The 72089-nt window shown below is 40.4% G+C and overlaps 1 long non-coding RNA gene across 2 annotated transcripts; it reads right to left on the minus strand.

Moving 5' to 3' along the window:
- Nucleotides 1-13270: 13270 nt before the first annotated feature.
- LOC140705820 (uncharacterized) lies at nucleotides 13271-37833 on the minus strand. Of its 2 annotated transcripts, XR_012085351.2 has the most exons (4): nucleotides 37738-37815; nucleotides 36761-36910; nucleotides 15312-15397; nucleotides 13271-13805 (listed from the first exon to the last, which is right to left on the minus strand). It is a non-coding gene; the product is annotated as an uncharacterized LOC140705820 (long non-coding RNA). The 2 variants fall into 2 exon arrangements; XR_012085352.2 differs by lacking the exons at nucleotides 15312-15397; nucleotides 36761-36910 and having other exon boundaries at nucleotides 37738-37833.
- Between the last annotated feature and the right edge of the window lie 34256 nt (nucleotides 37834-72089).

Below are 72089 nucleotides of genomic sequence, written 5' to 3' on the forward strand. Positions count from 1 at the left end.
TTTATATGAAGAAGGCATGTGCTTTGCATTCAAATCAGCTTAAAGCAAATCAGGTTACAATTTGTGAGACAGACCAGACTGAATCTGAGCAAATGGCATTTATACTCTCTAAGTATTAAGTGGATAACTTTGGAAGTTGTACACAAATTGTATTTGCTGAGGGAATCCCAACAGGAGAGATCAATAAAGAATGGAGCACTTCAATATAGGTAGATGTTGGGCAACCAGAACAAGTGACATCCATATTTTACCTGGTGATTGGTTGCCATTGAATTTCTGATAGCCCATCCAGCCCAGAAACTTTAAGACCACTGTAACACACTTGCAGTTGGCTTGATGTACAAATAAAATACAGATGTATTAGCTACCTTTTTGGGGGAATCCAAATAATGTAGGACTTTCAAGGCCTTTTGTTGCTCTATAATGAACTGAAGAATATTTCCTGGTGAATCTCAGTTCTCTCTCTCTCTCTCTCTCTCTCTCTCTCTCTGAAATTCACCATAAGTATCCTTTAGTAAATTATATATAGTGCTAGAAAAGCACTTGTTTGGATTCCCCCAAAAGGTAACTATACATATCTAAAATTCACTATCAGACCTGAGGAATGCTGCTTGTCAATAGAGAAGCCTTTCCTCCATGTAAGAATTATGGAGGACTAAGGAACATAGCCTCCTTGGTCACTTGAGTGTGTCAGCTAGCCTGGAATTCAACCTAAGCCTGTTCTTGTCATACAACCACAACAGAAGTCTTTAAATTAAAGATGGGGGTATTTGTATTTGACGAGTCTCCCTGCAAGTCTGATGAGTGGCTTTCCAACTGGGCACTCCAGAGCAATCAAAAGGAAGAGAGGGGTCACTGCCACTGGCGGATGTGTGAGTAGACAGTGTGGCCCATGGAGCCAGACCCTCATTAACTCCAGCTGTGTGGGGATATTCATATACAAATACAAATACGCCCATCTCTACTTTAAATCACATGGCTAGATTCAGGGGAGCTAAGCATTGTAGCAAAATTGTGGGTGTGGCTGTATTCCTCCTAAAGCAGCAGGTACATGAAATGGAGGTGCTATTGGATTCATTTCTGTTAATAAAGGCCCAAGTGGTCTCAGTGAAAAAGGGTTCCTGCTACCATCTTCAGCTAATTAGATTAGGAATCCTTTAATTTCAAGAGTCTGTGGTAACATACTGTGAATAGAGGACTTGGAACAGCATCTAGTGTGGCTGAGAAGGCCAATTCGAGAATAGCAATCCATTTCATACTGAAGACAAATACAATCTGTCCCCTGTCCAGCTTCTTGATTTTGCTGGTTTTGGGACTGCCTCTTTGCCTTGGCCTGCTGGACAAGTGTCTCTTCATATTGGGAGAGGCCATGATGCACCATCTGCCTCTAGGCTGAACGCTCAGATGTCAAGGTTTCCCATCTGTTGAGATCCATTCCTAAGGCCTTCAGATCCCACTTGCAGATATCCTTGTATCACAGCTGTGGTCTCCCTCTGGGCCGCTTTCCCTGCACTAATTCTCCATACAGGAGATCTTTTGGAATCCGACCATCAGCCATTCTCACAACATGCTCGAGCCAACGTAGATGTTGCTGTTTCAGTAATGTATACATGCTAAAAATTCCAGTTCATTCTAGGACTACTCTATTTGGAACTTTGTCCTGCCAGGTGATACCAAAAATGTGTCGGAGAAAACACATATGGAATGTGTTCAACTTCCACTCCTGCTATGCACAAAGGGTCCAGGACTCACTGCAGTACAGGAGTGTGCTCGGGACGCAGACTCTATAGACTTGGTTCTATAGATATGCCATTAGCTTCTTATTGGTATATGCCATTAGCTTCTTATTGAGCCATACTGTCTTTGTGAGTATAGAGAACATAGTAGCTGCTTTGCCAATATGTTTATCCAGCTCGACATCTAGGGAGAGAGTGACAGAGATTGTTGAGTCAAGGTACACAAAGTCATGAACAACCTCCAATTCTTGTGTGGAGATAGTAATAGAGGGAGGTGAGTCCACGCCCTGGCCCATGACTTGTGTTTTCTTCAGGCTGATAGTTAGTCCAAAGTCTTGGCAGGCGTTGCTAAAATGATTCATGAGTTGTTGGAGGTCTGCAGTAGAATGGGCAGCAACAGTTGCATCATCAATGAAGAGGAGGTCTCACATGCATTTCAGCTGGACTTTGGTCTTTGCTCTCAATCTAGAGAGATTAAAGAGTTTTCCATCTGATCTAGTCTGGAGGTAGACACCTTCTGTTACAGTTCCAAAGGCATGCTTCAGTATGACAGCAAAAAAGATCCCAAACAGGATCAGCACAAGGACACAGCCCTGTTTCACTCTGCTTCAGATGTCAAAGGGATCTGATGCTGAGCCATCAAAAACTACAGTGCCCTTCATTTCCTCATGAAAGGACCTGATGATGTTAAGGAGTCGAGGTGGACATCCAATCTTGAGAAGTATTTTTAAAAGTCTGTCCCTGCTAACCAAATCAAAGGCCTTTGTAAGATCCACAAAGAGTCAGCACCAACTCTAGCATTAAAGTCTCTGAGAATGAACAGCGGCTTTCTCTCGGGGATTTTTTTGATAGTAGTTGCCAGATCATCATAGAATTTGTCTTTGACTTCTGTTGTAGATGACAGCGTTGGTGCATATGCACTAATCAGGGTTGCTCGTCCTGCTGAAGAGTGGAGCTGCAGAGACAGGATTCTTTCACTCCCCACAGTAGGTGGAACAATGGATCTCAGCAGAGTATTTCTGACCACAAAGCCAACACCATTTTCCCTGATCTCATTCAATGGTTTTCCCTGCCAGAAGAATGAGAATTTTTTTTCTTTGACAGATCCCATGTTTGGCAATATCATCTCTTGCAGGGAAACAATGTCCATCTGCAGTCTATTCAGTTCCATGTCAATGACAGCTGTCTTGTGCACATTGTCTATTTCCTTCAGGTCATCAGAAAAGCCAAGGGGTCCTTGTCCGAACATTCCAGGTGCCCAATTTCCGGGCAGACATTTTCTTATGATTGTTGCATGGTGCACAGTTTTCAATCTGCTTGTTGGCTTTCACCCTAAACCCCACACACCCTATGAGGTTAACAGACCGTGGCGAGGCAGCACCTTACTGGCCAGCTTAAGGCGGGTGGTAGCTACCTAGTGAGGTGCAATGCCATCTCCCACCATCAGAAGTAGCCCCTGGCATCATGCTCTACTCCAATCAGGAAAAAATGTATGACTGGTAACTGCTACTTCCCGTGTTGTTTTGACGCTGTATGCGAAGCTGGAGTGTCCTCTACAGAGCACGAAGCCTGGGTAAAATAATATGGAGGATAGGCTGTTACACAAGCAGCAAATTCTGCCTCTCCATATCACTGAAATAGTCCAATGGAAAGACAAGAGTCAATACAAGTGGTTCCAGTAACATCGCAGGAGTTGCCAGAATGGCACAAACTGCCTTTGGGACTCTGGCTCCAAATTTTGCCTCAAGGTTAATTCCTAAAGCCTTTTCCATCAGCGGATATAGCCACAAGACAGTGGAGGTTTGAAATTGGAGTTTTCCTTCTCCTAGATGGGCTGCCTTCCAAGGCTGATGAGCCCCACCTATTTGGGCTGCTCCCGAAGAGTGCGAAGATTAGAAACACAGGCCTCCAGGTGCCAGACCTTGTCTTCCAAGAGGACAAACAACTTACACTTAGAGCATTTGTACCCAGGCACCTAATTTGGCAAGAAAACAAACATGCCACAGGTGTTACAAGTGTAACAGATCCTGCGCTGTCCATCTCAATTCACTGATTGATCAGTGAATTAAAAAGCAAGGAAGCCTGACCCTCCCCCTAAAAGTTCCCTACTCCTCCAGGTGTATGCACTCCTATTTGTCTTTCCTATTTACCAAGTTAGAGTCTAAAAAATAAAATCAGAGAATTTTGTGTGCTGTTAGTCTGAGCTTCTGATATCACTTATTTAAAGCCAAAACCCCACCCCCTCAGACCATGTGGTTAGGGAGAACAAAGGTTAGAGCAAACCCACCCTTGCAAGCCTAAAATCCAGAAGCCTAGTAAAAAATACCACACCAAATAAAATGTCCTCCCAGACACAGCTCACCTTCTGCTTCCTCTTCAGGAAAAGGGCTTAAAGCGTCTGTATTAGCTTCAGCTAGTACAGCAGCCACAACCACTGGCCACCCAATCCAGAATAAAGATGTGAGATTTAGGTGAATTAGAGGTACACTTTAATAACTTTAATTTAAACTTATTTAACTTAACATTTTCTGCTTAAAGAAGAGGTCTGCTGTAATGCTGAATACCTGTTAGGAGCTGGAGGCCCTACCTGACCTCATCTCCCATCTTACAAACATGAATCCCAAGCCCCGCAGTCATGCTATCCTTAAAACAGCCTGACCCCAGTCAGACAACAAAGATTGGACAACATCTCCTCCTGCCCCCAGCTTGGCAAGATTTTTAATTCTAGACAGCCCACAGGCTGGGGAGGCCCCCAGTGCATTCACCTACCAGCACTATAATCTCAGGATCTGCAGCATCAGGAAGTCAAATGGGCTAGCTCCACCCTTGTGATCCATGGGAACTCACGGTTACTTGCACCTTCTGTATTACCTGCCAGTGTGAGCTACTTAAAGATGACACTATCCATGCAAATAGCACAGCCCGTGCATGCATGTCAGTATGGGACAGGCCAAAAACCTCCCTCTCACCTTTCAAAAATGTGCCAATCAGATAAGCAGGTCAAAAATTCCCATCTGGCCCCAAAAGGTGACCCATTAGACTCACTCTAGTTCAGAGGGTGGGTTGCACACCTCAAAAAAGGCCAAATGTGGGATGGAGTGCTTACCCACCCACCAGCTGTTCCTCCCCTCCTGGATCACGTGGGACACTAAATGTCATGTCTCACACTATCCCAGGGATGATTGAGCAAAAGAGCCCCCTTCCCTTGAAGCTCCGCTTGAAGGCAAAGCAGACCATTTTGCTTTCACAGGGCTACTTTGATTGGAGCAATACATGAGTTGGTAACCTCACGTCTGAATAACTGTAATGTGCTTTATCTGTGGCTAACCTATTGCTTAGTTTCAAATCTGAAGCTACTACTGCAAAATGTGGCAGCATCTTCTCAGTGGAGCTGCCTGCCATAAATATGGAAAGACCCATGCTGAAAGGCCTGCATTATGCACTACTTGCCAATTAAATACCAAGGCTTGTACAAGGTGTTACTGCCATTTCATAGACAAGACATTATCCTTGACCCAGGATTCTGCACACTGCATCTTGGTGTAACAAGGCTAATTTCGATGTTGTGACATCCACCAAGTAGAATGGTCTCCGCACTGCAATCAGACAGGCTGCTGGCCTTGAATATAAATGACTGACTGACTGACTGACTGACTGACTGACTGACTGACTGACTAACTAACTAACTAACTAACTAACTAACTAACTAACTAAATAAATAAATAAATAAATAAATAAATAAATAAATGTTTCAGTCAACAACCAAAAATCTATCTGTTCACTAAGGCATTTTTATTATTATTCTCCTAACCCTTATTTCTTTCACTTGCCCAATTTTTAAATAGATTTTTTAATGGATTTTACTCTTTACTCTTTCATATATTTATTTTATTGTCTTAGCTGTTGTTTTATTCTATTGCAAATATAACACTTGGGGATTTTTAAATGAAAGTGATTTATAAATTATTCTAAAGACAACATGTTTTGCTATGTATCTGAGTTCTGTAAATCTTGTCTAAAGAAACCTCATGGGGTTGCATACAAAGTAGAGATGGGCATGAACCATGTTTTGATGGTTTAGGCTGGTTTGGTGCTGTGCCAGCACAAGTGTTCCATGGGTACCATGCACTTCCCTCCCCCACCTCCTCTGCACACTCACCCACTCACCAGCTACAGCGCACTTACCTCTGCTTTCTCTGTGTGTCCATTCATTGGCAATGCTCCAGACTTCCCTGCCCCACCTCCTAATCTGAGTGGACAATTGTGCAGAGAAGAAAGAGGAGGGAAGCATGGTGCAGCCAGTGAGTGGGTGAGCAAGCAAAGGTGCCCTTAGGAAACCTATGCAGGCACTGCACCAAACCAGGCTGAAGCGCAGTTTGTGCCCATCTCTGTGTCAATTTTGGAACTGAGCTATACTTCACTTGTTGGTATATTTCAAAAACAAGGAAACTAACAAAACTCATATGAGATTAGCATTCACATGTCAGAGTCAACATTCTCTGCAATGTATAATTCCAAGAACAAGGGTTGTACTCCCGCACCTGTAGGTTTGCCTGGAACTCCCAAAAGTAACAGGGAAAAGAACAAAGAAAAAACTGACTGATGGTAAAACTGTTCCGAATCTATATACAGGAGAGAGGGGGGGGGAGGGAGGGAGGGAAAGAGGGAGAGAGAGATTTGATTTCAGCAGATTCTGATGCATTTTCTGACCCCCTGAATGCAAGTGGATTGCAAACCATCAATGTGGCCTTTTTCCACAAGAGTTTATGTGGATGCAGGATCAGTGGTATTTCTCAGCAACCAGTATCAAGAGACAAAACACACATGTTCCCGTGAGTTGAAGCCCATTTTACTTCAGCACTTTTCAGACATACTTTTTTACAAGTAGCAAAATCAACAACATTTTTACATCTAAAAGTTCTTGGTACAAAGAATTTTAAAATGAACACTCAAGTACATGCTGTTATTTGTTTACAAGAAGACAGAGTTGTAATAGTCACATGACCCAAGCAGAAATAGTCTCTGTTGTTGGAAATATCCTTCAGTAAAAGACCATTCTTTGTGTTGGGCAATTTACAGATAATCAGAACTGGATACTGGACGCTTTCAGCTGGATACCACAGATGACATGCAGCATTTGCAATACCATTGCATGTCTGTGCCATACTTCCTAAGTATAAAATATAGAATCATACAACCATAGAACTGTAGGATCATAAAATAATTGATCTGGAAGGGGCCTCTAAGGCCATCAAGTCCAATCCCTGCTCAATACAGGAATCCAAATCAAAGCAGAGCTGACAGATTATTGTTCAATTTTCTCTGGAACACCTCAGCACATAAGGTTAGAATGAACTTCTAAACCAAACTAGCTGTCCATCAGTGCTTAGAACTGCCCTTTGTGCATTGATAGGCAGATGGTTGAGTTCAGAGGATTCACTTTATTCCTATCTGCATCTGGCACTTTAGTACCTGTCTTTAAATCCCTCTCTTGCAAGGAACAGCTAAATATACACATGATGCACTCTCACTAGGTCCTGATCCATGGATGACTATATTTACATGGGGGCATTTTGGTTTCACTTTTGTTCTATTATATTTCCTGTAATGATGATGGGATATGTAGTCAGAGAAATGTAAGATGGTTAGATGATTTCTTTGTGAAGATTATTTGAGAGGCATTGAAATGTGTTTTTCTAAGTGCTTTGAGAATGTTTTTCTGGAGACCGTTACAGCCTGGCCCGTGAAATACTCAACATTCCGAGCTAATTGGAGAAGAGATAAAACACCTGGATTTTCATGGGAATTAAAGGAGGAGGAAGATGTTACAGCTCCTGAGGCTAACTGGTTAACAGTCAGAATTGACAACAAGAAGGGAGGAGTTAGAAAGTGTAGAAAAAGGATGATGGATTATGTGAAAGTAGTTGTTCTGTTCTGGATTCAATTCCATAATGATGGGAGAGAAAGGAACTTGATTGAAAGAGAATGTGAGTAAAGATAAAGAAGAAGGTGGAGCTAGCCCATGGTAGCACACCTTAGCCCAGCTTAATAGTGTTTATTATTTAAATGGAAAATAGTTATTTTATTTAACTGTAATGATATTTGAATATGTTCTTTATGCTAAAGCTTGAGCAATATAAACTGATTCTATGAAACTTTATTTTTCTAATAAAAATTAATTATAAGAATTCTTACAAAAGGACTGGTCTCTTGAACAGCAGGGTCTGGCTAAATCCAGGAGGTGGAGAGGGCCACAAACTAGCTATCTTAAGAGTCCTACCTAACTGAGCTGTTGTGAGTTCTAAGGAATCACAAAGCCCATGTGACTGTACTTGCAAAGTACTGGGTAAAAGTAAAGTGTTCTTTTAAGGTCCCATTTGTTCAAAGGGCTTATGCTATGCACTGCTGAGGTCTTGGGACTTGCCCCAGCACAAAGGTGGTAGGTAAGTGGCCTGTCAAACTCTCTGACCAAGTGCTAAGTGCTCATTAGGGAGACCTTGGGCACCACCCTTCCAGACTAGAAAATGCATAGCACAGGAAAATGCGCTGGAAGTACTGAGTTGTTATTTTTCCTGCTCCTGTTTCTACCATTAGGGACTGACTTCTACTGTTATGTATCTCAAAATTCCCACTAATCCCTCCATAGTATAAGAAAATAATTAGGAAAACCTGTATAAGCACACATCACTTATCAATGATCTTCCATAACTCATGTTGGTGAGGATATTATAGTTGCTGGGACATCTTTGCAGCCAGGGACTCCTAAATGCTTCCTTGCAAGATAATTAATTTTATCTTTTTGTCTTCAAGATGAGTACACTTCACTGTCTTTATACAAGATAGGTTATTGATACAGACAAGGTTTCAGGTTACAATTATTCGCCATGCTCTTTCTTTCAACAGGGGAGGAATTGTTCCTTATCCATACACCCAGCAGATGCTCTGTTTCATATTTTGGGAAGAACATGTAATGAACCCCCTAATATAGTGTATTGTTTAGGACACAAAGGTATTCTACTAGCAATAACTACCAAATTTGTTGAGACATTTTCTGTCCCAGTGTTTTGTTTTTTTAAATCTGTAAAAATGAATCTTCAAGAACTAAACATAAACGTTTTAGAAGAGGCAGCCATGTTAGTCTGTGTTAGCATATTATGTCAAAACAAAAGAAAAATTGAAATAAAGAAGACAAAGTGTTGTGGCACCTTAAAGACAAACAGCTACATTTTAATATTTTTTTCATAGACAAATCCACTTCTATTTCTGAGGAAGTGGACATCTCACAAAAGCTTACATTGAAATATAGCCATTGGTCTTTAAGCTGCCACATTTTTGTCTTCTTCTCTCTCTCTCTCTCTCTCTCTCTCTCTCTCTCTCTCTCTCTCTCTCTAGTTTGGCTTGATATACATGACAAGTAGCAAAGAGCTGGGGACAGTCAGTACAATTAGATCTTGTTCTGCATGCATTCGGCATCAAACCTGGCTCCTGGGAATTCAAATGCCTCTTACGCCTGAGGGTTAAAGAATGTTATAGGTCAAACGTCACAGATCAGAATTCCCATGATGGCCATCATTCCCAGCTACTGCCAGTTTTCAAAGATGAAATCTCAGTACAGACGTAGTGCATTAATTTTATGCATCTTATCGTTGGGATATAATGAGGCATACATAAAGTCTCATTTCATATGGCACATCATATGTGTTTGCAACTGAAACCACATAGTCCTGGAAATATGGGGTTAGCCAAGACAATTTGCTGTGTATCACACTGGGCATATATCTTTATCCAAGTAATAACAACTGTAGTCCAGTTATTCTGAAAAGGCTTTGCCCTTGTTCTTCACATTCAAAACACTTAGCTGTTAAAAACATTGGTAACTTGTTTTGAATCTTACTCATTTAAACAGAATATTTTTGCAATTACTATATTGAAAATGTATTCAGCTTTGCCTGTTATAATTGGAGTGTGGTAAAGACAGACTGCTTGGAGAGAAGACTATAGATTTATCATGCTTTTGTGTGTACTCAGCTATGCACATTTCACATGATGTATTTTTCCTTAGATAGCATTTATTTCCTGTTCACATGCAAGAACAAATTTGTGATACTCTGCTATCCCTAGTGAGCACCCCTCCTTTATAGGGACATTAATGAGCCATCAACTGAATCAGCAAATCTGATTGCTCATGCAAAATGAATTGCTCATGCAAATTGATTAACTCAAGGCAATTTTCCTTAGTTTGAATGACACAGATGCAACAGTGAATGATTCCCCCCCAGAAGATTGGAATAGATAGTTATTGTATCTACGTAAATAAATAAGATAATTATAGTGCTTCACTGCATATTCATTTAGTCCATATTTATGACTCTAATGTTATCATTGAGACCAGACATGCAACTGTGTATTAACTGGGGAAAAATCTCCTTCCATATGAACATTTCCTTACTTTAAGATCATTTGGGATTGACTAGATCAGTATCAGTGCATCAACTGAGGCTACGAACACAAGAATTTAAGAAGAGTCATGGGAGATCAGACCACAGGCTTGTCTGATCCAATGCTCTGTTCACACTGTGGCCAATCAGTTGCCCAAAGGCAGCCAGGAGGCACCACACAGCAGATTGGACAGGTGGTTACAAAATAATTGCCCTGAACATACAAAAAACTGCTTCACAATATTCCCCGATGAGAACAAAATTTAGACTGCTCTGATAAACCTGGCTGTCAAGACATTCACAATAAAAAATTAAAAAATGGCCAACACTTTTTATAAAAATATACTTTTGTGGTCCAATGCCTTCTATTTACTAATTAAATTCTGTTCTCTGGCTTTTGCAGTGTGTTCTGTTCTAAATTATAAAATGTTTTATCCTATTTTATCTGTATCGTTAATGAATAATCTCTGGTCTGCATCTCAGATGTGGTACATGATGGTTCACCATCCAATCTGCTAACTCATACCCATATATCGGATTTAGAGTATGAAAGGCGTGGCAAACAATTGAGCTCTGTGTTAGAAAATAAAACACAAACCTAGTTCATAAACATTATGCAGTCTGTTAAAGTATACATCTAATGGATAAATGACTTTTTGTATTCTGCTGCTCTAGTCTCTTACTGTATGGGATGAAGGATACTTTAAAGTTTTCCTAGAATAGCAAACAATTTGAAACTTCAATTTGAGAAAAAAAAAACTATAGTAGATTCTCTCAGTGTCTGTCTGTTTGATGTCTCCCCCCAATACACATACTTATTTTTTCCATGTCTAGGGAGGTAAGAGGGACTGGCATTGAATGAAGTTTAGCTATTTTACCACAACACCTCGTTTGACATGCTTATTTCCTCCTAAGTCAGGTTGGGAATTTACTAACAGATGTTTGTTTGTATAGTGCTGTAATTAAAAGTGTTCATTTTTTAAAAAATTCTTGGCAGAGCCTATGAGTGAAATTTAATTCTTAAAAAGAAACCAAAAAAACCTCCCCTCTGGTGTATGAATGTAGGACATTGTGCTTCTGTATCCACAACTGAAAACACAAGGAAAAGGCCTGACACTGCTGCACAATATTGTGCTTGTGGTGATCCCCTCTGAAGTCCCTATCCCCCCATGCCTTCACAAGGATCTCGCTCTTCTTTCTTGTTCGCTGCCACCAGATATTAATGCTTTAATATCAATCATGTATAGACAAGTGTGCTGTTAAAAACTTAAGGTTTTTATTTGCTCAGAAAAGTTATTAGGTGAAAAATATTCATGAGATCAGTTACAGGCTCCCAGTCACTTATATTTGAATCTAATCAGATACAACGTCAAAACTTTTAACACTCTACTTCAATCTAGACTCTTACAGATCTCTAACTCATTTTCCAGACACTGTGTGCCCCTCTCTCTCATATTCTCCCTTCATATTCCCTACACTAGTCTTTGTATCCAGCTCCCTCCTGCCTTGGCTCCGCCTTCCATCCCCTCATTGGCTCCTACTTCAATGTTCTGTGGTGATGGACAGTGAGGGCAGGGCTGTTTGCTACAGTGCTCACTTTGCCTGCAGGAAAAAGGATCTCAAAATGTACATAGCAAAGGGAACCTTGAATGTTAGTAACACCCATGACAGCAAAGTCAAAATTGTCTACAAGAGAACTTGCTGAAAAATAACCCTGCCAGTTGCTTTGACTTTGGATGGGAAGTGGAAAACTGATGAAAAAAGGAGTCAGTTTCTGGGATTTTCTCTTGCTTGGTGTCTCTTGGCAAATAATACTGAGCACAAGAGAGTATTGTGCAGACCATCTTGACTGCTGACATTGGTGTCATCAACATTCAGGCTGCCCTTTGTTATGAAAAGCACAATATCCTGCATTCATGAACTGGAGGGTTTTTTTTGGGAGGGGGTGTTGTTTTTAAACCGATTTTCTGGCTTTTTAAAATAGAGGTTTAAGTAAATGTGAACTACACACAAATTCCATCAGCAGCTCCCTTGTGTAGAATTATCCAGTGCTAGAGGATCTCAGAGGATGAGCTTATGGTCTATATCATGGTCACTGGGGGCGGCAGAACAAAGAACAGCTGACATGTGACTGCAGTTCCTCCGTGCCAAAATATTTTGAAGGGCAAAATATTTTGAAATGAAACCAACATGGAGGTCTCCAGGGGTCTCCTCAGACTGAAGAAGCTACTTGGATGAGTAGCAAAATGTTTCAACCTGATAAGAAAGAAATCCAGTTGCCATGACTCAACTTCCAGATTTTGAAGGGCTGTTTCGGACTTAATGAAATGGTGAAACCAAAGTGTGAGTGAATGCAATACATACAATAGAGCATCATATACGTACATTCTTTAACCTCTCAGGTAAACTGATGTTGCCATGTCAGCTCCACCATGTCAGAAGTGACTTGATGGTACATAACATCTTTGGAGTTTTTATTTCTTTTTAAATTAACAAGCAATTATATAGCACCAATATCGGTGGAATTGACATTTTTTTTTGGAACAGAATTGCATGGAGTTTTCCACTTCTCTATATTTCCTTTTATTTGCTTCCTTTCTGCCTTCTATCCCATCTTTCTGCTTATTTTATTGGTCAACTTTGATATGCTCAAAATCATAACTTGAACTAGTTCCAATGGTGCCATAAGGGAAACAATCCCTTTTTGTCCAACTCAAAGGAATTATTTGTATTTCATGATCCAAACAGGAAAGCTGCTGAAAAGCCATCTATTCTATGTTTTATGTACAAAATGGCAGTACAAGAACATGCGTATAGCCTTCCTATTTGCCCAACATGCATGCAACATGATATGTGTGATGTGCCCCTTCAGAGGACAGGAGTCAGACCAGAGCACATACAGAGTTCTGACTCCTGTCCTCTGAAGATGCCAGCCACAAACACTGGCGAAACGTTAGGAAGAAAAACCTCAAGAACACAGCCAGACAGCCCGAAAAACCTACAACAACCAATATCTTACCAATACGTATACATACCCTGTAATTCAATTTTCTTTATATTACTATGTATACTAAACCAAATTTACCACTCTAAACATTTACAATAATTATTTGCATTTTATTTTGATTTTTTAAAAAAAATCATTAGGTTTTTGGGACAAAGCATTCACAACCACATTCAGGGACCTTTGATGCTTCTGATTTCAAAATCAAAGTCCTGTAGAATCAGGGCCCATCTGGTCAATTTACTACTGTTAGATTGCATAGTCCTCATCCGTTTTAAAGGTGAATGATAAATGCATAGAATGAAATTCCTTCCCCCATATGTAGGGCTTTAGTTTCTGCAATGTCCAAACAATGGCTAAACATTTCCTATTTATGGTCAATAAATGTCTTTTGCTAGGTTGGAGCTTCTTGCTCTCAGACATTACTGGATGTAAAGTCCCACTGTCATCTGATTGGCACAGCACAGCTCCAAGTCCAATGTTGGACACATCAGTGTAGTTGTTGGATTCCTTGTTGAAGTCCGGCACAACAAGAACAGGCTTCAAGGTCAGCACTGTCTTAAGATGGTCAAAGGGATCCTGGCACTCGGGGGTCCACGAGATGTTTTCCACTTGCTCCAGAGGCATCTGAGAATAAAGTTGAGCCAAAACTCCACTTATTTGTGATCTTAAAATTAGCATCCTCTCATCATCTTTGTGGGACGTGGTGGTGCTGCAGGTTAAACCGCAGAAGCCTCTGTGCTGCAGAGTCAGAAGACCAGCAGTCGTAAGATCAAATCCATGCAACAGAATGATTTGATCACTTGTCCCAGCACCTGCCAACCTAGCAGTTGGAAAACATGTAAATGCAAGTAAATAAATAGGTACCACCTTGGAGGGAAGGTAACAGAGTTCTGTGTCTAGTTGCACTGGCCACGTGACCACAGAAACTGTCTTCTTCGGACAAACACTGGCTGTATGGCTTGGAAACGGATGAGCACCGCGCCCTAGAGTTGGACATGACTGGACTAAATGTCAAGGGGAACCTTTACCTTTTACCATCATCTTTAATCTCAAAGTCCCAACAAGCTCTCTCAAATGAAATTATGAAAGATTCAGGACAATCTCCATTCCTATATTAGGGAAATTTCTTTAGGTTGCTTTTTGAGAGACTTCCCGGACTATGTTACTATTATTGTTATTATTTTGAGCAGCTAATTCCAGTTTCTTCATCTCTATTTGAAATTGCATTTCTTTTTCTCTTTGCCTGTTTTATTGCTCAAATTCCCTAGCTATCTCTTCAGCTCTGGTTTTTTTCTTTAATTTCTAATTCCTTGAGCTCTAGTTCCTTAGTTTCTCTTCAGCCCTGGCTTTGTTTCTTGTTCCTTTTCCTTAAGCTTAAATTCTTGTTCTAGTTTCCATCTTTCAAAGTCTTGGGAGCTATGAATATTTTCTCCTTCTGAGGCAATCACTACAGGTCCCTTAGTTTCTCCCTTACTATGAGCTTGAGGGCTTCCATTCCTTTAAGTCTTCTGAGGTTCAACTCCCTCCATAGCTGATTTTTGTTGTTGTTGTTGTTCTTTTGGGTGGCATTTTAGAGTTAAAGTGGACTTTCTTATACTATTTTTAAAAGGACATCTCTTTCAGCTGTTTTCCCCAGTAATTCTGTTGCGCTTTACTCAGCATCTCTCTCTGGCTGCTCTCCAGTTTTGTTACTGAGTTTCTTTGTCTCAGCAATTCCTGCTTCCAGACACCAGAATAATTATCTTTTTAAATTCTTATTTACCTATCATCTCAGATCTGTTTTGACTCTGGCTTCCACTCTTATCCACCCCTGCTCCCTTTTCTCTCAGAGCCTTGGATTTTGAGCTAGCCCCCTGAGTCTCTCAAATCCTGAGGTAAAAATAAATGTTCTTCAGAGTTGGTTCCCTATCTTAAGTTCCTCCAGATCTGGGTTTAGAAGCCCTGCAACTAAGCCTTTCCACAAAAGCTCTAGCAGGTTACCCACTTCTTCACCACAGACCTAACTAAAAAGGTACCCACAACTCCAGAAAATTCACTTTTAAACTTTGGCTTCACTGGATTTCTTCGTATCCCACCACTGTATGGCAATTGTGACATGCCCCTTGCATGTCCCCAGATTATTTCACTAACCTGAGACCCACGACACATTCTCTCCTTTACGCTGTCACCAGTTGATCTCTGTCAACACCCTTTAATTAGAAAGATTGAGGTCCATGCTGAGAATAAAGTTGAACAAAACAGGTTTATTAGTTACAGTTTGCATAAACAGGTTCTTCACAGACTTTAAAGTATTCATTAGATTGGTAATAACTTGTTTCACTCTTAACTCTCTTAACTCTCTGTAAGTTCCATACTCTTAGATGCCTACCTTAACTCCGCACTATACCATACTCTCTATGTCCCACAGACTATCTCAGACTTTCATCTCTGAGTCAAACTCTCTAACTGACTAACTTACTCCCCAAACTCTTCTTCTCTGCCTCGTCCCTCCCTTCTGGTTTCTCTGGCTCAGCCTCCCAACAGCTCACATTGGTACATGCAAATAATCTCCTACATGAGCCAAAGCAGGGTGATCACCACAATATGTGACACAGTCATGATATTCTTTGGCTTCCACTGGATGGAGAGCAGGTTTTAATGTCAGATCTATGCACAGGTGCAATTTTGAATGTGAACATCCACTTCACATATATGTTTTCCAAAGGAGTGAGTGTGCAATGCATCTGGAGAATATGCAGGCAAGCTCGTATTCTGGATTATGGTTCCAAGCTGGCTGGAAATGGTGGAAGCTGTAGTCTGAATCAGCTAGATGGCTAGGCTAAGCTAGGCTCACCTTGTTGAGCACAATAATTCTGTTTATATGTGAGCCAGCTGGCTGGGGTGAAGGAGCTAAGTGCCACCCTGGGCAGGCCCCCTCAATAACAGCAGAGGAACTGTTATCATCCAAGAAAACATGTGAAGTGGGGGAGAGTGGAGGCCCTGGGCCCTCCCCCAGGGAAACAGCTGTAGCCTTTGGAGAAGTAGAAACAGAGGAGAGTGAACAGGGAGGGGGGATGTTTTCAGAACCTGACATCTGGGAGGACACCTTGGAGTTCCCACTACCTTTTGCTCAGAAGGAGAGTAGTCTGCTGGAGGAGATGTTGGAAGCCACGGGATGGACAGGCAAGGACTTTTCACTAGCTAGGACTTTTCATATCAGCTTTGATGGGCCACCAGAGGAGTGTTGTACATCCCAAGGAACTCAGGGGCAGGGTCTGGATGTTCCCTCATCCCTAAAAGGACTGAAATTACATAGAACTAGCATTCTCATCCTTGTTGTATAGAACTGGGATCCTGTCCTTCAAAGGACTGCAGAGACATTGTGTTTTCTTTTTTTTTTCCCCTTTGTGTGTTGAGTCAAATAAAGTTAAGTAATCATCAGAACTTGCTACATTACTATAGATGCAGCGGCCGGGGCCACTCACAGTAAGTGACCCTTCAACAGGGCTATCAGAGGATTCAAATACTGTACATGTAGCAACTGCAACACATGACTGAGGACATGTATATTTCCTAGTTTCTGTATTGTTGTGCCTATAAACCATGATTTTGCCATCAGCTAGGGGAAGATGTCAGTTTTCCTTTTTTTCATAATTAATACAAAAAATATAAAAATGTAAATAAATGTTCAATTGTAAGTGACTTCTTCAAAATCTAATGTAAATTGTGTCATCTCTATCTCTCTCAGCAAAACTCAATGGCTGCTGCTATTCCTACCATGTTGATGACCATGTTGTTTTCATAGAGAAGACTTTCAAAAAAAAAAGGAGGGGTGATGTGCATAATTTAGCACAGTTTGGACTGAATGTGCATGGACTCATATACAAGCATTTAATAGCTAAGCACTTAGAAAGCCCTCTGTGTGGAAGGACAAATCTAATTTCGCTCACATTTGATTTAGAGGGAAAAAACCCTCAAATTCTTTCCATCCTAAATATGGAAAACTCTTTAGATTTGGACAAAACTCTTAAACAGGTAAGAGCTTTGTCCAAATCTACAGAGTTTTCCATCAAAATGACCAGAAAAACTTTCCCCTAACTTTCTCTTCTTAAAACTCTTAGATTTTTTTTCCTGTTAGCCCCAAGACTGACATTATATCCCAGCTCTTGAAAGAGCTCAGTGCTTTCTTAGAAAGACTTAAATGTTGCATGAACCTAGTTTTGTAACATCTTGCATGAAGCTGAAATTTGATACTCTTGAAAATTTGCAGACTTCTTTACATTTTAATTTTCCCTAACAAAGATAAATTCTACTGTGCACTCTTACATCTTTTGAATACTTTTAAGAATGTGCACACACATGAATGCACACAAAAAGTGTGTTTCCTTTTCTCTTGAGGTGGGAAAGAAAAAAGAAACAAACAGAGGGGAAATGACAAACAAAGAGGAATAGATGGACTTTATCAGAAAAAAGGTATTTTGCAATAAAACAAGAAAAAAATCAGCAGAAGGAAGGACGAAAGAACATCCTCCAGACAATGAAACATGTATGGTATTGTAGAACTGACAGCTGCTGAAACATCACATAGCGTTAAATTATATATGAGTCTCTTTGATAAATTATTTTGATCTTCAGTAATAATTAGAGTTATCTTGGGGGGAGAAAGAATCCCCACCTCAAATGTGTGTATAAAATAAAAAGAGTTGATGTCAGTCTGTGTGAACACTATTTGCTAGCAAACTGGATCCAAACAAGGGGGAATGCTTTATGCTACTATTATTTCTTATATACTGGTTTTAACAATTCACCAATATGCAGAATACATGGAAAATATATATGTGCCTATTTAATGGTCACCAGGAGAAATGTTGTAGTCAGTTATAGACAAAGAATTAGGATCCATTCATTTGACATTTTTGTTGAATGGCATGTGGAAAAGACAGCCCTATGCCCTTAGGGCAGGAACATGCCTTTGGATGTTGTTGGACTACAATTCCCAGCACTTCTCACCATTAGCTAGCTTAATGTGGCTGATGTTTATTGAAGTCCAACAACATCTGGAAAGCGATAGTTGTCCTTCTTTGCCTCGATACCTGGCGGAATGCCTACTCCGACCAAAATCTACCTGTATCACCTGATCGAGTCAGGAGGTAAGACTGAGGAGCCTGATGCCGAGGGAGACCCAGAAGGAAAAAACAAGAAACCGGGCCTTCTCAGCGGTGGCTCCTCACCTCTGGAATAATCTTCCTCTGGAGATTCGTGTGGCCCCTTCGCTGGGCATTTTAAAAAATCAATTGAAAACTTTGATGTTTATGCAGGCCTTCCCTCCAGTTAATACCTGATTCCCTTTTTTCTTCTTTCTTTTTCCTTTTCTGTTTTGCTTTTCTTTTCATCTTGAATAATCTGTATATTGATGTATAAATATTTTGTTATATTTAATATGTTGTGTTATGTATGTTGGAAGCTGCCTAGAGTGGTCGTTCGACTAGATAGGTGGGGTATAAACAAACAAACAAACAAACAAATATATAAATAAATAAATAAATAAAAAGGAGCTTACAGTTTACATTTATATAATGCATATGCATGGTGATTCAACAGTGGGAAGTCTCGATCAGGCAACATGGAAGTATTCTGTGTTTAGTATGTAGAATGTCCCAGTTTCCATCCCTGGCATTTCCAAGGAGAGTTTGGAATGACTGCTTGACTGAAAGCCAGAAGTATTGCTATTAGCCAATGTAGATGATACTGAGTTAGGTGAAACAATGGCATTGATTAAGATGAAGTGGAAACTAGTGGTGACTTTAGTGTCACAGGGTAGTCTGGTGAATCTACTCTACTTTTAGTCTAACCTTTAAAGGAGTTATCCAAAATGATGACTACAGTGGAAGCTGGTGATGACTTTTGTGTTATGGGGTGAGGTGGTGAATCTGCTGCGGTTTTAGTCTAAACTTAAAAGGAATAATCTGAAATGAAGAATTCATTGATGGGATAAAGTACGTCACCTTGTATAGTTCTGTAAAATAAAAACTAAAAAGCAGAGGGGATTTATTACCTTGGACTCAAAAGCCTCCACTGTTAAGATAGTGCTATTTCATATGTTACCCAGTCATTTAAAATAATTTGCAGTTGTCATCTTAGTAATTTGTAGATTTCAATTCTTTAAATAAGAATTCTGCAACCACATTTCAATATTGCTGCACAATATTGTGACTACATTGCCAGCAGGAAAAAGATGTTATGTATTCCTAAAGTGGCAACAAGCAAGGGAAAATCCCAGAAGTTGATGCCTTTTTTGTTTGTTTTCTTTTTATATGGTTGATATGATTTATATGGTTTTAATAATATTTTGTAAGCCGCCCAGAGTAGTGGCTTGTTCACTAACTATATGGGGTATAAATTTAAATAAACAAACAAACAAAGAAACAAACTTCTCACTGAAACAGAAATAAATTGTCAGAGTTGTTTTTTGACAAGTGTGAATGAGAATGAGGATATCCTGTAGACCCTCTAGTTTATTAATGTAGACCATCTTCACAGCTGCCATCACTGTTGTCAGCATGCAGGTTTCCCTTTCCTATGTAAAACTTGGCATCCTTTTTTCCTAACGCTGACCTGCTATTATGCAGACAGAAGCACTATATCCCTCATTAATAAACTAGAGGGGGTTTTTTTGAAGAATTTAATTTCCTGGATTTTTAAAACAGAAGTTTAAGTATACATATACTACACGCAAATTCCATTAGCAACTTTTCTCCTGTAGAGAAAAATTACCCAGTACTAGAGGATCCCAGAAGATGAGCATATGCCTTTTTACATGGGTGCTGGAGGAGGACAGAAGCAAGAATAGTGTCAGGACTGGGGCCATGCTGGAACCATGCAACCCAAAAAGGCTTGAGCCAATCCCTCTGGGGAGAACTGCTCTAGAGATTGTAGGTCTGGGCTCTTTCCCTGCAACTGTTGCCCAGCTCCTCAGGAGTGCCACCTGTGGAATCTGAGGAATGGGTTATATGAGAACAGGCTTCCCCTACAGACCTTTACCTCAGCAACTAAGGTCTCCAGCTGTGCTGTTACTCCTGCCTTGCCTCACCTGCCAATCTCATTGTTCCTGCCTTGCTTGCCAGCTTCCTTATTCCTGTCTTGCCTGGTGGTGCCTGCCTGCCTGCCTGCCTGGTTGTTCCTGCCATGTCTGCTTACCCAGTTGTTCCTGCCTTGCCTCTCCTTGTGTTCCTGGACCCTGCTGCCTTGATACTCTTCCTCCTGACTTTGACTCCTGGACTGTCTGGCCACAATTCATCCTTCTACTTGGTTGCTGTTTGGACTCAAAAGCTTAGCTGGTTGGTCCCTGCTTGGAATGTGGGGTTGTTTCTAACTTGTTCCTGTGGTCTTGCTATGGACTGGGTCCTGGTGCCTTTTCTACTGAACCCTGACAGTTTTCTGAGTCCCCCTTGCACCCCGACCCAGTCATCAGATCCACAGATGTAAGCGATGTCATCCAGGCTCTACAAGCAGAGGTTCTGGCCCTGTGCTCCCAGATTGCTGTACTTCAGAATGTGTCAGCACTTTCACCAGCAGTCTGGGCTCCAGCACTCCCTTTTTGGGTATTGCAAGGAGTTAAGGGGGTTAACCAATGCGGGTTTCTTTTCATATGTGCCCTGACGCCTACCCTAGTGAACAAAGCAAGGTGGCACTGATGGTCAGTTTACTGTCAGGCCCAGCATTAGCCTGTGTTTTTACAAGCTCTTGAGCAGATATTTGGGGATGCTAATTGGCAGCAGTCAGCAGAGTGGGCTCTGCAGTCACCAAGACAGGGCTGCAGATCAGTGGCTGACTATGCAGCTGAGGTTCACTGCCTTGCAGTTGATACTACCTGGAATGAAGAGGCACAATGTTTCCATTTCTGGGCTGGCTTGAATGCTGCTCTTAAGGATGAGCTAGCCTGTGTCGCTACGCCTAACACCTTGAACAAATTCATTTCCCTTTGTATTAACATAGACACTTGGTTAGCAGAGTGGGAACATGAGTGCAACAACTCTTGGTTTGAGAATAACTGCCATCATGCTGTGGTCAGGCCTTCCCACCCCACAGAGCGTATGCAGGTGGATGGTTTTCGTTGTTGCTTAACCCCTGCTGAGAAGCAGCACCATCATGACCAGGGGATTTGCCTTTACTGCGGTCTTCAAGGCCACTATGCTGCCACCTGCCCCGCCAAGGTTCAACCCATGGAAAACAGCTTCTCCCAGCAGTTGTAGGGGGTAGCCTACCAGGAGCTGAGCTTTCACCCCCACACTTGGTGATGCCAGTACAATCATTGCTACCACAGGGGGCTATCCTTGAAGGGCTAGCTATGATAGACTCTGGGGCTTCATCTAAATTCATGGACATTGAGTTTGTGAAAAAGTTTCAGATCCCCTGCTGGCCCAAGCTAGTCCCTGCACCAATGGAGGGATAAAATGGTACCCTCCTTGCATTGGGTCCGGTGATGCAAGAAACAGAAGCTTTGGGGATGCTTGTGAGCGCCACTCACCAGGAATGGACTTCATTTAATCTGATCAGTGCACCCCCACTTTCCAGTAATTCTTGGGACTACCTGGTTAATGGAACACAACTCTGCAATTTCTTGGGCCCAGTGAAATCTCACAGGGACTCACCCAGTCCATTTCCTGTCTGCCCATTGTCAGGAAAACTGTTTCCAGGGTCATGTGGTCAAGATTGTGGTTGGTAGTATACCTGAAATCTCACCAGAAGACTGCCCCCAGAAGCTGGAAGTCACGATCCCTGAGCCGTACCAGGATCTAGCTGATGTTTTTGTAAAGAAGGGGGCTGAGACATTGCCCTCACACTGGCCTTATGATTGTCTCATTGATCTCCACCACAGCACAGAGATCCCTTTTGGATGACTCCATGCCTTGTCTGCTCTTGAACTGGAGGCTCTCTGCAAATATCTAAAAGACAACCTGTGTGTGTGTTGTGTTTAGTCGTTTAGTCGTGTCCGACTCTTCGTGACCCCATGGACCAGAGCACGCCAGGCCCTCCTGTCTTCTACTGCCTCCCGGAGTTGTGTCAGGTTCATGTTGGTTGCTTCGCAGACACTGTCCAGCCATCTCATCCTCGGTCGTCCCCTTCTCCTCTTGCCATCACACTTTCCCAACATCAGGGTCTTTTCCAGGGAGTCTTTTCTTCTCATTAGATGGCCAAAGTACTGGAGCCTCAGCTTCAGGATCTGTCCTTCCAGTGAGCACTCAGGGTTGATTTCCTTTAGAACTGATAGGTTTGTTCTCCTTGCAGTCCAGGGGATTCTCAAGAGCCTCCTCCAGCACCACAATTCAAAGGCATCAATTCTTCGGCGGTCTGCTTTCTTTATGGTCCAGCTCTCACTTCCATACATCACGACAGGAAAAACCATAGCTTTGACTATTCGGACTTTTGTTGGCAAGGTGATGTCTCTGCTTTTCAAGACGCTGTCAAGATTTGTCATCGCTTTCCTCCCAAGAAGAAGGCGCCTTTTAATTTCAGGGCTGCTGTCTCCATCTGCAGTGATCATGGAGCCCAGGAAGATAAAATTTGACACTGCCTCCATATCTTCCCCTTCTATTTCCCAGGAGGTGATGGGACCAGTGGCCATGATCTTAGTTTTTTTAATGTTGAGTTTCAGACCGTTTTTTGCACTCTCCTCTTTCACTCTCATTACAAGGTTCTTTAATTCCTCCTCACTTTCTGCCATCAGAGTGGTATCATCTGTATATCGGAGGTTGTTGATGTGACAACCCCAGACCTACCGGAGTATGCCACACTTTAATTAAGCTGCCACCAACCATTCCCTATAAGAAGTCACACAGACCAGGAATGGATTTTTAACAAACAAAAGAACAAGGTTTATTTAAACAACAAACAGGGTAAATAAAAAGATCAAGTAAATAAGATACTGTAACGTGGCTTAGTCTCAATCATACATACAACAGTTTGGTTCACACAGAACACCTTAAAGTAAAGCACAGACCCTGAACCTATCAGTTCTGGCTACCTATAAAGAAACCTGAACCTATCAGGTATGTACTAACTGACACACAGTTGTACTCAGTCTGACACACAGACTCCACTCCCACAACTAAACTTCTCCACACAAGCTCCAAATATATATACAGTACAGCCCCTCCTCCCTGATGTCCCGCCTTCCACTCCCCATAGGATGGAACTTTCCCTCCAAACCCATGACAGACAGGTACCATCAGTGCTGTATGTAACACCTCCCCTCTTTATAAGTTGTTTTGCAGGCGAAAAGCTAAAGTGCTTTTCTCCAAAAAAACAACCAGGATCAAAACACAAAACAGTTATACAATAACATACAATCCCATACTTACACTCTATGTTAAACATATTACTTATGCATTTAAACATTAACATTTACAATACATTAAGTTACCTTTATTACTACAAACTAAGCATGTATAATAAACAAGTACATTTAACTTTTGGTCAACAAACTATACATAGTCCATAGTTTCTTCGCCGTCTTCACTCTTCGGGTCTTCTTGACAAGGCGTCAGCAACACAGTTCTTTGACCCTCTGACCACCTTCACTTCAAAGTCATAATCTTGCAGGTTTAAAGCCCACCTCATAAGTTTACTATTGTGGGTTTTCATTGTCTTTAACCACTGCAGTGGTGAGTGGTCAGTGCACAGAACAAAATGTCTTCCCCAGATGTAAGGCTTGGCCTTCTGAATCGCGTATACTATGGCCAGGCACTCCTTTTCCACGGTTGCCAAATGTCTCTCACCTTTCTGGAGTTTCCTACTCAGGTAGGACACTGGATGCTGGTCACCATTTTCATCCTCCTGGCAAAGAACTGCTCCTACCCCGCTGTTAGACGCATCGGTGTAGATGATGAACTCCCGGTCGAAGTCTGGAGCATGCAGCACTGGATAATTGATGAGCGCCTCTTTCAACCTCCGGAACGCCTCCTCACAGTCGCTGGTCCACGGGATGCGGTCATCAGTCTTCTTCCGCGTCAGTTGATATTTCTTCCGGCAATCTTAATTCCAGCTTGTGTTTCTTCCAGTCCAGCCTTCCGCATGATGTATTCTGCATATAAGTTAAATAAGCTGGGGGACAATATACAGCCTTGCCGTACTCCTTTCCCAATTTTGAACCACTCAGTTGTTCCATGACCAATTCTAACTGTTGCTTCCTGTCCCACATATAGGTTTCTCAGGAGACAGATAAAGTGGTCAGGCACTCCCATTTCTTTAAGAACTTGCCATAGTTTGCTGTGGTCCACACAGTCAAAGGCTTTCGCATAGTCAATGAAGCAGAAGTAGATATTTTTCTGGAACTCTCTGGCTTTCTCCATAATCCAGCGCAAGTTAGCAATTTGGTCTCGAGTTCCTCTGCCTCTTCGGAATCCAGCTTGTACTTCTGGGAGTTCTCGGTCCACATACTGCTGAAGCCTACCTTGTAGGATTTTGAGCATAACCTTGCTAGCGTGCGAAATGAGTGCAATTGTACGGTAGTTGGAGCATTCTTTGGCACTGCCTTTCTTTGGGATTGGGATGTAGACTGATCTTTTCCAATCCTCTGGCCACTGTTGAGTTTTCCAAACTTGCTGGCATATTGAATGTAGCACCTTAACAGCATCATCTTTCAAGATTTTAAATAGTTCAACTGGAATGCCATCACCTCCACTGGCCTTGTTGTTAGCCAGGCTTTCTAAGGCCCACTTGACTTCGCTCTCCAGGATGTCTGGCTCAAGGTCAGCAACTACATTGTCTGGGTTGTCCGGGATATCCACATCTTTCTGATATAATTCCTCTGTGTATTCTTGCCACCTCTTCTTGACGTCTTCTGCTTCTGTTAGGTCCCTCCCATTTTTGTCTTTTATCATGTTCATCTTTGCGCAAAATGTTCCTCTAATATGTCCAATGTTCCTGAACAGATCTCTGGTCTTTCCTTTTCTGTTATCTTCCTCTATTTCTTTGCATTGTTCATTTAAGAAGGCCCTCTTGTCTCTCCTTGCTATTCTTTGGAAGTCTGAATTCAAGTTTCTGTAACTTTCCCTATCTCCCTTGCATTTTGCTTCCCTTCTCCTCTCTGCTATTTCTAAGGCCTCGTTGGACAGCCACTTTGCTTTCTTGCATTTCCTTTTCTTTGGGATGATTTTCGTTGCTGCCTCCTGGACAATGTTACGAGCCTCTATCCAAAGTTCTTCAGGCACTCTGTCCACCAAATCTAGTTCCTTAAATCTGTTCTTTACTTCCACTGTGTATTCATAAGGGATTTGGTTTAGATTATACCTGAGTGGCCCAGTGGTTTTTCCTAATCTCTTCAGTCTAAGCTTGAATTTTGCTATGAGAAGCTGATGATCAGAACCGCAGTCAGCTCCAGGTCTTGTTTTTGCTGACTGTATAGAGCTTCTCCATCTTTGGCTGCAGAGAATATAATCAATCTGATTTCGATATTGCCCATCTGGTGATTTCCATGTATAGAGTCGCCTCTTGTGTTGTTGGAAAAGAGTGTTTGTGATGACCAGCTTATTCTCTTCACAAAACTCTATTAGCCTTTGTCCTGCTTCGTTCTGAACTCCAAGGCCAAACTTCCCTGTTGTTCCTTTTATCTCTTGGCTCCCTACTTTAGCATTCCAGTCCCCTATAATGAGAAGAACATCTTTCTTTGGTGTCAGTTCTAGAAGGTGTTGTAAATCTTCATAGAATTGTTCAATTTCAGTCTCCTCAGCAATGCTGGTTGGTGCATAAACTTGGATTATTGTGATGTTGAATGGTCTGCCTTGGATTCGTATTGACATCATTCTATCATTTTTGAGATTGTATCCCATTACAGCTTTTCCCACTCTTTTGTTGACTATGAGGGCTACTCCATTCCTTCTACGGGATTCTTGTCCACAATAGTAGATATGATAATCATCTGAGCTGAATTCGCCCATTCCTGTCCATTTTAGTTCACTGATGCCCAGGATGTCGATGTTTATTCTTGCCATCTCCTGTTTGACCACCTCCAGCTTCCCAATGTTCATAGATGTTACATTCCAGGTTCCTATGCAGTATTTTTCTTTGCAGCATTGGATTTTCCTTTCACTTCCAGGCACGTCCACAGCTGAGCGTCCTTTCGGCTTTGGCCCAACCACTTCATTAGCTCTGGAGCTACTTGTACTTGTCCTCCGCTCTTCCTCAGTAGCATGTTGGACGCCTTCCGACCTGAGGGGCCCATCTTCCAGCGTCATATCTTTTAGCCTTTTGTTTCTGATCATGGGGTGTTCTTGGCAAAGATACTGGAGTGGCTTGCCATTTCCTACTCCAGGTGGATTGCGTTTAGTCGGAACTCTCCACTATGTCCTGTCCGTCTTGGGTGTCCCTGCACGGCATAGCCCATAGTTTCTCTGAGTTACTCAAGCCCCTTCGCCACGACAAGGCAGCAATCCATGAAGAAGACAACCTACCAGAGGGTTTATTCGCCCATCCACTTTGCCTGCAGGGGCACCTATCTTCTTTGTCAAAAAGAAAGATAGGGGTTGCACACTTGGTGCCTTTTCTACTGAACCCTGACAAATAGTTGGGATGTGGCTGCAAGACAATATTGCTAAGAAGAGGAGTGTAGGAAGAGAGAAAACCTAATATGAGATGTTGTTGGTTTGTAAGATCTGAGTAGAGTTGTTAATGGTACAAAATTGTGGAGGTCATTGTGACGGTAGCGATGATGTCATCTGCCCGTCACTGCTGTAGCTAGAGTTTATCTGCCTATAGCAGGACGGGAGGTGGGACTTCAGAGAGTGGAGCTATGGTATTTAAGGGGGGAGTGAATGAGGTGAGAGTCAGATAGGGCTTAGATAGGGTCCAAGATAGGGACATGATATGAACCAGATAGGGCTTGGATAGGGTCTGGTAGGGACTTAGGGAGTTAGGGCTTGTATATGTTATAAAGTACTGTGTTAGTGAAGGTCTGAGAGAGAGAGTGTGTATGAGGGGATACTTTATTATTTCAGATTGCCTTTTATTTTAGTTGATAAAGTGATTTACCATTCCTTTTGTTCTTACAAATAAACATAAGTTTTTATTTAAAAAATCCATACAGTTGCCTGAGGAGTCAGTTGAGTGTATGGTTGGTGGCAGCGTGAATAAAGTGTGTGTATGTGAGAGTGACGTGACACCTCCTTTGTGACGTGTGAGGAGGACGTCACAATAAAACTGGTGTCCAGCAGTTGGGATACGAGTGTCCAGTAAAGCCTTGGCCAAAGTGACGAGAGCAAAAGGATTTCAGTTAGGGTCACCTGAAGTGTAAAGCATGGGTAACTCTCTAGAATTTGACTCAAGGGGAGCAAATTTAGTGGAGAGGCGCTTGAGCTTCAGAGTGGGAGAACTGAGATATGAGCTCTGTGGTGTCCATTTTATGAGGGAGAGTGGCCCAAAAGCAGAGGCTGTGGTGGTTTGGTCAGCGTGTCCAGAGTTAGGTGAACTCTGTGGGGACATCGTGAAGACCAAGGGCAGCAAAGCTGAGGGATCTCCATTGTAAACAGCAGAACCTAAGTGTGTGGGTAGAGCTGTAATAAAATTTAAAGTTGTGCCAAAGGCAGAAATATAAAGTATCCTTAGTTGGCAAGGGGCCCAGTGTAAGGGGTAGAAGACGCCAAAGTAGTGTAGTTACAATTACCAGCACACAGCTAGAGCAGCTGGTGTACACTGCAACTAAATATCAGACCTTAGCACAGGAAGGAAAAAAGTGATTTAAACAGAGGCTTGGAAATAAAAAAGTGCCTTTTTGTGAATAAATATGCCCTTAACTTGCAGTAAGAAATCTGAGATTGAGCTGAGAGCTGCAGAGATGGCAGCCAGTTCTGAGGAGGAGGTAAATGGTAAAGAGGAAAGATTTTTCTCAGCGAAAAAGGAAAGGTCTTCTAAGAAACATTTAACAGACCTAAGAAAATTTGAGATTTCACTAGAACATGAGTTCAGAATGAAACAACTAGAAATAAGAAGAAAAGAAAGAGTTGAAATCAGTCAGGCAGAGGCAGATGCCAGAAATAGGGAAATGGCCATGAGATTAAAAGAGATGGAACTGAAACACCAAATTAGTATGGCACAATTAAATTTAAGATACCTAAATCAGAATAATAACAATTTATCAGTTGAAGAAATTTCAAAAAGAGAAAAGTATGAGGCTCAGGCCAGACAAAGTGAGCAAGATCTTGAAAAATACAATCAGCAAAAAGACATTAAATTAAAAGAAATCAGAGATAAGACTGAAGAAAAAGTTAAAGAGATAAAAGCTAGGGCTCAGGAAGAAATTTTACAGATCAGGGCCGAGTTTGAGGCTAAGCAAAAGGAACTAGATCTGAAAATAAAAGCGGAAAAATTGCAGCTAAAAAAGAAAGAAATGAAATTATCAGCCCAAAATAAAAGTGCTAATAATGATTCAAATCCTGAGAGAAACATATCTACATCAGCTGAATGTATAAAAGTAGAACAAAACTCAAGTTATTCTGAGGGAAAGACTATGAGAAAAACATGGGAAGACCACCCTAAATATTACAAAGGGCAAGTTAAAAGCCAGCAGAAGGTGGGCGGCCATTTTGTTGGAAAGCCTTCAGAACAGGGCCAAGCCAAGAGCCAGATTTTGGAGGGAAAAGAAAAATTAGAAAAATTGGCAAGAAAAAGCTCATGGGAAGAAAAAATTTGCCTCAACCACCAAGAGAGGGGCCATATTGATTCCCAGTGTCTTAAAATAAAACAAAATAAAGAAAATTTACCTCAGAAAGTGAATTTAAAAGAGGCAAAGTCTGTGTATTACATTCAGAACAGCCAAATGACTCCCCCTAGAGAAGGCCCTGTAGCCATAGAAACGAAAGCAGAGGCAGCTAAGCTCTCTAAAATTGATACATTTAGAGGACAGATCTCAAGCTATGATGAAAATATTCCTATTGCAGAGATAAAACACTGCTTATATATTAGAACTGATTCTCAATTATTTGAATCAGCTGGTGACAATATAGGAATATTTGAAAACCACTATTTAGCATTGAGAGACACTTGCTCCCAGGTTACCATCTGTCACTCTGATATCGTACCTCAGGAATGTTTAATTCCTAATCAGCACATGACAATCAAAGGGATTGGGAAGGAGATAGTGATTTTACCTGTGGCTGAAATTTTAGTTAGTTATCAGGGATGGAGAGGTAATTGGCGCGTTGGAGTTTCATCTCAAATTCCTGCATCAGTTCTTATAGGCACAGATCTCTCAAAACATGTCAAGAGTGCCTTGGTGATTACTCGATCACATCCAGAACAAACTGAGGCGGCAGGAAATGTTACTGATTTTCAAGAGAGAGGGGGAAATATACCCCAAGCTGAGGCAATTTCTCTGGAAATACCTCAGGAAAGTATATTGGCCCAAGAGCAGCTAGCAGAACCCACTTTAAAAGGATGTTTTGGAAAAGTGGCTGGCAAAGAATTATCCGCTGAATCCCCTGAACGTTTCAATATCAAACAAGGGTTGCTATACAGAGGAAAACTGATAAATATTTCAAAAGGGGAACCTGAGGTTAGAAGCCAGTTGGTTGTACCAGATAAATATCGTTCAATGATTTTGGAAATGGGACATTCAGACATAGTTGATGCACATTTGGGTATAAATAAAACCACACAGAGAATAACCCAGAACTTTTACTGGCTTGAATTAGGAAAACAAATTAGAAATTTCTGTCAGAAATTTGATTTGTGCCAGAAACAGAACTATAACAGTGACAAGACCATGGTTAAGCTGTGCCCTTTACCAGTAATTTCAACACCTATTAAAAGTATCGAAGCAGACATTATAGAACCATCTTTTACATCCAGGCTTATAAATAGATTGTGGCAGATTTGTGGAGTAAAACACTTAGAGAATTCTCCCTATCATCCAGAAAGTGATGGGTTGGCAGAGAGATTCAATGTGACCCTCATGAGGATGATTGAAGCCTATTTAGCTGAGAGCCATAATAACTGGGACCAAAACTCACAGTTACTTTTATATGCCTACAGATCAGTCCCACAAGAGAGTACTGGTTTCAGCCCTTTTAAGCTATTATTTGAGAGACATGTGAGGGGTCCGCTTGATCTAATTAAGCAAAATTGGGATCAGATTGTTAAAGAAGACCCCCAAAATGTGATCACATGTGTAAACTCTGTGGTAAACAGCCTCGAAAGAAATCTAGATTTGGCTGCTGAGAATCTAAAACCACAAAAAGTCAAACAAAAACTGAGGTATGACAAAAAGGCTAGGGAACTTCAGTTTATTCCTGGAGATGAGGTCTTTCTGGTGAGGCCCATCAAGGGGAACAATCTACAACTGAGATGGTACGGTCCATATAGAGTTATTCATGAAATGAGTAACCTCAATGACATTCTTGAACACCTAGACAAAAGGGTTGTTCATGTAAATGCCCTTAAGCCTTCTTGTAGTGAAGAAAAAATGTGCTGTTTGAATTGAAAGCAGCTGATAAAGGAAAACATGAGATACCTCTCTGGGAATGGAGGGGTCAGCAAAAGTTCATCTCAGGGGAGGTGCAGATCAGCCCTGCTCTATTCATAGAACAGCAGAGTGATCTAACATTGGTTAATAAGTATCAGCCGGTTTTCTCCAGCAAACCTGATGTAGCCAAAGGAGTGTTACAACGAAATGATCCAGAGCTGATGAAAAAAAAGGACCAGTGACCTTGTTCCATGGTCCTATGACTGCAAGGTGGCTTTTGGAAAGCTAAAAGAAGCATCAACCAACCGCCCTGTGTTGCATGCTCCAGACTTAAATAAAGAATTCATCGTCCACATCGATACTTCGAAGGCCAGGGTAGGAGCCGTGCTGTACCAATGTGATGACTATGGAGACCAGCATCCTGTGTCCTACCTGATCCAGAAACTTCGAAAGGAAGAAAAGCACGTGTCAACCATCGGAAAAGAGTGTTGGGCCATCGTTTACGCGATCCAGAAAGTGAAGGCCTACGTCTGGAAGAGACATTTCATTTGGTGCATGGACTACTCACCTTTTATATGGCTAAAGACTATGAAAGCCCAGAACTGTGAACTAATGAGGTGGGCTCGCATTTTGCAGGACTATGACTTGGAGGGTAAGGTTGTCAAATGGACAATGAACTGTGTTACTGACACCTTATCTCGAAGACCTGACAATGACGGCTGAACGAACCTGGATTCTTAAAATACTATGTGTAAATGTTATAAAAAGTGTTATTGTTATTGCATTGTTATCTGTGTATACACTCATGCATTTGCTTGTTTAGAAAGTAAGTATATTTGAAAAGATATGGTTATGCATAAAAGTGTTATATGGTTGTGCTAAGTATTGTATTGGGGTATGCATTGTTTTATTTGATGTGCAGTTGTTTTGGGGTGAAAAGCACCTTAGCTTTCCCCCCGCAAAACAACTTTTATAAGGGGGGAGGTAATGTGACGGTAGCGATGATGTCATCTGCCCGTCACTGCTGTAGCTAGAGTTTATCTGCCTATAGCAGGACGGGAGGTGGGACTTCAGAGAGTGGAGCTATGGTATTTAAGGGGGGAGTGAATGAGGTGAGAGTCCGATAGGGCTTAGATAGGGTCCAAGATAGGGACATGATATGAACCAGATAGGGCTTGGATAGGGTCTGGTAGGGACTTAGGGAGTTAGGGCTTGTATATGTTATAAAGTACTGTGTTAGTGAAGGTCTGAGAGAGAGTGTGTATGAGGGAATACTTTATTATTTCAGATTGCCTTTTATTTTAGTTGATAAAGTGATTTACCATTCCTTTTGTTCTTACAAATAAACATAAGTTTTTATTTTAAAAATCCATACAGTTGCCTGAGGAGTCAGTTGAGTGTATGGTTGGTGGCAGCGTGAATAAAGTGTGTGTATGTGAGAGTGACGTGACACCTCCTTTGTGATGTGTGAGGAGGCTGTCACAGTCATTAACTCATATAGTCACCATATACTTATATGACATGTCACATAGCATCTTTGATGTTTTGATAGTTTTTGTTTTGTTCTTTTTTTTCCCCAGACAATTGTAAAGTGACAAGACAGGTGGCTTGGTTGAAACTATGACAGGGTATAGGCTCAAAAGCTCTAATAGTGTTGAGTAAGATCGTCTGCAGCCAGAAAGCAAAAAAAAAAAAAAAAAAAAAAAAAAAAGTAGTTTCACAGTTTAAACAAGTAAGCTTCAGGGGAAATGATTTTCTGTTTTTAAATTATCTTAAATATTTTTACCACCAGACGCAGTATCCTTTTCCAAGTACCATTACCTATAAGACCATGAAGGAGTTAAGAGTTCTCCTACTGAGAGTCAGCTAATTTAGTCCTGACTGTTTTGATTGCCCTGGACCTAGAGCTGATTTCCCCTCTGGAAACCTGTGTCAGGAGCCTGGTCTCAGAAATCAAGTGAGAATGTTTACTGAATGCAGTCAGCACTCAGACAAACACAACTGCTCTGTACTTCTGTCATGCAAAAATACTTCCAATACGCCTTACAAAATTGTCTGCTAATCCTCTGAAGATACATGGCTAAATGTCCCTTTCTTCATGACTGCCACTCTCTTATTTCCTTTAAAGTAAGCCTATATTTTTGACTCTGTGACCTTTCATTGCAGTAAAGCCTTCCTACAGGAAGCTGCAACAATATATCTAGTTTGGAACACTCTTGGTATTAAGTCTGTTACTTGTGCTCAGTTTTATAACAAAGTGGTTGTTTTTACCTTTTCTTCCCACTGAAGATTAGTATGTTAGCTCCTGCAGCTCAGATTCTTTCCAAATAAAAGGAACAATTGGGACCAACATTCCTTTTCAAGGTAAACAAGACTGATCTTTTTAATTGAGATGAGTTTTTTAAAAAATCTTGAGACACTTGTTTCTGAATGGAGGAGGGGAGATTTAAATTTAAAAACTCAGAACTTGAGAACCCATTCCCCAAACTTCTCCAAGTTTCGTACAGTGCAAGAGCACACTGTCTGCTACACTTTTACCACATTTATTCCCAATCCAACATACAGCTTTAATGTTATAAATGTTACTTTGAGCTACCCCATTTTTAGAATTTCCACGTGCTGTGCTGCACAATAACTTCACTGTACTCTTGTACAATGAGAATAATGTAATGATGCACATCCAGAATTCTGAGTGAAATCCACAGATTTACTCAGCCAGCATAACTAGTGTTTTCATTTTGACCAAGATCAAATAAGTCAACAAATGTATCCCATGATACAATACTTTGTATCAGTGTAGTATGATGAATGACCCTACCACCCCTATTGTTTTCATGCTGTTTCAATAGCCAAACAATCAGAGCATTTCCCCCCTCAGGTTTTAGCTTTTAGTTTTATGTGGTTTCTCTATGCTGATGAGAATTAGCTTATCTCCACTGGTTTAATGTGAATGAGTTTGTGTTATAGCTCTTTTTTATTATTGTTTTAAGTTTTAGAATTCAGACTATGTTTTTCCTTCAAGCAGATTTTGCTGTGCTTTACTGCTTTTACTACTTCGATTCCAGCAGTGACTGCTTGTGGTAAATAAACAAGATCCTGTGGTTTGCACAAGAAGGTATGTGAGTGAGCTGGCATTTGTTTTGTCATGTCTAGTTGCATCTAGTCATGTTCAAATGAGATTCAAATTGTCACATGCTGAATTATTAACCAAAGCAAGAGAAAGCTCAATACAATTGTGGTTGGTTGTGGTTAAATGTCATTTTGCTGATTCCAGCTGTGGCATTAGCTCAGAGAGGGGGGAATTCCATTTCTTTAACTGGATACAGCTGTTTGGGCTCTAGCAGTCCAGTATAGCATCTGCACATGCCTTGCCTCTCAACTACTAATTAGGTTTTTTTTAAAAAAACTCAGATGACAGCAAGGGAAGGGGAAGGGGTTATGTGGAGTTGGCATAGTCTTCTAGAGGGTTGGGTTAAACATTTCCTCCCCTCCCCTTCCTTGTGGAATCTCCCCACTGAATTAAAGCTTTTCAAAATCCTACTCCCAGGGCAAGCTGATGTTGGATCAAAGAAAAAAAGACTAAGGTATTTTTATAATGGGGGTTCAACACATCTGTATATTGGTAACAAGTTTAGCAAAGGCCTTTGCAGTCTTTAAAGGTCTTTGCTGAGGTAAATAATGAGTAGCTGAGCAATGCAGCTCTAGTACGGCACTTACGCGATGTATGGAAGTGAGAGCTGGACCATAAAGAAAGCAGACCACCGAAGAATTGATGCCTTTGAATTGTGGTGCTGGAGGAGACTCTTGAGAATCCCCTGGACTGCAAGGAGAACAAAGCTATCAATTCTAAAGGAAATCAACCCTGAGTGCTCACTGGAAGGACAGATCCTGAAGCTGAGGCTCCAGTACTTTGGCCATCTAATGAGAAGAAAAGACTCCCTGGAAAAGACCCTGATGTTGGGAAAGTGTGATGGCAAGAGGAGAAGGGGACGACCGAGGATGAGATGGCTGGACAGTGTCTGCAAAGCAACCAACATGAATTTGACACAACTCCAGGAGGCAGTAGAAGATAGGAGGGCCTGGCGTGCTCTGGTCCATGGGGTCACGAAGAGTCAGACATGACTAAATGACTAAGCGAAACGAAACGAGCTTGGAGAAAAAGAAAAAAAGCTTTTGGAAAGACTCGCAAAACTTTGGGGGCAGGATTCCACACATTTGTCCTGCTACATGAAATGCAGCTCTAGTACGGCACTTTCAATTATTTAGCACAAAGAATATTAAGTCTCAAGTATTTTTCAAAATGCTCCTTTATTGGTTGCTCCACTCTTCTTTACTGTTTTCAGAAAGAACCCAGATTTCCTCACTGTCATCACATCAACTTAAATTAATTTGAATTTGCCTTCATCTTCCATCAAAAGTACAGAACCTCTAGCAGTCCAAGGGCTGAACTCATTTGCAGAGAGGTTTGTTCATTCATCCAGAATGTGAAGGGCTGTGCCAAAGATAAAGAGATAGGGCCAAAAAGACAAGCATGTTTTAGCTCAAGGCTCTTCTTGCTAATAGCTAAGCCCAGAAGTGGTTTTTCATCATTTATAGATGGTGATAGTGGTGATGATGGGGCTGTACAAAATCTTAGGGGGGGGGTGAGAAGAGGGCCAGATTTGGTCACAGAGCCTGAGATTCCCCACACAGGGAATGAGAAGGCAATGAAGGCTTTGTTCAAAAGTTGTTTTCTAATCAGCTCTAACTCAAACAGCCCCATTTCTTAATAAGTAACACAGACATGCAAAACCAAAAAGGATGCTTCCTGTGGCACAGACCATAGGAGACTCTAACACTTGCTCACAAGATATTTCTGTTGTACTTGCCTCATCATCTTAAGGCATTTTACTTCATTATTGCCTTTCCCTTTTAAGGCTCTCTAAATGTTGAAAGGAATGGCTTGCACATGCAGGTGCATCAACCCAGATACAACTTCTTGATCAGAGTGTAACACTTAAAATAATATTCTTTTCTTTGAGGTTGCAATAGTTGCGATACAGAGGTTGTGGTGAGTAACAGTATAAGAAGTCAAATGAGTATATCATGAGAAAGAAGAGGAAGAAACTACTGCCATCACCAATTATTGGTTTCTTTCACCATTATCATATTAACTGAAATATATAGGCATTATAATTTGGTTTGAACTCATATTACTTGATGGCCTAATTACATTGAACATAATATAGAAAAGGTCTGTTCACATGGGGATGCTAGATGTTGATAATATGAAGAGAAACTAGTCTTCAAAGAGTTTCAAGGTGCTGTAAAGCAGTATTAATTTTCTCTCTTTTAATTGTTCAAGTCTAGCTCCTTAATAATGTAAAGTGCCATCATTAACTATGAAAGAGGCCTACTTCATTTTCATGTTATGACTGTTGCCCAGAGAATCGGTTAGCATTGTTTAAACATACAATCAAAATTCCACTGGGAGCAATGCCAGTCTTAAATACTTAATGTGTGGCATAACCTACGAGGTGAAGCTGAAGCAAATTAGTATGTTGAATCTAAACAAGAAAGACTAGTGAATAAAGGTGCATAGTGAAGGTTACCCTGATAACATGTTTTACATCATTTTGTCATTGAGAATTCTTAATTAACCACAATTGTTTAATGGCACTGTGACCATTTTTAGTAGTAAAATATACATTTGTTCTTTATTGCAGTGTAATAAGATATACAAAGACACCTCCAGATAACTGTTCAATTTATTTCATAATTTCATTGCCAGCAGTTCAATGTATAAACCAATGCATACCATTATTTTGCCAAAATACTATTGTACAACAGCCAAGATGGAAGCGGTATCCCTATCACTCAACCAATTGTGTGATTCCATAGTTCAATATCTTTTCCTTGGCATAACTCCTGGCACATTTATGCCAATGTCACTTTATGTTATGTCAGCATGAATAGGATAAAGGTAAAGGTTCCCCTTAATATTTAGTCCAGTCGTGTCCAACTCTAGGGCATGGTGCTCATCCCCGTCTCCAAGCCATAGAGACATTGTTTGTCTGAAGACATTTTCTGTGGTCACGTGGCCAGCATGACTAGACACGGAACGCCATTACTTTCCCACTGAAGTGGTACCTATTTATCTACTCACATTTACATGCTTTCGAACTGCTAGGTTGGCAGGAGCTGGGACAAGCAACGGGAGCTCACTCTGCCACGTGGATTCGATCTTACGACTGCTGGTCTTCCAACCCTGCAGCATAGAGGCTTCTGTGGTTTAACCTGCAGCACCACCATGTCCCTTGTATGAATAGGATACCAGCTGTCAATTTACAAATTAACTGCAAGCATTATGTATCCCTTTGCTAAATCTGGTAACATATTTGTAACAGAAATCTGTTGCTGCTTTGGAAATCAGAATGATCTTGCCATCCATTGCAAGTACTGCAATATTATTAGGACAAAAAGCAGAACCAAAACAATGAACCTCTTCTCTCTTGCCAGCAAAGTCAATTTCCTAAGAAATTGTTCAGCCACAGGCAGAGAGGTTCCAAAGTAAATCGCTCCTTTACCAGGCAAACTGGGTCCGTAAGTTTTGCCTTAGGGTAGCTAAAATTTACTCTGGCACCAAGTCTGACCGATTTCATTGAGAGCCAAGCCACACACATGAGTACCAGGGAATTCCACCCTTCTAGCACTCAAAAATCAGTTGGACCCAAATTGGTAGCGTTAAGTATACGTGGCCTTGTAAAATACATCAATTTAGATAAGCCAATTATTTATAACAGCTTGTGTCTATTCAAGAAGCTAACTTCCGGCTCTTAAGCATATTTACTTTTATTAGAAAAATATAGTTCTGAGAGAAGTTAAGCAAAGCATAGCAAAGCATATTTACAATTTCCAATCCCATCCCCATTGATAGGAGATAGAATTCCTCTGAAACAAACGAAAATAATAAAACATCTAGCTAACAAAAAGAAAAGGGGGGGCGGACCTCCCCTCCAGCTTCAAGAAAAATTACATCTTAAAACAAACTACAAGTCCTAATGTTCATCATCAAAACAACATTCCATCAGGCTTCTGGAAAATCCAAAGTAAACTTTTTCAATAGGAAAAACTCAGGCTTACTGTCCTTTGGATTAGATAGTCCATGCTGAGTTCTGTATGTTGGCATCCATCTTCTGTCTCCCTCGTGGTAGAATCTCCTCCTTTCTTGTTCCCATGAGGCCCAGGGAAAGTTGTTTAGTCTTCCTTACTCTGTACTAGCCAGGTTGCTATGTTACCACCAGATAAGGCCACGCTGACAGTACAGAGGTACAGCTAGGAATCAACTTTGGAAATTTTCACTCTCAACTCACACACAGAAACAAGATGAATTCAGTTTGGCTAACTTTGTGATTACAAATCCCATCAATAAATCATTTTATGAACTTTCATAACCAAGCTTATCACATCTAGCACTGCAATAGAGTGGTGCTGCTGCTATAGAAACACACTTAGGCCACACACAAAAATCTTCCTTTCCAACTTCAGAGCAGTTTTTCCAGCATGGTCATGAGATTGGATGGTTACTTTCTCTCACCATTCTTGAACTTGTGGAGTATTTAAGACAAGTCCTGAGATGTTGGATGTTGGTGTCTCCACAATCTGGTAGTTTCATACTGTGAACTCCAGGCCATTACCCCAACACCCCAGAATAATAATGCAAGACACAAAGTGATGGGGTAAACCAGGGCCGTGCTTTATTAATTGTCGTAATACTTTCAACATCCCAACAACTGAGATGAGTCTGCCGTAGTGCAGAGTGAGTATAATTGGGTCTTACCGGACTCTTTGCCCATGAAAATGGGCAAGTCCCAAGGTTGCACAGTTCTATAGATAGCACAACCCTGGCTGGCCTTGCTCTGACCACCCCTGGGCCTCAAACTCCCAATTCTATTGATGGCCCTCAGTCTGGGTGTGGCCCCAGTGCATCCCCTTCACGTCCACCACGACTAGATAGGCGGGATATAAATTAAATAAATAATAATAAATAATAATAATAATACTGTAATCTCATGACCTGCAGCGCTGGGAGGTTGGATGAGCTATAACCTTACTTGTGCTCTCACAGGGACTCACCAATCCAACTTCATTCTGCATTACTTGCCATGGCACAGGGACTAGCCTAGCTAAGTCCCTTGCCCACCAACACCATCCACAACCACTTCTGAATATCCTTAAGGAACAGTTCCAGTCTTTGATCAGACAGATGTACCCCATCACTCCTAAAAGGTAAAGGTAAAGGTTCCCTTTGACAATTTTTGTCCAGTCGTGTCCGACTCTAGGGGGCAGCGCTCATCCCGCTCTTCAAGCCATAGAGCCAGCGTTTGTCTGAAGACAATCTTTCCATGGTCACATGGCCAGTGTGATTTAGACACGGAACGCTGTTTACCTTCCCACCGTGAGATGGTACCTATTTATCTACTAGCATTTGCATGCTTTCGAACCGCTAGCCAAAGAAACAAATGTCAGGGTGCCCTATGACCACTCCCAAGCCTCTACAAACCGAGTGGCAGACTTCCCTATTTACTCTTGCACATGCTGTGCTGTGGGGAACAGTCCACTCTCCAGCTCAACTGAGGAATTATTGTTGACCACAGAATGCTCTGCTTTCAATAAGCTCAAATCATGTATTATATCAATTACCAAAGGCTTGTTGCTATGCATTCTACTTTTCTTTCATGTTGTTATTTCAGATGCTATTTGGGATTACAGGTTAGGATGAGATTCAGCAAATCCAAAATTATGTTTTTTGATCTTCAGTGTGTCCAAATTGTTTTAGGAACATTTGTTGAGAATTTCTCCTTGCCTCAGAACAGAACAGGACAGTACTATTATCAAAACCAACTGAAGAGCCACCCTTCTTAAAAACTCAAAATATGTGCCCTTTAATTGCACCATGGTATGGAGATATTGATTTGTTTATAATAATAGAAACCTAGTGAGCAGAACCAGCAGGTTGCGTGCAATATGGGGATTTCTGAGAAAAAAACCACATGTAGCCTGAATGCCAAAAGGAAACAGAAACTGAGCCTTTTGCCTTCCCAAAATGGCACCTCTGCTTTCTTTTGGTTAGAAATATGCTAAGTCACTAGTGTAACATTGTTTTGATCACAATCTTTTTTCACTGCATTTAAATGCATTTAAATCAGCTGTAGAAAGAAGATTTTATGCAGTCTAAAATTCATCCCAAGGGATGATTACATATTCCAGTTGATGACTCTTTAGGCTTCTTCTTATTTTCTTTAATTAGGTCTATTAGTTGCACAACATTGCTTTGCAGGCTAATTTCTGTCAAAACCAAATTTGTATTAGTGCCCTCAAATAAACTGGAGGCTGCTTATCAATGAGATAATGAGATACTTTCATATTTTTAAGGAAACAGAATGATTTTTTTTTAAAAAAAAATGAAGGATTTCTTTCTTAATAAAAAATAAGTGAAAAGAACTGGAAACTGTTTGGAAAGGAAGAAGCTATTCAGCAGGATGAATTGTATGAATGGCAATGCTTGAGCAAATTCATGGTATATATGCTGTAATTAAACAGTGGCCAACGTGTAATCTCCCATTGGAATCCAATAAAGTAATTTAAAATATATTATGGCTGCAAAAACACTGTCATGGCAATTAAGGCTGAAAACAATAATAAAGGCTACTTTACCAGTAGGTTCAGGCAAAAATAAGAAAATAAAATTGGGTGCATTGAACTTCAACTTGAAAATGATTTCAAATCACATCCAGTGCACGCATTTGTTGCTGCTGCTCCTGCAATGGTGAAAAAGCATGGTGGAGATAACATTTAATTGTAGTTTTCCATGAACAAAAGTAGCCCTTTTTTTCTTACTGCCCTCCCACCTCTGCTGCTCTGGAGAGATTTTCAGTCATCATAAGCAGGTTTTGGTGCCCAGGCATTTGGACAAAGGTGGAGGAATCAGCATTAATTGCTCCTCTTATCCATTAGAAGAAGCAATAATTGACAAAAAGTAAAAGAAAAGGCACAGTTAAGTTCCACCTATTATTGCCTTCCTTCCTTCATGTGATTATTATTGCATATCATACTGTCCTTCTTGAAAGCTCAGAAAGTATTCAAGATTCTACACATGCATGCGTGTGTGCATGCGTATATACATACACACACAATGCTAATGTGCAAACTATTTTTACTAGCCCAAAGTTATGAACTGTGATTAAATGATGAATTCGAGGTCAAGGAATAATAGATGGATTGGAGTCACTCTCTCACATGATTTTGTATTTTCGATTTTATACAGAACTATACATTCTGTTCTAAACCTGATTTTGATAAAGAAGAGGGGCTGTTTGGATTGTGAAACAGTAATGTATATTCTGTCAAAAGGAGAGTAAGTTATAATCGAGGATGTGGTGGCCTTTTAAAACCAGATTGTGAAGAGCTGTAGATTGAGATATAACAAACGTGTCGTCGTTGTTTAGTCGTTAAGTTGTGTCCGACTTTTTGTGACCCAATTGACCAGAGCACACCAGGCCCTCCTATCTTCCACTGCCTCCCGGAGTTGTGTCAAATTCATGTTGGTTGCTTCGATGATACTGTCCGACCATCTCATCCTCTGTCATCCCCTTCTCCTCTTGCCTTCACACTTTCCCAACATCAAGGTCTTTTCCAAGGAATCTTCTCTTCTCATGAGATGCCCAAAGTACTGGAGCCTCAGCTTCAGGATCTTCCTTCCAGTGAGCACTCAGAGTTGATTTCCTTTAGAATTGATAGCTTTGTTCTCCTTGCAGTCCAGGGGACTCTCAAGAGCCTCCTCCAGCACCAGAATTCAAAGGCACCAATTCTTCGGCAGTCTGCTTTCTTTATGGTCCAGTTCTCACTCTCATACATCACTACAGGAAAAACCATAGCTTTGACTATTCAGACTTTTGTCGGCAAGGTGATGTCTCTGCTTTTTAAAATGCTGTCAAGGTTTGTCATTGCTTTCCTCCCAAGAAGCAGGTGTCTTTTAATTTTGTGGCTGCTGTCTCCATCTGCAGTGATCATGGAGCCCAAGAAAGTAAACTCTGTCACTGCCTCCATATCTTCCCCTTCTATTTCCCAGGAGGTGATTGGACCAGTGTCCATGATCTTAGTTTTTTTAATGTTGAGTTTCAGACCATTTTTTGCACTCTTCTCTTTCACGCTCATTACGAGTTTCTTTAATTCCTCCTCATTTTCTGCCATCAGAGTGGTATCATCTGCATATTGGAGGTTGTTGATATTTCTTCCGGCAATCTTAATTCCGGTTTGGGATTACTCCAGTCCAGCCTTTTGCATTATGTATTCTGCATATGTTAAATAAGCAGGAGGACAATATACAGCCTTGTTGTACTCCTTTCCCAATTTTGAACCAGTTGTTCCATATCCAGTTCTGACTGTTGCTTCCTGTCCCACGTATAGGTTTCTCAGAAGATAGACAAGGTGGTCAGGCACTCCCATTTCTTTAAGGACTTGCCATAATTTGCTGTGGTCCACACAGACAAAGGCTTTTGCATAGTCAATGAAGCAGAAGTAGATGTTTTTCTGGAACTCTCTGGCTTTCTCCATAATCCAGCGCATGTTAGCAATTTGGTCTCTAGTTCCTCTGCTCATTCGAAATCCAGATTTTACTACTGGGAGTTCTCGGTCCACATACTGCTGAAGGCTACCTTGGAGGATTTTGAGCATAACCTTGCTAGTGTGTGAAATGAGTGCAATTGTGCGGTAGTTGGAGCATTCTATGGCAGTGCCCTTCTTTGGTATTGGGATGTAGACTGATCTTTTCCAGTCCTCTGGCCACTGTTGAGGTTTCCAAACTTGCTTGCATATTGAATGTAGTACTTCAACAGCATCATCTTTTAAGGTTTTAAATAGTTCCACTGGAATGCCATTATCTGCACTGTCCTTGTTGTTAGCCAGGCTTTCTAAGGCCCACTTCACTCTCCAGGATGTCTGGCTCAAGGCCAGCAGCCACACTATCTGGGTTGTCTGGGATATCCAAATCTTTCTGGTATAATTCCTCTGTGTATTCTTGCCACCTGTTCTTGATGTCTTCTGCTTCTTTGAGATCCCTTCCATTTTTGTCCTTTATCATGTTCATCTTTGCACAAAATATTCCTCTAATATCTCCAGTTTTCCTGAACAGATCTCTGGTTTTTTCCTTTTCTATTCTTTTCCTCTATTTCTTTGCATTGTTCATTTAGGAAGGCCCTCTTGTCTCTCCTTGCTATTCTTTGGAAGTCTGCATTCAATTTTCTGTAACTTTCCCTATCTCCCTTGCATTTTGTTTCCCTTCTTTTCTCTGCTATTTATAAGGCCTCATTGGACAGCCACTTTGCTTTTTTGCATTTATTTTTCTTTCGGGTGGTTTTTGTTGCTGCCTCCTGTATAATGTTATGAGCCTCTATCCAAAGTTCTTCAGGCACTCTGTCCACCGAATCTAGTTCCTTATATCTGTTCTTTACTTCCACTGTGTATTCATAAGGGATTTGGTTTAGATTATACCTGACTAGCCCAGTGGTTTTTCCTACTCTCTTCAGTTTAAGCTTGAATTTTGCTATGAGAAGCTGATGATCAGAGCCACAATCTGCTCCAAGTCTTGTTTTTGCTGACTGTATAGAGCTTCTTCATCTTTGGCTGCAGTGAATATAATCAATCTGATTTCGGTATTGCCCATCTGGTGATATCCATGTATAGAGTCGACTCTTGTGTTGTTGGAAAAGACTGTGATGACCAGCTTGTTCTCTTGACAAAACTCAATTAGCCTTTGCCCTGCTTCATTTTGAACTCCAAGGCCAAAATTCCCTGTTCCTTTTATCTCTTGACTCCCTACTTTAGCATTCCAGTCCCCTATAATGAGAAGAACATCTTTCTTTGGTGTGAGTTCTAGAAGGTGTTGTAAATTTTCATAAAATTGTTCAATTTCAGTCTCCTCAGCATTGGTGGTTGGTGCATAAACTTAGATTACTGTGATGTTGAAAGGTCTGCCTTGGATTTGTATTGATATCATTCTATCCTTTTTGAGATTATATCCCATTACAGCTTTTCCCACTCTTTTGCTTACTGTTAGGGCTACTCCATTCCTTCTACGCGATTCTTGCCCACAATAGTAGATATGCTAATCATCTGAGTTGAATTAGCTCATTCCTGTCCATTTTAGTTCACTGACACCCAGGATGTCAATGTTTATTCTTGCCATCTCCTGTTTCACCACCTCCAGCTTCCCAGGGTTCATAGATCTTACATTTCAGGTTCCTATGCAGTATTTTTCTTTGCAGCATCAGACTTTCCTTTCACTTCCAGGCACGTCCACAGCTGAGCGTCCTTTCGGATTTGGCCCAACCACTTCATTAGCTCTGGAGCTACTTTTACCTGTCCTCGATTCTTCCTCAGTAGCATGCTGGATGGCTTCTGACCTGAGGGGCCCATCTACCAGCATCATATCTTTTAGCCTTTTATTTCTGTTCATGGGGTTTTCTTGGCATAGATACTGGAGTGGCTTGCCAATCCCTGCTCCAGGTGGATTGTGTTTAGTCATAACACTCCACTATGACCTGTGAGTAGGTGGGGCTCATCAGTCTTGGAAGGCAGCCCATCTTGGAGAAGGAAAACTCCAATTTCAAACCTCCACTGCCTTGTGGCTATATCCACTGATGGAAAAGGCTTCAGGAGTAAACCTCGAGGCAAAATCCAGAGCCGGAATTCTGGAGGCAGTTCATGTTGTTTTGGCAACTTCTGCGACATTGCTGGAACCAGTTGTATTGGCTCTTGCTTTTCCATTGGACTATTTCAGCATGGGGTGTTCTTGGCAAAGATACTGGAGTGGCATTGCCAATTTCTACTCCAGGTGGATTGCATTTAGTTGGAACTCTCCACTATGATCTGTCAGTCTTGGGTGTCCCTGCATGGCATAGCCCATAGCTTCTTTGAGTTACTCAAGCCCCTTCCAGGCAGCAATCCATGAAGGGGAACAAATGTGTAGATCCAGTTAATTAATAGTTTCTTTGTTGTCTTGTGACAGGTTTGAGCTAAACCTGGAGAATTGTTAATACAGTTTTGTATAAAGCAATCAAAGACTATAAGTAATCGTAAGAATCAATGTTCTGGGTTAATACAAAGACTTGTAACAGCAGCTGGGTTAATACAAAGATTTGTAACAGCTGAAAGAGAAATCCCAGGATTGGCTAAACCTGGGATAAAGCAAGCAGACCCAGTACACACACTTGGTGTCATCGTGGTGTCATGGTGCTGTGGTGGAGTGGTCGTGGAAGGTGCTGTGTCGTCGTGGAGAATACTGGAGAAGGACTCTGACTGCTGGACTGAATATATGGTATATGACTGCTGAATTGATTTACAAGGACTTTGACCTGATTTATGCCTGAACTCTGTCGGAACTGCTGTGTTTGACTATGGGACTGGAAACAAGGACAAAGCTGTGTATATATACTGTATTAACAAATTGAGTTAATACAACTTTTCTGCTATCAAACCTGTCTTATTTCTTGGTGTTTTCATCTCTCTGGGGAATTCTACTGGTTAGCGCTGTGAGGAATTAAGTTAGGCAGCAAGAACTTTCACCTAGTTTTTTCTGCACATTGCTTATCTGGTAACTGGGAAAAAAAATATAGCTGGCCGAAGGGAGTGGGAGTTTCCCTAGATAAAAAGACAGTTTAAAAAACAGCAAGGAGAGAGTTCGTTTTTTGCTGCTGGGAGGAAGAAGACAAGAAGGAGATTTATGATGGACTGAAGAAACATTTACATGATTGATTTTATAGTCGTTGCTGAAATATCCCTACAACTGAAAAACTTCTGTGCTTTACCAGCTGTATTCAAGGACGTGAGATAATAATTTTTTTTTTTTATTTAGAGAATGTGTTTAATTATTTTTCTAGAGAAATGCAATGAAGGGGAGGGAAACTGCTTAGAGTAAAAAATTGTACAAATATCTATTTATATTATATTAGAGTTATGTTGATTTAATTCTTTAATAAATACTTCTGTCTATTTGACAGTTTAAAATTATGTTCTTTCCTGACCAAACCGAATGCATTTTGAGTACTGAATTTACGCTACCTAATTAATTGATGATTCAGCCCAACCAATTAAAATCTTATATGTCTGTGTTGTGTTATTTAAAATCAAGTGGGCTTTTTGAAACAGACAAGAGTAAAGCTCCTAACTGTTTGCATTTGGGCTGACGGACAGTAGAGAGAGGGGATTGCTTTGTTTGTTTATCAAATCCCTACTTGTGCTTCTCTAATTACTTTATTACAGCTTCTTAGGAACTGAATGAAGTAAATAAGAGTCGTTATATGGTGGCAGCGGTGTCATGAAACACGTGCTTTGTTTATTTTTGCTGGCAACAGTTTGAAGATTTATAGCTAGGCAACGATCGTAAAAGTAAGACGTTAGCCTACTATATATTTGATTTATGGCATTAAAAGCAGTGTCTGCTTAAAGCAGAGCTGTGTGAGTAAGTGAAAAGCTAATGGGTTTTCTTTGATAAAAACATTAGCCATGCAGGAGTTTGGTAGGAAAGAACGTTTTTAAAGTTAAATTGGCTTATTAAATGTACATTTTTCTCTGAGTGAATTCCTTGAACTTCACAAGCATTTCTGCAGTGATTTTTTTTTCCCTATGTGCTAATTTCATTTTTAAAGCACATGGACAGTTTTGCATCTTTTTTGGCATCAGAGAGAAGGAGAAGGGCGACATCTCGTGGTCTACGGGGTACATTGCTCCGAGGAGATGTCGAAGTGACACCTGGTGGTCTTCAGACATTATTGCAGCATGACATTTCAGATTCTTACGAAGCTGATACAGAAAGTGCAGCTCATCTATCTCCAGTAAGCAGACGGTTGCAACTAAGTGAGATGATGGCTGGAGTTCAAGAAGATCAAGCTATTGAAGACATCGTTGTGCGCCCAAGACCCAGGCATACCAATTTAGAGGAAGACCAAAGAGGAGAAGAAGTAAGGTTAGATGATGAAGAAGCAGCAGCAGCAGCAGCAGCAGCAGCATCCCAACTGGATGAAGAATTAGACCCAATTGACAAACTATCCAAGATGTTTGCTAGTTTTATTGCTAACCAAAATCAAGAGAAGAGAATCAGAGAATTGGAGTTAAGGTTGTCCAAACAGTACAGAGAAGCAAAACTCCAGCAAATGGAAAAGGAAAGGAAGCGAAAAGAGGAATATGACAAATCGATTGCCAGTGTGAACAGAAATAACCTACCTTTTTATCACGAGGGTATGGACGTTTTATCATTCCTATCTTTGTATGAGAAAGTTTGCCAAGATTTGAAGATCCCTCAGAAATGGTACATACCTTTGATTCGTACACAATGTAGTGGACTTCTTGCTGAGATTGTGGCAACTGTACCTAATGAGGACGTCGAGTGGGAGATTTTTCGTGAATATATCAAACGAAAATTTGGATACACTCCAGAAATTTTGAGACAAAATTTCAGGAAACTGAAAAAACAACCTAATGAGTGCTACTCTGCAATGGCTGATAGATTAGAAAAACTTGGGGATCAATGGCTAGACTCAGTAGGCGCCAGTACTTTCCAAGACATGAGAACACTGATGTACCAAGAACATTTTCTTTCTTTAGTACCTGCAGAGATCAGAAGTGTCTTGATGCAGAAGAGGTTCAAGGATCTGCAAGAATTGGCCTTAAGAACCGATGAGTTACTTTCCTTCAAACGACCTGACCCGACGGTTAGGCCGAAGACTGCACCAGTGTTCCCCAGGAAACAGAGTTCATTTCTAACTAGAGAGTCTTTTGAGCAAGATCCCAGACGAAGGACAGAAGATACACGTAAGAGTATAGCTCCGGGACAGACAAGACCACCTCTCAAATGTTTCGAGTGTGGTGGTTCTCATTTGAGAAGAGACTGTCCGAAGTTAAACATTCCGGTTAAACAAGAGAAAGAGCCTGGGAGAAGAACATCTGCTCCAGTACAACCCAAAGGCAGACCTAGTGCTCCTAAGATGGCTTATACGAGTATAGAGTCAATAGGAACTGTTCAAGACCATATTCACAGTACTACATCATCAGTACCCTTCCAGTCAAGCATTCGACATTCACATAGTCAAGAGGGTGGAAGAGCAACTAGAACCTCAACTCAAGCTAATGGGGCTCAAGCCAAAGTTAATTATGGTGTACCTCGTGTTTTGAACTTACGGATGGATTCTGTAACCTCAGACTACATCGGAGAAACTGCTGATGGACAAAAATACTCTATTTTAGATCCTGACACCATAATACCAGATTACCAAAGGAACTGGACTATAAGGAAGTTCACCGAGACTGTTTTCTTGCATACACCATCCGGAGATGTAGCTTTATGTGCTTTCAGAGATTCTGGAGCTGAACTTTCTTCAATAAGCCGTCAGTTTCTTGATCCAGCTTTGGTCTTGTATAACTTGAGATGCCCCATAAGAACCTATGCAAGCGAAGGAGATGAGCTAAAACATATTCCTGTCGCGTATCTGAAAATTACATACAAGTCCTGGACTGGAGTAAAACATATTTTGACCCATGAGGGGAAACCTGACTTTCTTCTAGGAAATGATCTCGCTGTGTTGGACGAAATACAAAGCCAAGGTCCACCTGTAATTCAAGTAGTTACCCGATCCCAGAGCAAGAAGATGCGAGAAGTTGAACCAATAGAAAAACTAGACTTAGAACCAGAAGAGGAGGAGCCAGATCAAAGTTATGAGCCAGATGAGGAACAAGATTCAGAATATGAACAAGATCAAGTATTTCCAGATGATATTCCAGAGGAAGAGCCTACTCCTGATGATATTCAAGGAGAAGAATCTACACCGCAACAGCTCTTTGAGACCGAATCTGATGACTCAACTACAACAGAGGCCGGAATAGAAGAAATCGTTCCTAAAGGATCGGAGGACTTTAGACAAAAGCAATTTAATGATCCCTCTTTAGCATCTTTAAGAACCCGTGCAAACGAATACGTTCAACAGCCTGTCCAACAGTCAGCATACTTTCTATGGGGAGAAAATGGACTGTTATATCGTGAGTACTATCCCAAGGATTTTATGGCAGCTCAACCCGTGCGACAGTTAGTAGTGCCCTCAGATTATAGACTGAGAATTCTTGAAATGGCACACGATCATCCTTCCAGTGGACACCAAGGTATGAGAAAGACACTCAAGAGAATTTCTCAACATTTTTACTGGCCTGGTCTTTCCAAAGCCGTAAAGGAATATGTTGGTTCCTGTGATGTTTGCCAAAGAGTAGGACACCAAACAGACCAAACCAAGGCTGAAGTGCAAGTTGTGGAGATACCCGACCAAGTGTTCAAGTATCTACAAATGGATGTGTTAGGACCATTCATCCCTACTAAGACCAAGAAGAAGTACATCATCACTTTCATTTGTTCTGCAAGCAGATGGATTGAAGCTTATGCAATCAGCAACTTGTCAGCTACCACCATAGCTAGAATCATCGTGGACTTATGCTCACGTATTGGTGTTCCATCCAAAATCATTTGCGATCAAGCAGGAGCTTTCACTAGTGAACTCATGAAGAAAATCTGCGAAATAAGTGGTATCACCCTTAGCTTCAGTACTTCTCATCATCCTCAATCACACGGAATGGTGGAAAGAGGTCAACAGACTTTACTTCGTATGATCAAGACGATGACTCAAGAGTATGGGAACATTTGGGACGAACTCTTGCCTTTTGCTTTATTTGCCTATAGAAGTTCCGCTCATTCTTCACTAGGTGGATTTTCCCCGAGCGAGTTGGTATTTGGAAGAAATCTTCAAGGACCTTTGGATATCCTGAAATCCGAATGGGAAGGTGCGGTCAAATCTAGTTCAGCACCAGTTGCAGAATTCGTCCGACAACTTCAAGAGAAACTTTTAGCTGTTCAAGAGTTAGCTAGAGACAACTTGATGAACGCTCAAGCTGAACAGAAATACTATCATGACAAGAAATCCCGACACAGAGAATTTGCAGTGGGTGATTTGGTGTTAGTACTGAACCCGCTCAGACCTTCTAAGTTAGAAGTGGTCTGGGAAGGTCCAGGAGAAATTGTTCAAAGATTTGGAGATGTTAATTATCTTGTTAAAATGCTGGATTCTAAAAAGAAACCTGTTCTTTATCATGTCAATAGACTGAAACGTTACAAAGATAGATCTGCAATGGTTTTTCAATATCATGCTGAGTATTTCCATTCTTCCAATGAACCAATTGATATGTTGTCAGAATTGCAAGATGCGGGTGATTGGTCTGATAATATTATCTTAACAGGTAATCAAGATCAGAAGGATCAGTTGTACCAGGTCCTAGAACGACATCAAGATGTGTTCTCAGACAAACCAGGTTACACAAATTTAGTCAGTCATGAAATCACTACAGATAGTGATGCTCAACCTATACGGTCGAGCCCATACAGAGCAATTGGTAATCATGCTAAACAAATTGAGCAAGAGATTCAAAAGATGTTATCTCTAGGAGTTATTGAAGAGGCAATCAGCCCTACTTGGACTTCACCTGTGGTACTAGTCCCTAAAAAGACTGCTACAGGTGAAATTCAAGAAGAAGTGAGATTTTGTGTTGATTATAGGAAGTTGAACAGTGTTACCAAATCGGATCCTTACCCTTTGCCTAGAATGGATGATTTGATTGAACACCTTGCTAAGGCTAAATTTATAAGTATCCTTGACCTAAAGAATGCTTATTGGCAATTAGATATGGCAGAAGAATCACGAGATAAGACCGCTTTCATCACTCATGTGGGAACTTTCCGGTTCCGCAGAATGCCATTTGGTTTGAAAAATGCAGGTGCTTCATTTCAAAGGATGATTGATAAACTTTTGCAAGGTTTACCTTATGCTAATGCTTATCTTGACGATGTTGCGATTTTTAGTAATGATTTTGAATCTCATTTGACACACATTGAAACTGTTTTGTCCAGACTTCAACAAGCAGGACTGACAGTAAAAGCCAGTAAATGTCAATGGATGCAGGGAAAAGTCATGTATTTAGGACATTTGATTGGGCAAGGAGAAATTCAAACTATACAAGCAAAAGTTCAAGCTATCAATGATTGGCCTATTCCTAAAACTAAGAAACAAGTACGCTCGTTTCTAGGTCTAATTGGCTACTACAGAAAATTTATTCCGGATTTTAGTAATTTGGCAGCACCTTTGACAGAGCTAACTAGAAAAAGAGAACCTGTCAAAGTAAAATGGACTCCTGAATGTCAAAAGGCTTTTGATGCCTTAAAAGCTAAAATTGTTGATGCGCCTATTTTGAAATCTCCTGATTTCAACAAACCTTTCGTATTACAAACTGATGCATCTGAATTAGGTCTAGGAGCTGTTTTATTACAACAAGGAGAAGATGGAAACCTTTATCCGATATCCTATTTCTCTAGAAAACTTCTGGAACGCGAGAAACACTATGCTATTCCTGAAAAAGAGGCACTTTCAGTTTTTTGGGCATTGAATCTTTTGAGACCTTATTTATGGGGGCGCAAATTCACGCTTCAAACCGATCACCGAGCTTTAGTGTGGTTACAAAGTATGAAATCTCATAACCAAAAATTGTTAAGATGGAGTTTGGCATTACAAGATTTTGATTTTAATATCCAACATATTCCAGGAAAATTGAATGTAGTAGCAGATAGTCTTTCTAGAATGTATGAAGAAGAAAACTCATGCAACACTGAGCATTAACTTAGATATCTGATGTAATTTCATAGAATGTAGTGTTTCATTATTTCATATATACTTTTGTAGTAGAGTTTTGATATATAACATGTTTTATATTTTCTTAATTCCTTGTATCAAATTACTATAAATTAGATAAGTAGACTAATCTGAATTTCTGTGTAATTTCGGGGGGCGTGTGAGGAATTAAGTTAGGCAGCAAGAACTTTCACCTAGTTTTTTCTGCACATTGCTTATCTGGTAACTGGAAAAAAAAAATATAGCTGGCCGAAGGGAGTGGGAGTTTCCCTAGATAAAAAGACAGTTTAAAAAACAGCAAGGAGAGAGTTCGTTTTTTGCTGCTGGGAGGAAGAAGACAAGAAGGAGATTTATGATGGACTGAAGAAACATTTACATGATTGATTTTATAGTCGTTGCTGAAATATCCCTACAACTAAAAAACTTCTGTGCTTTACCAGCTGTATTCAAGGACGTGAGATAATAATTTTTTTTTTTATTTAGAGAATGTGTTTAATTATTTTTCTAGAGAAATGCAATGAAGGGGAGGGAAACTGCTTAGAGTAAAAAATTGTACAAATATCTATTTATATTATATTAGAGTTATGTTGATTTAATTCTTTAATAAATACTTCTGTCTATTTGACAGTTTAAAATTATGTTCTTTCCTGACCAAACCGAATGCATTTTGAGTACTGAATTTACGCTACCTAATTAATTGATGATTCAGCCCAACCAATTAAAATCTTATATGTCTGTGTTGTGTTATTTAAAATCAAGTGGGCTTTTTGAAACAGACAAGAGTAAAGCTCCTAACTGTTTGCATTTGGGCTGACGGACAGTAGAGAGAGGGGATTGCTTTGTTTGTTTATCAAATCCCTACTTGTGCTTCTCTAATTACTTTATTACAGCTTCTTAGGAACTGAATGAAGTAAATAAGAGTCGTTATAAGCGCCACCTAGCGCATCCTGGTAATACTGCAACTCTGTCATCTTGTATATGAAATTTTTCTGTAAATGTCAACTGTTTGATTTTTTTAAAACAGAAGATAGTATTCTCATGCCTCATCTCTCCATATGTGGCGTGGGAGATAACTGGCCTATCTAGAGCTTAGGAAAATAACTTTTTTTTTACGATGTTCTTAAAAAAACAGTTTTCATGCACAATGGAAATTCTGGCAACCTTAGTCCCCTCTCCTAAAATCTAATCAAGGATTAGTTAGTTATGTGTTTTCTTAAGTCTCGCTTTTTAAGCTTGGCAGTGGGCTGTTATAGTGCCTAACCCAATTAAAGTAATGAAAGTAGTTTGGTATCCAATTAGTATACTTTCACTAAAGATGTCTGTTGGCCAGTGGGGAGGCCACTTCCTTATTCTCAGATATTACACGAGCCTAGAAAAGTTAACTGTCAAACTATTCATTGAATTTTCTTTTCTCAAAATCACCATTGGGGAGGATGAGAGGTTGGGGGTGAGAGAGTGGTGTCTCCATGGCTGACAGGGTTAGTGACAACACCAAAAGGCCTTCAGTAAAATAGCAGAAACAGAGACTACAGTACTTACTTAAGGATGGGACCCTGTTTAAGTGGGGAGGGAGGAGTAAAACAACCTGAAATATAAAGGTAAGCACTATTATTTCTGCATTGAATTTTGGCCAATAACTGCCAAAGTTCATCCTGAAGCACAACATATACATATTGTCCTTATTGAAAAAATATGGATCTTTTGTTTGTATCTTAATTGAGTAATTACAAATGTGACAACTCGACTTCACTCAAATTCATTAGAACACCATGAGTTAATTTATATTCAATTACACCAAAAGTTCACTACCATCATTTATCACCTGCTACCTTTTTAAAGAATTAATCATAAAACAATGATTGCTTCATTTTAAAGTCCATTAAGAATGATTAATGAATTCCTATTCACTCTTTCTGATTCTTCCCAAAGTCATGTAGCACACTGAGGGGAAAAATAATAATTCATATATTGCCAGCCCTAATCAAACTTGCACTTTTTTTTGTTAAAATCCAGCACAATTTTCAAATTAAGGATATGAATCTCATTCTCAGAGAGAAACTATAAAAAAGTAACAACACTTTTTCCATCTTGCAGCAAAATTTCATTGCATATTTTTTTTAAAAAAAATCCCAAGTAATCTTGTGAAACCTCATGGGATTTCTTGGAATACTAGTGGTCTTTCCCCCCTGAAAAAAATGCCAAGTTTGAGAGGATTGTTACAATTCCTTCAGGCATCTCTCCTACACAGGATAAACCTAAACAGGGCATTAAGCTACATAGAATTAAGTCATTTCTTGCAAAGAAGAGTAGGTAGGAAATGGAGTGGAGGAAGGAAGAGAAAGAAAAAGAAAAATGTATGGGCTCATTTTCACAGAAAGGCAGAAAATCTCACTGACAGAGGGAAATTGGGGTATCTCAGCATGGTATGGGTTAAAAAAATTGTGGAGGAAAAACTGTTATGTGAAAACTCCTCCTATCTCTCTTTCTAATTCAGTTCTTTTGAAGACCCCAGTTTATGTATATGGGATATGGTGCTCCTTGTACCCGTGATTCAAAATGGCAGGAAAGAGCCAAATACTGCTGCACAGTATCATGTGCATGTTGCCAGCAGGAAAAAGGATGCCAAGCTTTACATAGCAAAGGGCAACCTGAATGTTGACAACAACAATGGCAGCAGTCAATGTTGATTAGCTCTGCTGAACAATATGTATTACAGCCGTAATAGTCAAGTCACACTTCTTGGGATCAAAATTACAGGTGCAGTTCAGTCTTGTACACCAAAAGTAAATGTAAGAATTCACTACTCTGATGTCATCCCATATATTTCTGCATCACCTACTGCTAATCTGAACTAGTATTCTTTGTAGAAGGGACAATCTCTTTTTAGAACAAAATTATCACTGCATGAGAGTGCAATGATGTTATTGAACAGCAAAACAAATCCACATTCTACAAGGCAATTCTAAAAATGGGGGTACTCCATACAAAATTTGTAATTTTGAAACAGGACTTTGGGTGAGCACTAAGTTGGGAACAGATGTAGTGTACAATCTGCTCTTGCTCTGTGTCAAGAGTTTTCCAGTTATGATTTTTTAAAACTAGAAGTGTTTTCCCCAATGCAGAAATAAGTGACCCTAAATGCTCCCAGATTTAAAATAAATTTAAAAGACCCAAAAGAGGCCCCACCCTCTTTTTAAAATTTGGAAATAATCCAGGCTTCAGGGGCTGAAGTATTGATACTCAATATTTATGATGAATGAATGTGGGATATGGTCTTCTGTATTTACAATTTAAACCACCAGGAAACATCACACTATTGCTGCAGAATATCAGGCCCACATTGGCAGCAGGAAAAAGTATGTCAGGCTTTTCATAGGAATGGGCAGCCAGAATGTAGGATTTGGGCTTCTGTATCTATGATTTAAACCACCAGGAAACATTGCAGTATTGCTGCAGAATATCATTCCCACATTGCCAGCAGGAAAAAGAATGTCAGACTTTATCTACATATCTACAGTTGCTCACAATCGTAGATACAGAAGCCCAAATCCCTAAGTATCACTCCATTCCTTTCATACATTAATTAATTTATTTAAGTCAAAGTGAGGAATCCGTATAGTATATTAAAACTGACAAAGATTATTGTAACAATTCTGAAATTATATTCTACTGAAAACAACTAAATTCAATCATTTAGGGTTCCTGCATGTCTGAAAGTCCCATAGAGACAGGGATAGAATTGACTTGCCCTAAAAACAGACTATATATTCAATTCTTAAAAAAAAAAATCTTAAATTAATGAATGTGATATATTTTTCTTTGGTATCCATAATTCAACATGTTGTACAGTATTGTGCTTGCATTGTCAGCAGGGAAAATGATACCAAACATTACATAGCAAAGGGTAGCATGAATGTTGACAACTCCAATCTCAAAAGTCAAAATGATTTACAGGATACTCTCTTGTGCTCATTGTCATTCACAAACTAATATCAAGCAAGGGAAAATTCCCAAACTTGACTCCTTTTTCTAAGATAAATACTTCTGCCCTAACAATAAATAAATTATCAAGCCTGCTTTTTGACAAGTATTATTAGTAGTGAGCAGAAGAAGGTATCCTGTAGACCATCTTGACTTGCTGCAATGGGTGCTGTCAACATTCAGGCTGCCCATTCATATGTAAAGTCTAGCATTCTTTTTCCTGTTGGCAATGTGGGCATGATATTCTCTGGCAATAGTGCAATGTTTCCTGCTGGTTTAAATTGTAAATACAGAAGACCATATCCCACATTCATTCATCATAAATATTGAGTATCAATACTTCAGCCCCTGAAATTGTAGATACAGAAGCCCAAATCCCAAAATACTTAGCTGTGGCTATACAATAGAACTCAAACCTGGCATAATAATATCCCTGGACATGCAACGATAAGAACAGTGACACAAATGCCAGCCCCTAGCACTGTGGCAATGAATGCACATAACAGTAATACTTGTGGGATGCCCATCACCCTACCTTCTTGATCTGCTCTGCTCCATTCCCAAAGCAGCCTCCATGGATGCAGCGCTGACGCGAAACAAATGTCTTCAAAATTGCCACTCCTTTCATAAGATTTGAGAAGTAACTTTCCAGAACTGGTACTTTGTGAGTGGTGACGCATCCCGGTGCCACAAGAGCCCACTGTCCTCATCTCCCTTGAGGCATATATATTCTTCCATTGTCCTTACAGGGCAGATCTTTGCAATTGTACACCTATCCAATGAAACTACCTGCCCCCTCCCATCTGGTTGGATTTTGATCTGCATAAGTGAATGAAAACTTGGGCTTCAGAGACCATCACATCCTTTTTCTGCTAGGACAATAGAGAAGTATTCCCTTTTGATGCTGCCACCAATTCACTCACTTGGAGGGCACCAAATATGCAATGAGGATTGCCACCTGAAAAAGACAGGGCCCAAACTGATCTTTGCACACCATATCCTATGTGCCCACCAATCTAGCCAGGATGATTGGTGAAACTGGTGTGTGCATGTCCTTGGTGCTTCCCCGCTCTGTACCCCATCTTTCTATCATCTTTTAAATGTGGAAGTTGACTGTGGAATTCTGACACCTCTGTGCTTTGGCCTAGAACACCAAGGTGGACATTTTTCCCTGTATTGACCTGGGTGCCAAGCCCTTCCAATGCAGGTATACTCCAATTTGCATCAGATGTTCCACTAGTGCAGGCCATACATGCTCTAGCCCCTCCTTTACCTACCAGTTTTACCACTTAACACTAACATTCATCCTCTCCCTTCTCCCTCTCTCTCCTTGTATTCCCTTCAGAATTGTGGGCAACATTGTAAGGGGACTTTTTCCATTTCTTTCTTCTAAGATCTCATTTCCATGTCACTGTTGTATAGGTTTATACAATTCCTGAACTTTCTAGTTGACCTGTGCCATTACTACATTGCAGGTGGTAATGTAAGAAACTGAGCCTGATTTTTCTTACCACTTTGCTAACTTATACCACAGCAGTACTTTCTGAAAGTTATGTAGTATCTTTTAAACATGTTAAAATATGGCACACTACCTATCTGAAGTATTTACAAACCTGAATGCTTTATTGAGGTTCTCTATATACTTTTCAAAGTCTATAATCTATTCCTCAACACAAGAGTAAGGCTTTTATTTGGATTAGATGTGCTTTAGGCTTTCTAGGTGAGGGAGGTGTTATGGTAAAACCAACCATGTCCTCATAAAACTCAGCCAAGTGGAATTGGCTGGGCTACCTCAATTAGTTTTTTACCTGAGGTAGATGAGGTGGCACCCTTCTCCCACATACACCAAATAAACAATTGCTGGTTACCAGTTGACACTTTGACACTATCAAGAGAACAACACTGTCCAGTGTTCTTGAGGGAAGTAGGCTAGCTGAGGGGCACAGAACAACCCATGTGGCATATCTAGCTCTATCCTCCAGCACTCATTACCACTCCTTACATCTCTTGTAGGAGGTAACTGCTTCATTCCTCCTAATGGTAAGGCTGGCTCTGCTCAAAGCAAGAATTAGGAGAAACATTTTTTTGTATAATACATATCCAAGTGCCCAGCTGTGTCATGCAAGTCCTCAGAAGATGCCAGTTAGGGATATTCTGAAGGAGAGAAAGGGAGTGAGCTGTCCTCCACAGGCAGAGGAGCAGAAGGAGGAGCAGAGTGTGTAGAGGGGATACTAGTGGAAGTGGAACAGGTTGACAGGGAAGTACAACAACCTAGAGAAGTCTGTTTGGCTGACAATAGAGGGGAGGAGCTTGATTTGATTAGATGGGAAGTTATAACAGGCAACGAAAAGGCGGGAAGTTTCAGAGTGGTGAGAAGCGAGCCGGCTAATAAGAAGGATAGATCTGTGCAGACAGAATGGAGCATGGGCCGAGAGAGTTTCCTTAAGCTGCTTAAAGAATTTCCCAATCTGCAAGTAGATGGAGGATTGCTGCCAGGACCTCCTGATTTCTTCATGCGCGGGCAAGAGGTAGATCCCCTGGAATGGACTGTGGTGGTTTACCCCTGCAATCAGCGTGGGGGGAGGAGGGTGATCCATCCCAGTCCCTCTTTACTCCAGAGCCAGCGGGAGGGGGACGGGGTGAGACACCCCTGTTGTGGGACAGTCTGCGCTGTCAGAACCACACCGATTTGGCCTATGACAGACCGGGAGCGCTTTGGGCCAGTCCCCCAGTAAGAAGAAAAGACAAAGAAATAACCACGCAAGTCCGAAGTTATAAGTTGTTACCAGAGTTAAGTTTAATGGATCCTTTTGAGCCAGCTGAGTTGAGTTTGTTTACAAATAAATCAAATTATGTTAGAAAAGAAGAACAGCCTCCTGTCCTTTTTCCCGCGCTGTCAACAGAACCGCCCCTGGCAAAACCAACATAGATATGTTCTGCTGTATAGAAGTACTATGTGACAGTACTATGAAAATAAATGCTCTTCATATGTTAGAAAGGAAGCAAGACATTGTACCAAGTAGATGTTCATTGTAAAACATTGGCCTCCTTATAGTGCCCAGAGTTTGCCTTCATGGGGGAAAAGTACACTAACAGTTTCCTCTAGTCAATATCTATTGTTCTGAAGCAAAATCATGTAGTTCCTGTTAGGTTTCTCTCATGGTCCTTTGTCATAGATTATTGCCAGAAACAATGTCATCAAAACTCTCCAGCAAGACACAAAAATGCCCATACATAGAATGAACCATTCAAATAAGGATTCTTCCAGTATCATAATCAACAGCCTAGGTGCCATTGAAGAATGGATATTCCTAACCAAGACTCAGATGTAAGCCATTTAGATTTAAGGTAAGAATCCCATTATAATGGATCCTCATTCTTAAGGAAACCATGATTCTCAATGAGGCTTTCCTGAAAGCTGGATGGTTGTCTTGATGGTCTTAAGCCAAGCCCTGGACTACAGGGGCTCCAGAGTCCTCATTGAAGTCAGAAGTGATCGTCCTCACCCCTGCTCCTCAGGAGGTACAGCTTAATGCACCCTGATGGGTCAGGGGTTTGCAAGGCTTGCTAAGTCCTCGTTATCCTTCACTCTAGGGGTTAGCCTTCTTTCTCATTAAAAGCGTCCTCCAGTGGATACATAACAGAGATAGTACATCTTAATACAATGAGACACTGTCAATTATTCACTAACATCTGCAAGATTTCTTGGGTCCAGTGCAAGAACAAGTGAAGATATCTTTGTTTCAATCAAGTTTTCTTTCATGGCCTAAGATTAGCACTTTTATATATTTTATTTGTTTATGTTGCTTTGTAGAGCTAAGCACGCATACACAGACACACACACACACAGCAAAGAGAGAGAACTGTGATTGATGAAAGAGATGCAAACAAATATTGCAGTGTTTCTGGTTTTTAGATACTTAGGCAGAAAGTCAGCTTACCACAGTTTTGCAAAATGGTTCAACAGGACTAAAAACAGTCGCATACAATGTGTGAATTGTCATTGAGATTGATGAAAAACCTCATCACTTCCCAGGTGGAGAGAGAAAATGTTGATGTTTTCCATTCTCTTGTGCAAGAATAAGAAGAGAAAGGATTTTTATTCATACAGTCTGTCATTATCATTCACACCAAATGGCCAGTTTCACTCCAACAGAAACAGCCATTGCAAGTACATGTATCACTGTTATGACTGAACATTCAAAGTGGCAGAAGCTATGGATTTCCTTGAGTGGAGTGGATCCATGCAGCGCTGCGCTTAATCAACAAGAGCCCTGCATTACAATAAATGACTTCAGGTGTTTGTGTATCTGTTGAATTATGAATGGTTTTTACATTTTCAGCAGGGTAATTTTCTTATGAAAGGGATTTTTATCTTTGCTCACTGAGTTGAGAATCTGTTAAATTATGCTTTGCTTTTTGAACTCAGCCTTAGCATCATTGCCTCTCTAAAAACTGTTAGTGTGGATAGTCTAAGAAATTGTCTATGCATTACGCTTAAATTAGCTGTCATTATTATTTGCAAAATAATGAAACTGAGAACAGATCATGTTATTAGCAACAGCTTTTGCATCGGGATCATATTTTCTCCTCTGTTTATTGCTAAATGCTCATTTTACCTAGAGAACAAAACAGAAGAGACAGATTAATGACAAAGGAATTAGGAGTGATATTACTTTGTCATAGAAAGAGAAAGTGCTGGTGTAATACCTGTAAATAACACACTCTGGAATGCAACATCTTTTATGTAAAGTTTAATCACGTACAGCTTGCAGACAGTCCTGTTTCTACTAAGGGAACAGTTATTTGCTGTCTAGGTATGAGCTAAAAACTGCTTGATAATGAACATGGCAGGTAGCATTGTCAGTTCTTACATTTCTACAATTTACAATGCCCTAATGAATAATGTGTGCAATGACTAGAGACAGCCAACAGCAATGGAAGCAAACCATTGAGATAATATTGGGATCTATCTTTTCAATGCAGGTACCAAAGTTAATAATGGAGAAAGAGTGCCAGTTTGCCTGTTACTTAAGTAATTGAAGAATATATGGGCTCAGGCAGAGTATACCCCCCTACACACAGAGACACTTCAGAGCAATTGAAGATGGCAGAAGCCAAAACATCTTGTTGTTTTTTATTTTATTCTCTTTTGTTAGATGATGATGATGATGATGATGATGATGATGATGATGATGATGATGATGATGATGATGATGATGATGATGATGATAATTGTGGGCAAACACGGGTTCGAAAACACACGTGTAAGCCTGGACAGAGAGCAATCAGGAGTTTGCACATGCTAAAATGGGCTGAATGAGTCCAAATTCAGCTAGCCATGCTACAACACTCCTTCTCACAGGTCTGCCCACATAAGTACACCCTGGTACTCTCAGATATTATTGTGAAAAGGTCAAGTGGGCTTTGTAGTCCTTAGACTTAACTTGCACCACTGACAGGACTCTAAGTAAGCTAGGCCGAGGCCGCACTCTCAGATGACCCTATGGCAAGTGTACTGTTCAGGAAACCAAATGGGTTTTATAATCTTTATTTTATTAAAGAAAAAGCATGTTACTAGGTATCAAAGCCAAATTAAACCAAAACAAATAAACTAGCATTGTGCTGTTTAGTTACACAGATGTAGTGAGGCAAAGAAAACATGAAAAATATAAAATAGTTCAAAAACCTTACAAAAACACAAAAAGCCATTAAAAAGAATAAAAACAGTTCCACTCCAGTAATTCATTAGTAAAAACAAAATAATCCAAATAGGTTATAAAAAGGCTATAGTCCTCAGTGATACTATAGAATAAAAATCCCTTAACAAAAGTAAAAATCCATTATATGTCCCATAGTCCTTAGAAAAGAAAAATCCAGTAAATATACCATAGTCCTTACAAAATTACAAGAGCATAGTCCATATGGAGTATTCCAAGAAAAGAAGTCCATAAAGAATATTCCATAGAACAGTCCATAGAAAATAGTCCATGCACAGTCCTTAGGAAAAATCCCATAAGTCCAAAAGTAATCCAGCAAAGCATAGGAACCAGTCCATGTAGGTAGGCCACCAGTCCGTCTCGAAAGACATTAGGGTGAGTCCCAAATGGCTGAAGAGTAGGTCACGAATGACTGAAAGGTCGGTCTTGGAAAGACAATGTCCATAGAGAAAAAGTTCCTTTTTCAAGAGTAACTGGCAAGGGCTCAGCACCTTCCCACGATGTCATCCAATCAGAGTTCGTTACTAGGCAAACAGTCCTGTCGCATCACATGACTTCTTTCCCATACCACACCAGATGTTATTTGGGTTTTCTGTGGTTTATCAAAGAGTCACAACAATTCCCATCTATCTAATCACACCGAGTCCTTTCTCAGGCTTTCAGAATAACATTCTCTCTGCTCGCCTAGAAAACAACATGTCAGCATAGCAAAGATACTTTATACAAAGAAACAAGATGGAACCTCTCTGGCTCATTTCTTAATTACAAAACCCATATGCCTTAAAAGATTTTAACTCAAAAACCCATCTCATCACAAGCCCCCGGAAGATTAACAAAATTCTCAAACAATTTAAGTTTTAATTTTGATAACTGAATAAGATGAGATGTCATAATTAAGCAGTAACAAAATAGAGAAAGATATTAACTTGAACATAAAGTAATACATTTCAAATATGATTCTAAAATAGCAAAACAATTGATACATGAGAACTATTATAATTATAGTATTTACCATACATGAGAGAAAATTGCATTAGATACTTCTACTAGTCTGAAAAACAGAAGAACAAACATGTTAGTATAATTAATCAAATACATCACTCTGCATATGTTCAGATAATACTCTAGTCATCCAACAGTAAAATAGTGAAACCAGGGTGAACATCATAATAACTTGACAAACTAATATACTGATATGAAGTAATAATGGATAAAACACTCTATGTATGCTCAGGAACATTGTCATACAGAATACCAAGAAAATTAAACATCAGAGCTTTATCAATTCTAGCCATTTTCTCCCCTTGCATCTGCACTGAACATTCGAGATAAACAGTGAGCAATCAAGGCCTCCTTTCCAGATAGATGTTCAACATCAAAATTATATTTTTGCAATCTGAAATACCACTGCATTAATCTTGGGCTTCGATGTCTCTGCTTCTCTAAGAATGTCAAAGCATTTTTGTCTGCTTGAATAACCACTTTCTGTGTACATCCATATATTCTGAAAACATGAAGAGCCCACAAAATTGAATATGCATTTCCCTCCTGGGAGTTATACTTCCTCTCTTTTTCCTTCAACTTTCTGGCCACATAAGCTAAGGGGTGTAAAAATTTAGTGTCATCTGGTTGAAGCAAAATCGCGCTCAAACCACGTTCTGAAAAAGCAGTTTGAATGATCATGGGTTTAGCAAAGTTAGCTGATTGCAAGATTGGTTCTGTTATAAGTAACATTTTTAAACACTCAAAAGACTGGTTGCATTCTCGTGTCCACTGCATTGCAACAGATCTTGCTTTCCTTATTAATTTCTTTAGAGGTGACACCAAATCTCTGTAACCATTAATGCATCCTTGGAAATGGTCAACTAATCTTAAAAATACCAACATCTGTTCTCTTTCTGTAGGAACAGGCCAATCATTTATAACTTTCACTTTAAAATACTCAGGTAGATGACAATTTTTTCCAATCAAATATTTTAAATAGGACACCTTCCCCTCAAGCCAAACACAATGATCCATTTGCACTTTCAATCCTGCGCTCCTCAATCTGCAAAGTACCGTTTCTATATGTTTTACATGTAACATTGGATCAGGGCTGTAAATTACAAGGTTGTCTACATAGCCAATCACGTAATATAAATCACCAAACAATTCATCAACCAATTTCTGAAAAGTAACATAGGTATTTTTCATTCCAGGTGCTAGTTTTCTGAGTTGGTAAATTCCCTGAGGGCAAGCAAATGATGTATAAGGGCGATGTTCCTCTTTAATTAAAATCTGATAAAGCCCTCCTTTTATTCCAATCACAGAAATGTATTCAGCATTTGCAACAATTTCTACCAACGTCTCAACATTGATTGTAGGGATTGTTTCAGTCTCCGTGAACTTATTTAACTGGCTAAAATCTAATTCCACTTTCAGACCATCCTGTTTGTCTTGACACACTGAAATAGTATTGAACACAGCTGTTCTACATGGTTCAATCACTCCTTGTGAAATAAGACTTTCAACAGTTCCAGACACTAAATTGCCCTTAGTCCCTTCTAGGTCCATAGGAACAGAAACAGCAGTCAAACCATCATTGACTGTAATAAAATGTTTCACCACCTGAGTTTCTCCCGGTGAATTCGAGTAGACGTTTTGGTGATTAGCTAACACAGACTCCAATATCTGTCCTGGGCTAAATTGATCAATGCCTTCACCCCTGAATACCTGTATTGCTGAATTAGCTGTGCTATCAGGTTTGGTCACAAGAGGCCGCTGTTGCATCAAAGTTCCCTCGGGAGTACTCTGCATAGCCTCAGAAACAGTATCAGCATTCTCACCACTTCCTTGGAAAATAGGCTGTTGAAAATAAGTATGGTCCCCAACCTCTGTTTTTCTCTCTAAAGATCTTTCTGAGAAGTTTATCTGTGGTACTGGGCCAAAGCTTCCAGATATGATTTCAGTCTCTGGAGAAACATCAGTACTTTGTAATCCCAAAAAGTTAGCGCTTCCCCCTACATTGGTTGTGTTAGAAACAGTCTCCCCATCTGACAGGTTCAAATGCAGCTTTCTATCTTTAAACAAGTTTACAGGATCAGTTCCACAGTCACTTGTACTACTGAAACAATGTGAAAGTCCATGCTGCAAAACCGCTCCACTATCAACTACTAAGGCACTTGGCAATGACTCTGAGAAAACCTTCACTCCTCCAGCCTTCTCAGCTGACTGTTCCGGTACGCTGAGTAGGCCACCCCCCTGGAAAATCTCATTACTCCCCAACTGCCATGAAGTACACGGGGTCCCTGCCAACCTAACAGTGTCTGATTTCACTGTTCCCTCGGGGCTAAGAGAAGGGGGGTTGTTTGAGATCTGACATGCATCAAGATCTGCTGACACAAGTCCTGGCAAAGAATTGAGCTGAGTCTCTATTACATCTAAGCTGATGTGAGGCCTCTCAGTCACAGTAATTGCAATCCCTTGCTCTCTTTCTTCTGGCAAACCCATAGTCTCATCCCGAATTATTTCAGGGCTTCTCACCTGTCCTGTGCTCTGAAAAAGAGCTGAGGGTGGTGCTGAGTTGAATCCCAATGCACTGAAATTCTCTGGAGCACTGCAGTTTTCCCTTGCGTCGTCCGATGCTAATTCCCCCAAGGAAACAGCTTCTCGGCGAACTTTCTCCTGCATTCCTTTCTCTGCGCGTGGCTCCAGGGCCTGTGAATCCTTTGTTTGGACGGGCGATAAATCGCTATCTCCTCTGCAATGCTCATTAGAATTCCACTGGGCCTCGTTAACTCTTTCCACACAAGCATCTTGCATCTCAGGATCACTCCCAATTGTCTGGAGCGTCTCGTTGCAGTAATCCCCAAAGGAACCCTGCTGAGCTTGGAAAAACCTTTGCATCAAGCCAGGTTCTGTGCTTAAAAAACGTTTTAAAAGTATGTTTTCCTGGTATAGATGTTCTACAAGGGCATCTCTTTCCCTAATTTTCTGCTTGGCTTGCTCGAAAAATCCCGAAGCCACTTCCAAGATTCTGTCCACAGTTGCCAACTGTTTTTGCTCCCCCATCTACTGCTGGCAATCTAGCCTTAAGCTAGGTCAGCAATAAAACAAACAAAACTCCAAGAAAGAGAAAAAAAAATAAAAATCTCCTCTGCACCTTCGACCAACTGCTGTCACTCTGCTATCCTAAGATATGCAAAGGGGACAGACAGCTGCCAAAACCAAATTAAAATTAAAAATCTTCTCTGCACCTTTGACCAACTGCTGTCACTCTGCTATCCTAGGATAGGCTAGAGGACAGACAGCTGCCAAACCAAAATAAAATTAAAAATCTTCTCTGCACCTTTGACCAACTGCTGTCACTCTGCTATCCTAAGATAGGTGAGAGGACAAACAGCTGCTAAACCAAAATACTGAAAAATCCAAAAGGAAGAGAAAAGAAAAACTGTGACTACTCTGTGAACCCTAAAGTTACAGAGATGATCAATGACTGAGTTGGGTGCAGATAGATACCCTAGGGCCAGGTCATCCCGACAGATGCTGAGATCATAGGGCATGACTCTAGGCCAAGCCAGATGCAGCCAGGTACTCCTGACAGATCCTAAGATCGTAGTGGGAGACCCAGAGCTAAGCTGGAACACGGCCAGGTGCTCCGGCAAATCCTAAGATTATAGGAGTACACATAGGCCAAAAAAAAAAAAAACCTGGATGCAAGTCCCAGTACAAGGTAGCCAGAGTCATTTAAGCAATCCTAAGATTGTGAAATGACCTGCTCAACTTGGGTGCTATTACAGTGTGCAAGCACTCTAAAAATAAAGGACATGCATCTTGGAATTTCTTCACTACAACGTTGTAACCACCTGCACATGCCTACTGATTAAATCCAATTGTTTCCTAACAGTTTGCTTGTCCCACTGGGAATCTCTTTCTTAAAAGAGCACCCCAGATTCTAACACACATTACCACAGCCTGAAGATTTAACACCTCTCACCACACACTAATTGCTGGCAAACAGCATCTCCTAGGAAACTACTGTTCACCTCAGGGAAGCACTTAGCTCCTTGAAGCCTCAGTGTCCCACTGCAATAAAAACTTAGCTTGTGGATCAGAGTCACTCAAGCTGCTAGATAGAACAAAGATTGGTCATCCTGAGGTACTACAAAACCCAGCACGTGGTCCATCGCGCAGCTGCCACCATGTGGGCAAACACGGGTTCGAAAACACACGTGTAAGCCTGGACAGAGAGCAATCAGGAGTTTGCACATGCTAAAATGGGCTGAATGAGTCCAAATTCAGCTAGCCATGCTACAACACTCCTTCTCACAGGTCTGCCCACATAAGTACACCCTGGTACTCTCAGATATTATTGTGAAAAGGTCAAGTGGGCTTTGTAGTCCTTAGACTTAACTTGCACCACTGACAGGACTCTAAGTAAGCTAGGCCGAGGCCGCACTCTCAGATGACCCTATGGCAAGTGTACTGTTCAGGAAACCAAATGGGTTTTATAATCTTTATTTTATTAAAGAAAAAGCATGTTACTAGGTATCAAAGCCAAATTAAACCAAAACAAATAAACTAGCATTGTGCTGTTTAGTTACACAGATGTAGTGAGGCAAAGAAAACATGAAAAATATAAAATAGTTCAAAAACCTTACAAAAACACAAAAAGCCATTAAAAAGAATAAAAACAGTTCCACTCCAGTAATTCATTAGTAAAAACAAAATAATCCAAATAGGTTATAAAAAGGCTATAGTCCTCAGTGATACTATAGAATAAAAATCCCTTAACAAAAGTAAAAATCCATTATATGTCCCATAGTCCTTAGAAAAGAAAAATCCAGTAAATATACCATAGTCCTTACAAAATTACAAGAGCATAGTCCATATGGAGTATTCCAAGAAAAGAAGTCCATAAAGAATATTCCATAGAACAGTCCATAGAAAATAGTCCATGCACAGTCCTTAGGAAAAATCCCATAAGTCCAAAAGTAATCCAGCAAAGCATAGGAACCAGTCCATGTAGGTAGGCCACCAGTCCGTCTCGAAAGACATTAGGGTGAGTCCCAAATGGCTGAAGAGTAGGTCACGAATGACTGAAAGGTCGGTCTTGGAAAGACAATGTCCATAGAGAAAAAGTTCCTTTTTCAAGAGTAACTGGCAAGGGCTCAGCACCTTCCCACGATGTCATCCAATCAGAGTTCGTTACTAGGCAAACAGTCCTGTCGCATCACATGACTTCTTTCCCATACCACACCAGATGTTATTTGGGTTTTCTGTGGTTTATCAAAGAGTCACAACAATTCCCATCTATCTAATCACACCGAGTCCTTTCTCAGGCTTTCAGAATAACATTCTCTCTGCTCGCCTAGAAAACAACATGTCAGCATAGCAAAGATACTTTATACAAAGAAACAAGATGGAACCTCTCTGGCTCATTTCTTAATTACAAAACCCATATGCCTTAAAAGATTTTAACTCAAAAACCCATCTCATCACAATAATAATAATAATAATAATAATAATAATAATAATAATAATAATAATAATAATAATAATAATAATAATAATAATAATAATAATAATAATAATAATAATAATAATAATAATACATAAACTAAACTAATGGATATGTTCTTCTGCTAAGAATGTGTAAGAATTTCATTTCAGTTTGTTGGTTTTTTACCAGAATTTGCCAACATTCACAAATTTGGTAGATGGGAGGCAGCAAAATTTATTTACTTTCCCTTTGCCATAATCAGCAATTTAATGACAGCATACTACAAATGTCTGGACAATACCTCTCAGTGCTCAAAGACTTCATAGCCCACAGTTGCTGATATTGGATGCGACTCACCTAGTACTATCATTTCAAAACATCCTTTATTGGTTGCTGTGGGTTTTTTCGGGCTCTTTGGCCATGTTCTGAAGGTTGTTCTTTCTAACGTTTCGCCAGTCTCTATGGCCGGCATCTTCAGAGGACACCCTTTGTGAATACAATCCTTTATTGGATTTATCCGGGCTATTTGCACACCAAAGCCTACAAAACCAATCTTGGCCAGGCAACCCAGTAATACATCAAGGTGGATGGACTGGCCATGTATTCCTGTCATCTTGGTACAGTACAGGCCAGTGGTTCCCAGTCTTGGGCAACCCAGGTATTCTTGGACTACAATACTCAGAAACCCCAGCCAGCATAACCGATGGTGAAGGCTTCTTGGAATTGCAGTCCAACACCTGTGTTATTCAAGATTGGAAACCACTGGTGTAGGTAATTCAACAGAATGATGGAAGGCTGTCCCAGTCCTAAAACCAGATCAGATCATGAATAAAAACAGAGTAAGATATCAGAAATGCTGGGTTAGTGTGATGCTACTGAAGTGCAGAGTAGAGTCAGGAGTTCTTGACAAGCCACATCATATTCTTCTACAGATCATGGTAGTTCTCAAAAGTTTGAATCTTCTAGGCATTTTGGAAGCTAGGGTTATGGAGTGCTGCCCTGGAAAGGTGAAGGTTTTAAGGTTGAAGGTGAAGGCTGTGATAATTTGTGTCTTTATGAGATGCTAGAATGGGTTTTGTAGTCATAATATTGTCTTAACAGCATCCATCTTGATTTAAAGTCTGCTCTGTGGTAGGAAAGTTTTTCATGCTGTTTCAGAGAAGCTTCGCTCTCTGGTTATCTCGTTGCTAAGATGAGTAGAGAGCAGAGACTTTCGTAGTCAAAATAATTCTGCCACAAAGTATGATAACAACTGAAGCTCTCATGAGAAAATTGGGTGTGACAAGACACCAGAGGTGTGTTCCTCCTCTGGGATTCTGGGAACAAGGAGGGAGGAGAAAGAAGGGAGTGAGTTCTAAAATGGAGTTTGACTGAGAAAGGTCAGACATGTGCTTTTTCCCAAAATGGATTATATCTTTGGTATGGAGCCTTTTTGTCAACATGGACTGATGGAGGACAACTGGAATCTACCTGACCTGTTGGACTACGAACTGTGAAATCCCTGGAAACGTGAGAATGACTGTGCTTATGCATTATTCTAGTTTAGAATGCTTTTAATTATTTTATTTTTCCAGCTGGAGTGGTGGGGGTGATCTGTCTGCCTTGTTATGAAAATGTTCTTAACTGAATTACTTTGCAATAATCTGAATTCTTTTCTGAACCATCCTTTTTTAAATAAAACAGTAATGATTTAGAATTGCATGCATTGGTTTCTTGAACAGACTAGTCTTTCTGATTTGGCCATGTGTATTTGCTACCTGATATAGAGCCCAGATTAGCCTGAGTTTAAACTCATGGAATTGTCTGTGTGTCTTGCTTTTCTTAATAAAGGAGGTGGATTTGAGGAAGAAGTGTTAGTCATGGCCTAGCTGAGAGTCTTGGGCTCATCTTAGCTCCTAAAGGACTGACTAAACTTTGGAATATCTCCATTCTCCGGCACCCCTGTATCTCCTTGGAGTTTGGGGGCTTTGCTGACAAAGGCTTTATGACTTTAAATGGAAGGAGGTGGTTACAGCTTCTATGGTTGGTTACTTATCATCCCAGGGAAATCATTTTGAAACTGGTTAAGTTCTTGAATGAGAATCAGAAGTAAAGTGGATTCATGTTACATCATGTTCCTAATAGGTATTACTAACTTGTCATCACTACTGTGCTAACTTGTACATTACACCTCGTGAGACAAGTACAGCTGGAATGGCAGGGGGGTTCAGAGTCATAAGCTTCGGAATTAGTGCCCACCTGAGTCCACTCAATCACCTTCTTGCCCACATCAGATGTGTATGTACTTCCTACTAATTACAATGCTATTTTGCACAGGAGAGTTTTGCCAGGAATGGGGGCTGGAGTAAACTCTTCCTTGAATATGACAGAACTCCATGGCATGGATATGAAAGACAACATCTTAAATCCCTTTTCCAACCACACAAGCAGCAGCACTGCTGCTACCAAAGTTGACAGTGTCATTCTGAGTGCTAATGCCATCCTTATCCTTATCCGTAACATCAACAATGTTTTTATCTTGGAATACAGTTACAATTGTTTAAATCATGTAAAAATCATCCAAAATCCTACAATTAAGAAAAAATCTGTAGACAGAAATACTTAATAGTATAAGCTTAACTTGCATATGATATACGTAAGCTATGCTTTAAAATGTTTCAAATTATGTATAAACATTAAATAATCATATAGTGATTAAAGTTCCTGGCAAGAACTTCAACCATGTTTATTTGGGTTTTTTTTTTTTTTTGTAAAAAAAATCTTTATTGAAAGAACATGGAAACAACAACAGTCTTTCAATACGAAATGCAGAAGGATAAAAAGTACAGTAGAGATGAGGGGTGTTGGCAAGTCTTTGGGTCTGAGTGCCAAGTTTGAGTCCAAATCGTTGGTACCACGTCCCGAGTCCTTATTAAAACCAAGCCTTTTTTTCCAGAAAAGAGAAGGGGTGGGTAGGTTCTGAGTTGTGAGTTAAGTCCAAGTCATTGAAAAACAAAACCTGGGTAGAGTCTGAGTTGAGTCACAGGTACGACTTAAGTTTGACTTGACAGCGAGTCCTGTGACTCGAGTCCCCATCCATGGTAGAAATATACTTAAAGATTCAAAAAGAACAAGGGGATGTTTTAATTGCATTTTTTAAATGTAGGAACTTACATGAATGTCACTCTCCTTTTAAAGGAACAATCAAAAATCAAAGATTGCATTTCTCAAAATATCAAATTTCTTAAGAGTAAATATTTATAATAGCAAAATATGTTTTGTAGCCTTTTAGCCTTTTACACACATGAAAAATATGAAGTTCTCTAATTGCCCTCCCAGTCACCTGCCAGACTGAACCTATGGAGAGAAATCCATGATCTCCTTGTCCTGTGTCTGTGCTGCTGCTGCTGCTGCTACTGCTACTACTGCTACTTGTTGCCTGACAGTCTGTGGGCTGCCCATGTTCCTCGGTGTCTGACATTTGTACTGTTGTGTGCTGATCCCTAGTTGTTAACTCTCTTACCTCTGTGCATATTTATAGTTTTCTCAGCTGTTTTGCTCTTCTTATCAGTGCTTACATTCCCATGCTCAAGTAGCAGCTTGTTAAGAGGAAAATCTAGTAATATAGCAATTTATTTATTTTGTGACGCAATGTTATTTTACAGTGACCTTGTTTTCCCTGCAATCCTCTGATACAGCTGTGTGCTGTATATAAAGACTGTGTGCTGTATGTATAGATACATGCTAACTGTATAGACTACCAAGTGAGGAACCTAGTAAACTAGCTAGTATGTCTGCACTGTTAAAGTTTGGTAGATTGGCTTGATGACTCTTCTAAGTAAGAAAATTACTAGTGAAGCATTCACACCTCATTTTTGAACACAGTATTCATTTTCAGGGTTGGAGTTTTTATACTACTCTTAATTATTTTAGGACTCTATACATACAAAATATCAAACCGTGAAAAGTCACAGTCTACATCCTTGTTTTTCAATCATGTCAGTAGCAAAAAGGGGTGGACATGTATGGTTATTTTCAGCTTGGTGGGGCACAGTATTATTTTAAGGCCTCAAGTGCCAGAGTCATACACAGGAAAATCCTACCATGATTAGGATTCATATTTGGCAAGTACTAACAAAATTGCTCTCTCTTTTTAGCAATTTTCGAGATTTCACTAGGTCAAGACTCACCACTGAGGCTTCCTCCTTCATGAGTGAGATTTTCTAGCTTCCCATGGAAATAAAATGACAGGTTCATTCCTCATCTCCTGACTTCTTCAGAGGGCATCTCATTTTCCCATTCATTTCTCTCTCACACAGTTGTTCCGTGCAGGAAACTACCAAATTTGGTGCAGTTCGGTTCTCTTTACAAGTCACTCCTGCCAAGAAAGATGCTATTCACAGGAACTGATATTTCAGACAATCCTGCACAGTTTGATAACATTTCTGCCCCTTCCAGGTCAAACCCGTGCAGAAAAGATTTCATTCTGCACAAGAATAGCAACAATCCTGCAAAACTTGCCATTTGTTTTCGGGGAGGGGGGATGGACACAAAATCTCA

Source organism: Pogona vitticeps, chromosome 3 (assembly GCF_051106095.1).
Source record: "Pogona vitticeps strain Pit_001003342236 chromosome 3, PviZW2.1, whole genome shotgun sequence".
Classification (NCBI taxonomy): domain Eukaryota; kingdom Metazoa; phylum Chordata; class Lepidosauria; order Squamata; family Agamidae; genus Pogona; species Pogona vitticeps.